Source organism: Dermacentor silvarum, chromosome 5 (genome assembly GCF_013339745.2).
Source record: "Dermacentor silvarum isolate Dsil-2018 chromosome 5, BIME_Dsil_1.4, whole genome shotgun sequence".
In the NCBI taxonomy this organism is placed as follows: Eukaryota; Metazoa; Arthropoda; class Arachnida; order Ixodida; family Ixodidae; genus Dermacentor; species Dermacentor silvarum.
The window spans coordinates 152,148,505-152,220,593 of NC_051158.1; the positions used below are offsets into that span (position 1 = coordinate 152,148,505).

The following is a 72,089-nucleotide window of genomic DNA, read 5'->3' on the forward strand; positions in this document are numbered from 1 at the left end:
TCTCGTCGACTTCGATTTGCCAGTAGCCGGTTTTGAGGTCCATCGATGAAAAATACTTTGCGTTGTAGAGTCGATCCAAGGCGTCGTCAATCCGTGGGAGTAGGTATACGTCCTTCTTCGTGGTCTTGTTGAGGCGACGATAATCGACGCAGAAACGTAGGGTTCCATCCTTCTTCTTCACTAATACCACGGGGGACGCCCACGGACTCTTGGACGGCTGGATGATGTCGTCGCGTAGCATTTCGTCGACTTGTTGCCTTATGGCTTCACGTTTGCGCGCCGAAACTCGGTACGGGCTCTGACGGAGTGGGCGGACATTTTCGTCGGTTATGATGCGGTGCTTGGCGACAGGGGTTTGTCGAACTTTTGACGACGACGAGAAGCAGTCCTTGTATTGCAGGAGCAGAGCTCTTAGTTGTTCTTTCTTATGCCTGGAAAGGTTCTGATTGACGTCGAAAGTTGGTTCAGGTATTATAGTCGTCGTTGCAGGTGCACTGGAATCCGTGAAGGCAAAATCACTGCTCGCTTGTACTATTTCGTTGATGTAGGCGACCGTGGTGCCTTTGTTAATGTGCTTGTATTCGGGGCTGAAATTCGTGAGCATCACCCTTGGTTTCCCTGCCCGCAGCTCAGCTATGCCTCGAGCGACGCATATTTCACGGTCGAGCAGTAAGTGATGATCGCCCTCGATGATGCCCTCCATGTCTGCAGGCACTTCGGTACCGACGGAAATCATTACGCTGGAGCGAGGCGGAACGGTGACTTGTTCTTCAAGCACATTCAAGGCATGGTAACTTATGCTTGCATCCAGTGGTATCGCGTTGTACGTCGAAATCGTTATCGACTTGGACCTTAAGTCGATGACTGCACCGTGTTGGTTTAGAAAGTCCATGCCTAGGATGACATCCCTGGAGCAGTGCTGCAGGATTACGAATCTCGCCGGGTAAGTGCGGTTGTTTACCGTGACTCGCGCTGTGCAGAGTCCAGCCGGCGTTATTAGGTGGCCTCCCGCTGTCTGGATATCGGGTCCTTGCCAGGGCGTCTTCACCTGCTTTAACTTGGCGGCGAACGCGCCACTGAAGACGGAATAGTCGGCGCCAGTGTCGACGAGAACGGTGACGTTATGACCATCGATGAGCACGTCTAAGTCGGTAGACCGTCGTCTAGCATTACGGTTAAGTCGTGGCGTCGGATCACTGCTGCGTCGGCTTGCTCCGCTGCTGCTACGTCGCGTCGACCGGTCTTCTTGCGGCGGCGAAGTGCTGTCAAGGTTGTTGATAGGCGGCGTGCTGATATATCGTCGTGATGATTCGCGAATCGTCGTCGTCGTCGTCGGCGGCGGCGGAGGATCTTCGGCATTGCGTCGTACAGCAACCGCACCTCCATCGGTTGCTGCCTTTAGTTTCCCGAGTAAGGGCTGGAAGATCGGCCCCAGGTGGGACCGGTGTACTGACGGCGATGCGGCGAGATGTAGCGACCTGTAGAGGGCGAGCGTGTGGGTCGTCGGGGTTGCCACTGGGGTCCGGCGAGGTAGTCGGCGATGTCGCGCGGTCGTTCACCCCGCACTGGACGCGGAGCGTTGACGGCGAACCCTCGTAGGCCCATCTCGTGGTATGGGCATCGGCGGTAGACATCGCCGGCTTCCCCGCAGTGATAGCAGAGCGGGCGGTGGTAGGGGGCGCGCCAAATGTCCGTCTTCCTTTGGTAACTGCGCTGGGCGACGGGCGGGCGTGCTGGCGGCGGCGGCGGTGGACGACGGAACTGCGGCGTTACGGGGCCCTGGCGCGAGCTTGGAGGGAGGTCTTGACGACGGGTGACGGCGGCGTAGGTCATCGCTTCCGGCTCGGGTTGCGGCGATTCGGGAAGTCCTAACGATTGCTGGATTTCCTCCCGCACGATATCGGCGATGGAAGCAACTTGAGGCTGCGACGACGGTAGCAACTTCTGCAGCTCTTCGCGTACTATCGCCCTGATGGTGTCTCGTAGGTCGTGGGAGAGTCCTTGGACTTCGGCGTACTGTGGCGTCGAACGGCGATTGTATTGCCGGTTGCGCATGTCCAGTGCTTTCTCGATCGTTGTAGCGTCCGAGAGAAAGTCTTGGACTGTCGTTGGTGGATTCCGCACCAGTCCGGCGAATAGCTCCTGCTTAACTCCCCGCATGAGCAAGCGAACTTTCTTGTCTTCTGGCATAGCAGGGTCGGCGTGCCGGAATAATCGAGTCATTTCTTCAGTGTACATACCGATGCTCTCATTGGGGAGCTGTACACGGTTTTCCAACAAGGCTGCAGCTCTTTCTTTACGGACGACGCTAGTGAAGGTGTCCAGGAATGCGGCTCGGAACAGGTCCCAGGTTGTTAGTGCACGTTCCCTATTCTCGAACCAGGTTCTGGCGCCGTCTTCAAGCGAGAAGTAAACATGGCGCAGCTTGTCGTCGCAGTCCCACTTGTTGAACGTAGCGACCCGGTCGTATGCCTCCAGCCAGCTTTCGGGGTCTTCACATGGCGATCCGCGGAAAGTCGGCGGCTCCCTGGGTTGTTGCATCACGATTGCAGATGTTGGCGCAGGGGCTGTCATGGTAGCTGCTGCCGAGGTCATGACTTTTGTCCTCTTGGTCGCTGTGGTCTTCTCGGGAAGAAGTCCGTACTCCGGCAGAAGTCCTTGCTGCCTACGGCTAGCTCGCTGGTCCTTGGCGACGTTGGCGCTGTCCTCCGGTTTCGGGCTTGGATCACGGCTTTGCGGGGGCGTTCGCTGCATGAACGCACTAGCACCTCCACCAGATGTCACGTAGTAGTGACGGTAAAGAAAACAGTCGTATAACTGTGTATGACGAAACTGGTTGTTTATTGGGCAAACCTGTGCCCACAAAAGCAAGCTACACTCGAAGCACAACGAAAGCAGCGAACACAGTCGGCGGTCGTCGAAATCTGATCAGCGGCGAGACGCGTCGGCTTTTATACCTGAGTCATCGAAGGTTCCAGATTAATCCCTGATGCCCGCGTGTCTTCCAGAAAGTTCTAGACAATTCGCGTCGGTCACACAATCAGATACCATAAGCGTCTGTGAAAACAGGCAACGAAAAGAAGCATCGATAACGTTCTATAAACTTCCGATACAGGCGCGTCCTGCGTCGAGCGATAACGTTTAACATTTGTTAGCCGGTGGAAAGCGGCCACCGGTAAAAGATAAACATGTATACGTGTCAGTATGGTGCTGAGTTACTGTTACTTGGACGTCCCGAAAGGACACTAGATTGGGCAGCTTTTCATATTGTTGGCGATCATGGAACTCCAAGAGGAGATCACCACTTGCCATCTTCGATGCCTTATAACCTTGTCCTAGAGCCTCAGTTAGAGATTTAGAAACAAAAAAGGGGAGATTGTTCGAACTTGTTTTTCTGGTTTTTCTGAGTGAATGACATGAAATCATAGGAAATCTTGTCTTTGACGTCCAAAGAACTAGAACACATCTTCTGTGCGCCCTCTTTTTTGACGGCGATCAGGGAGTGGTGGAAAAGAGCTAGCCATAAGAATAGCGGGGTTTTCGGCAGCCACGCCAGCCACCTACCATGGAGCCCAACAAGGGGACGCTGCAGGGCCTGCGAACACAAGACCTGCAGACGCCAGCTGTACATCACCACTATAACCAAATATGGAATATCCAAGGTTGGCTACCCACACAAGGTTAACCCTTGCCGCCCAGAAAATCAGAAGTAAAAGGAAGCGAGTAGGAGACAGGAAAGATTGAAAGTCAGAGAGAAAGACGATGATAGAGGAGGAGGACAGGAAAGGGCGACAGCCGATTTCCCCCGGGTGGGCAGGTTCTGGGGTGCCGTCAATTTGAAGCAGACGCCGAAGAGGTGTGTTGCCTCCGCCGGGGGCCTAAAGGTCCAAGCACCGAGCATCGGCTCAACCTCTAGGATCCCCCTTTCACCAGACACAGCTAAGCCGCGCACGGTTACACGCGGGAGGGTCCAAATCTCGTGTGCTCGGGTACGTGGTGTCGCCACACACCAAACGCCTGCTGGCGCAGACGCCCCTGCGGGGTGTATATATATATATATATATATATATATATATATATATATATATATATATATAATTAACTTAGTAACCAAAGTGAGGCCAAGCCGGATGCAGTCTAAATCAGTACCAATAGTGGTCATGCGCAGCACAGCTGTTACTAGGACTCAGAAAAAAAAGGAGGCTGCAGTTTCGCCGGAAAGGCGAAGCAGTATTAGTGAAAGCGAGGCATAAGACAATTACACGAAGGAAGATTGTTCCCGTATAAAGCCGTGTAAGAGCCGCAGCTCCAGCTTGAAATCACATATTTTTTTTTAAATCCAACCGAGAAGCAATCGCGTTCAGCGCTGATTCCAATCGCGAATTTTCCCACACAGCGTACTTTCGCGTGTCTCAACTATATAAAATAAGTCCGTTACAGCTCAAGAAGACAGGAGGGGTGCCCCGCCCTGATCACGGAAGCGCAGCAGCCGATTGCTTCCGCGACTAAAGAAATAGTCCCGCAGACGCGATTCGGCCCAGCTCGAAGCGCGGGCTGTCATGTCCTCCGTCGGCGGGGTCACCGGCCGTCCGGCTCATGACGTCAATCTAGAGTGCACGCCCATTGGTAAATGCTCGTGTGAATCCGCCTTTGAGTGGAAAATGCCGCTGCCTTCTAAAGATGCACACGACAATATAGATGGCGAGAGGAGGCGATTGCGGAGACTTACGGCGGATTTCATGCTCGTAGTTGGTAAAATTAGATAAAATGGATCAGTCCCATGTAAGGCTTGTCAAAATTGAGGCAAGAAGTGCGACCCTCATACGAGTCGCTACGTTTGTTATATCGCCTATATCAATTGTAGTAACATTTACTTACTAATTAAAATAACGGTCATGGTGCAATGCACGGACCATGTATACCTGTATATATCTCGCTGGATGACGACGAGTAGTCGCTATCACAACGCTGGCAATATGAAGAACGCCGGCAGCGGGGACGAACAGTCCGTACGGGTCACGCGATTTATCACGACTCCGAAAATTTGATTCATCGTCATATCTGCATATATTTATGTCCACTACAGGATGGTCCAATTACCCAGTCCCTTAACTTAGGCTATGCGACCTGCAACACTTGGGGCACGGAAAAACCGCCTAAGAAGGAAGATAGTGCGCATGAAGTTAGCAGCCATCCCTGCTCGCCCTTTATCATTGCACCCCCCAATGATTACCAATAATTGGATCCGGCACGTGGGCCGCGTAAGCGTCAACCGCGCAGAGTCATTAGACAGTTTTAGTTACACGTACGTGGAGACTTCACGTACGCAAGCGTGAACAGTCTACGTACCTTACGTGCACGCCATCTGAAACGCTTTTAGCTACACGTACGCGACGCACCACGTAGCTACATCTATCGGGAAATATGAACAATTCAATTAAAGATGAGTATTTCAGCGAAGCCAGTGATGTGCATTGATGCGTGCCGGTCATCGTCTCCGCAATGCCCGGAAGTGTGCTGTGCAAGCGTTATCTGCTGTCATCGTTGACATGGAATGAAATAGATGACCAGTCATCCTGTCGCCGTGTTTCCATGCAAGCAATCTCGGCGCGCTCAGCACGCTATCGCTTGTTCGTGATCTCGCGAAACCCCCGCGCGACGCTGTCTACGTGCGCAAGAAACGCACGTAAAAAATCGAATCTCACGTACGTCCGTGAGACCAGCGCGCGGCCGCTACGTTCTGCGCATGCGCACTGCTTACACGTAGAAGCTCTACGTACGCAAAGCGTCTACGTGCGTGTAACTAAAACTGTCTATTCGCAGCTGCCGCAGGGCTAGATGAGACGAAGCGTACGTGTTCACCTCCCTATGCGCGCATTTGATCACGTGACCTCCAACTAACCCGAATATTGAGCGCGTGGGAAGATAATGTCCATCAAGCCACCATCCTATTCGGCTCAGTGTTACGGGCTTTCTCTCGCGCCCACAGTGTATAGGTCGCTGACTATGACTTTTGGACTTTATACGGAATATCACGGCGACGTCGACAGCGAAAATTTGCCTGGAGTGTCGATACAATTGCTGTCGTAATAAAAGGTTAAATAGAAAACAAGCGTCGAGCTCACTTCTAGCACGGCTGCGGACGTTGCAGTGTGCACCGGCTACAAACACAGCATGAGCACCAACCACAAAACCAACAGTGGGCACCTCGCTTATCGGTACTTCGCCTGAATCCATCTGACGCTGGAAAGGAAGAGCTCACCCGCCGTGGTTGCTCAGTGGCTGTGGTGTTGGGGTGCTGAGCACGAGGTCTCGGGATCGAATCTCGGCCACGGCGGCCGCATTTCGATGGGGGCGAAATGCGAAATCTCCTGTGTACTTAGGTTTCGGTGCACGTTACAGAACCCCAGATGGTCCCAATTTCCGGAGTCCCCCACTTCGGCGTGCCTCCTAATCAGATCATGGTTTTGGCACATAAAGAAGGAAAGGAAGCGTATTTTACACCGTATAAGCACCAGCGGAAACATAACACTATGCGCGCGGGGACACAGCGCACGCAAAGGGACCAACCATCTCGGAAAGCCAAGCTTGAACTCTGCGCAGATTAACTCCAAAATAAAGCGCGTGACCCGCGTATGTATGGCAGAGGCAGGAAAACTGGGAGTTAAAGACCCGTGTGTTGTAGCTGCTAGGCGAAAGAAGACTCAACGCCGTTATCAAGAAGGTTCCTCAGCTCACGTGTTTCAATCAGCGAGTGACGTGTACTGGCAGAGGTTCTATGAAGTACCTGACACAGTGTTGTCTTAGTTAAACAACAGGTATACCCAGCTGATATGTGGCAGCATAAGTCCCACATTGAACAGCTTGCCATAGGGAAGGAAGACGAAGCATATACAACATAGTTCTACGGTGACGACCGTGGACCAGGACACCTGACTTTGTAGAGATGTGCTGATTGACCTTTTAAGCCAGCAAAGGTCGGCATCATTGCACACATTCGGGGACGTCGTGCACACGCTTAGGAGGGGGGGGGGAGGGGTGCAAGGTGGAACACCTGCGAAACGTTTTGCCGGAATGGCCAAGCTAATGAAAAATTGCGTTGGTCACACCGGTCTCGTCGACCACATCCGAGAGGTCCTTTTCTTGCCTTCGGCGACTAAAAATGTACTTGTGGTCGATGTGCCTGAAGAAGCCCATTTGAACCATCTGGCAATTTTGCACGCCCACAAAGAACTCTGCCACAAACTCAATTGGAATAAGATTGCCAACGATGTCATTTCCAGATCAAGTGTCCAAACGAATAGTTTATCAATTATGGTGAAATCATCGCATCAGACAACGAGCTGGTGCATTTAATAGGAGAGAGAAAGGCACCAACTTACAAGTGAAAGCAAACCACCTGGCTTAGAAAACAACGCAAAATATATACCAAGGCACGGAAATGGGTTTAACAGCGCAAGCAGATTGATGCCATTTGGGTAAGAAAAAAGGCGTGGGTGCGCTATTTATAAAACTCCCTAGCCTATCTATTTTCCTTATTAATTCTTATTCTTTCATAGGCTACATTTGCCGCTTAATAACACAATCCACGCTGTTCCGATATTCTTCCCGTATAAATATGTGTAAGAGCCGCACCCCCAACTTGAAAGCAAAAATTTAACAAACATCCAAACAAGAAGCGTCTACAAGGAGTGACATTGTACTTGAGCGACGTAATACGCACAAAGCACATATATTTCCCGAACGTGTTTTACTGAATCCGCTGGTTGCATGGCGCAACCAAGAGAAGATAGTCTCTCGGTGGTGCGAGGGGACTCAAGCTGTAAAACTGCATTGGCTCCTACTCTGAGGTCTTGCAAATACGCATATAAGTGCAAGCTCGTCAGGCTCCAGCCTCCCCCCCCCCCCCTCCGAGGAAAAAGGAAAACTTTCCGCCTATGGCCGGAAGTATGAAGCCAGTCCCGGAATACTGCGCAGGTTTTTTGGCGCAAAGGACGAGGAAACTCACGGATGGCGAACAGTTTCTCCGGATAGTTTCTCAGTTTAAAACACTACAATGTCGTCGAGATGGCTAAAACAGGTCTTCCTTTTTAAACCATGCAGGACATTATCTATCAAACGTTCTAAGGTGGCAGGCGCATTCGATAGCTCAAAAGGCATCACATTAAACTCGTATAGCCCATCTGGGGTGGCAAAAGCGGTTTTCGTCTTGTCGGACTCTGACACCGGTACTTCCCAGTAGCGGGATCTGAGATAAAGACTTGAAAAATATTCGGCACCACGTAAAGAATCTAGTGTGTCGTCGATCCGTGGCAAAGGGTAAACATCCGTGCACGTGATATTGTTCAGGACACGGTAATCGACACAAGAACGCACTGAACCGTCTTTCCTCTGCACTAGAACAACTGGAGAGGACCAGGGGCTCGAGGACGGTCGTATGATATTCCGTCTCAGCATGTCCCATACATTTTCCTCGGTGATTTCGAGGTCCTTATGAGACACGCGATATGGACACCGGTGAACAATGCGGGACCGTCACTGTGTATGCGATGAGTCACAGCAGCCATCATACCGAGGGCTGGCAAATTGGTGCCGAACAAGGAACGGTGTTTTTCTAATAGTGCGAGCAGATCGCGACTCTGGGCAGCGAGCAGGTCAGGACTTATGGTTGCCGACAGCGGTGTGGAAGAAGCTGCAAGTGGCGACGACGTTGACTCTGGTAGCACAGGCGAAAGGGCAACAACTGCATTAGGCTGTGTATCAACACTGCAAGTGACGCTTAATCCACGGTGTAGAAGTCGAGGTTCGGTAGTTTGGTTTAACGCGGTGAGGAATGCAGAGCCATGAGAGAAGCGAACAAGGCAAGGAGTAATAAGAATTCCTCTAGATAACGTATGACCATATAGGAAGAATTAGAACGTCGCCACCCCGAATGTTACTGGAATTGACACTTATTATTTCTTCTCTAGATGGCCAAAGAACATAATCGGAGGAGGTGATGAGGCGCATGCGTTCTTCATAATCAAGAAGGGAGTAACCGGTGGCATTCAGGCGTACTAGTCGCTCACGACAAGAGATAGCAGCAGATGCCGAAGGCAAGAAGTCCGATCCTAATATAACTTCATGGGAACACTCAGGAAACACGCAAAAACAATGTAATGACGTATTCCGTCAATGAGTACTCGAAGTGTACATTGCGCGATTGGACGAAGAACGGCGTTGGTCGCTGCACGAAGAGAAGGGCCGCAATAAGGCGACATCACTTTGCGGAGGCGGGCACAAAAGTCTTCCCTACTAATCGAAATGGCGGCACCTTGTCAATGAGAGCGTCGACGGGCACACCTTCCGCAAACACTGACAAGTTCGACGGTTGCTCTGGCAGAATTGTAGGCAGTCTGGTGGATGCAGTTTCCCCTCCTAAAGCTGCATCGGAGAATTTACCGAGAAGGCGTTGGAGACATGAGAAGCAGGTCGGAGAGGTGATACGGAATGACGACGTGGAGAAGGCGACCCGCGGCGAGATTCTCGAGAGTTGAGAGGCGTGCCGGTAGGGTACGGAGGAGAGGGTGCTCGTCGAAATCAAGAGCGGTAGGTTTTCTGGTAGCCCGTTGCTGGATAGAGGCCTGTTCACTCTTCGGGTGTGTAACAACGCTTCTAATCCTGTTGACGCCCTCGACAGAACCGGAAGATAGGCCCGCGATAGCCACAGTAGCAGCAACTGGGTCGAGCAGGAAGCAGAGTGAAGCGGTAAGGCTGTACGCGCACTGGTGGTGACAATGAAGCCACAAGTACATAGTGGTCCGTTGGTATACAGGGGCCGCGGTGACCGGAGCGATAGCCGCGACGTCGGCATATGTTGGCACCTGTCGAGCGCAGGGACCGTCGAAGCCCGTTAGATGTGACGCAGTGGCGATCTCTTGCTTGATGATCTCGCGTAAGCTGGTCAGAGAAGGGGTGACGCCAGATTCTGTCGTACAGGAAGAGCACCGCCCGTGAAGTTCCTCCCGAATGATATCACGTATGAGCGTGCGCAATTCTACTGCTGAAGGCAGGCGGAGGTCTGTGTTATCCGTGCATAGCATAGAGATTGAAGTTCTTCTAGGCGCTGGCAAGTGACTATTACATGTTGGATGGTGGCAGGATGTGAAGCGAGTGCGCTAAAGGCGACGGTGTTTATTTCTTTAATCATATGCCGTATTCGGTCGATGTGGGACATGGTGGCGTTGACACGTTTGCACAAAGCTAGCACATCCTCAATGTACGATGTGCATGACCTCAGTGTGAACGGCGGAAACGCCGAAAATCTGACGAAGTTGCTGCATGAATATTTCCCAGTCGAGGAGATTAGGCTGATGGTACGAAAACCAGGGTTTCGCCAAGTCGGTGAGGTAGAGGGTGACATTGTGCAACTACTCTGAGTTATCCCACTTATTGAAGTCGTTGCCAGGCTGTAGTTTTGGAGCCATTCTTCCAGGTCACCTTCCCACAGAGTAGCGAAGAGTGTTGGGGTCACGGTGGTGGTTGTCGATGGCCACGACGGATGGCGAAGCTGTGCTGGGGTGGTAGTAGCGGACGTGCTCAGATTGTCATGAGCAGACATCGCAGTAGGTGGCACGCGGCGACCGAGCGGAGCACCAGCGAGAAGGGCGAGTGTTCACGAGGAACGAAAAGCACCTCCAACCCTTATAAGGAACCGTTTATTCCAGCCGAGCTCGAGCTACGACCAAAAAAATGTTGTGTGGCTGATGGTGATAAATACAGATGAGAAATTTGTACAAGTGATGATGATGTGTAGAGAGGAAGAAGAGTCAGTCATGGGTCGTGCTCAAATATACTTAGTTACGTCACCACGCTTTCATATACAAAAGGGAGACCCGTCTAGCAATTCATTGTTCATCCTAAGACTTTCGTGGGTCGACCACTGAACATATCAGTTTTCCAGAGATTTCATTTGATATAATACGACTCACCAAACTATTAAAAAAGCAAATATTGCCCATACTGGAAGATTTTAAAGGCAACAAGCAGTTATTGAGAACACAGCCGTTATTCAAGAAATATAACTTGTTAAAGGCTTAAAAGGTGTACTACTTTAAGCTATTGCAATGGATCAATAAATACAAGTTGCATATTTCCACAGTGCCCAGCTCAAGTTCATGCAGTACCCGAAACCCAAAACGAAAAATGCCGCAAGTTACAACCAACTACGGAAGGCAAGCATTATCTCTTCAAATTACCAATGCTCTAAACAGAAAAGATATGCAGGTAGACTTTATTGAAGGTGTACATACATTTAAGAAATACTGTAGTACGTTTCTTGTGAATAGCGACATTATGTTTGCAATACTGTAAATTACCTCAAAAAGTGGGCTTTGTTCTCCCTTGCGATGCTCCTCTCACCTACTGCAATTTTGATACACGGCTGTGAAATTGTGCTTTGTTCTTGAGTCCTGGTTTTTGTGATGAGTGTCATGGCTATGAATGATTGTGGTGAACGTGCTGAATTTCTGTGCTCTGTATTTATGTTACAGACATTCTGTTGCGTATGTAAATACTTTGTACTAATTATTTGATGCGATAACTTCATATTCCAGCAGTGACTAGTCCCATTTTAATATTGTCCACTCTCTGAGCCTATGATGTCTGTCTGACTGATCTTTGTTATTTTACCTTGTCTGTGTATATTGTGTAAGGGGGCCGCGGGGCCCTTGTTAGGTGCTCTGGCGCCTTTAGCCTCGGCCCCCTCTAGACTGTGTCTCAGGAAACAATAAAGAAAGAAAGAAATAAATTGACTCGAAAATTTATGTGCCCCTACCAGGACCAGAAGAGACCAGCACTGACCTCTGCCTAACAGTACGTTCTTACAACTCAAAGTTGTTCCAAAGTATCCTCAGAGAAATGAATAATAATGAATGCAACTTACAAACGTGCCTCGAAAGAAAAGCACTACTGTCAAACAAAACACGACTTGACACGGACTCGCGCGGAAGCGTCGTTCATCAACTGACGCAACATGAGCCTGAGCCTCCAAACTACATGATACGGGGCCTGTTAATCGGCGTGTCACTATCTCGAAACTATATGCCGCACCGTGAGACCCCGACGATTTTGGGGTGTTGTGCGTGATAGGCGATTGAAGGTCGTGGGAATAATATTGAAACTTGGCTTTGCGGATGGCACTGCAATATTCCTTATCGGCGATTGTATGTTTCTGCCATGAAGTCGGTGTGCCCAGGCGCTTAGGTGCTTTGAAAAGTCGCTTTTTCTTGGTTTTTAGCGCACGCAACATCCGATTAAACCATGGTTTAGACATGTTCATGCAAAAGGAGCGGAATGGTAGGTGAGAGTGGGACCAAACGCTGAAAAAAAAAAACGTCGGAAGGATATACGTGTGACAAAAACTTTGCGAGCACTGATTAATAGCATTGTAGTCAGCACGGTTATAATCAAAAATACGTTTAGGTGTTCGTGCACGTGTGCATGAAGAAATGGAAATCATGAAATTCAGGAACACGTGATCCCTAACTCTCTCAGAACAAGAATTAGCGCTAAAACTGCCAGGGAATGACGCGAGGACGAGGTGGAGCGTGTTGTTGCCTCCGGTAGGCTGATTAACTAGTTGGACCAATGAGAAATCTAGAGGTAATTGAATAAAAGTAGTGCCGTCACGCGTTCGAGAACTCAAGCTAGGGCAATCAATTTCGGGATAGTTGAAGTCGCCTTGTTGGCAAATACTTGATTTTGGAAATTCAGCTTTTATTTCAGCGAGGTTATCATGCACATCGAAGATGAAAGTTTTGGGACTGTCTGGTGGTCCATCCTAAAACATCCTAAAAGATGTTTAGTAGATGGCGATTTGATGCAAACCCACAAAATTTCTAATTGACTGGGAAGAATAACGAGAAAGGACGTTATATGCTGTTTCAGCACCCCACCTCCCCTTTTGTCGTTCCTATCATTTCGGTAGATAGTGAAGTTATTGAAAAAGCCAAGTCTCGGTTAGTACTAAAATGTCACATTCACAGTTCTCCAGATATGAACAAAGCTCGTTGCGTTTAGGAAAGATGCTGCGTAAGTTAGTGAAGCATAAAGAGAGCTTGCAGTGTTCAGTGTTATTTCGATAAAGCAAACATTTGTTTTCTATGACACGTGTCGCCGAGCTACACCTTTCCTATGCTGAAACTAGTGTTACGGCGTCGTTAGCGGCGTCGTATACGCATACGCTGTCATTTATTCTTAGCTTATCAACATTAAAGGGGTTGAGACACCAAATTTTGAGGCTATAAAATGCCTGCTGTAGGCTTCCTCTGTATGCTAGGACACTCAACATGAAGTGTTGGACACAGCAAACGCTTACAATATATTTTAATTCACTTTCAAAGAGTGCCTAAATGCTCGTTCTCGCGATCGAGACCCATCGCTAGCGCGATTGACACCAACGTCACTGTATTGGTAGCGTAACGAAATTTTTAGTGACGTCATACCACATTACAGTGACGTATGTACAATGAGCGGTAACCCACAGCACCGGCTAGAGAGAGTAGTGCAGGGAACCGCATCGGCTGCGGATCCACATTCGCTCGCCTAGTTTTTCTCAGCGAACTAGCCAAGCTTGCTGGCATTTTGCAAAGTGTTTCGCGTCGTCACGCGAACCTGCGACGGCGACATTCAGCGTGTGAGCTTGCTCGAGCGTTGGAGGCATCCGGACGGTTGCTCGCGCAGTGACCATGCCTGTGTACTATTGTGCGTTGGACTTCTGCCCCAGCAAATTCGGAGACCCTGTGAGTTTCCATAAGTTCCCCCGAGATGATGCACAAAGAAACGCCTGGATAGACTTTGTTCGCGCTACCGGGCGGCACTTTTGGACGCCGGGGAAGTCGAGCGTGTTTTGTTCGCTCCACTTCTGCTCGGACACGTACGAGTCAAAGTATGCGGTCAGCTTCGGCATTCCGAAGAAGCGTTGGTTGGTATCCGGTGCTGTGCCGATGGTGTATCCCGCTGCTGCACGAAGTCTCCTACCGTCTGAAAGCGGAGCAACTTCGCCGAAGCGTCAGGTTTGTATTACGTCCGAGTGTATTAGCTGCAGGCATGTTTGTTGACAATGGTGGTAATGCTGGCGTATTTGATGGTTTGCGCAGTGCGTAGCTGAAGTTGAGAGCGACGGTGTTGATCTTTTCGAGGAGACGACCATGGAAGAGAGATCTTCGAGCACAGGTATTGGATTTTCGCTGATCTGTTTCGTTGTAAGCCTCATTCGCACTGCTATGTGCAAAGTGCCGAAAATTGAAATTCAATGTAATAGAAACTGCCGTTGGTTGATAACTAGGCTTTGTTCTTCTGTTTTTAGCTTGTTGTTTTAATTTTAGATGTTCTAATTACTCTGCTTTATCTCAGTTACAGCTGTTTAATTTTTGTATTAATTTGGTGATTGCTCATGCTCCTTATTGTTATTGTATCAACTGTTTTTTCCAATTTTGGTCTGTAATATTTCCCTCCCCTCTATAGTGTAATGTACAAACCCTGAGGGTAAAATAGATAAATAAATACCGATAAACCCATGTAAGTAGGCCACATATAGTACTGTATCATTAATCTTAAAATTCCTTGGCATGTTGAAATGGTAAATGTACGATTGTAGGGAAAATATATTCGGCATTATGTATTTGTACTCGTGAAATTCGATGAGCCGTGCACCTGATCAACAAATCACTAACATGATAGTGGCAATCATGCCACGTACGGCCTTGGCCTCTGAGTGCAAAAAGTGATTGATTAAACTTGTCGCTAAGACTGACCTCTCTGATAATCTCCTATTGATCCAGCACTTGGTCATCACTCCAACACGTTATCACCACCATGTGGAGCCACAGCAGGGATTGGGTGCAATACATGCGACTCCCAGACTCAGTGCTCTGTGCAACTGTCACTGAAGGCGACAGAAGCAACAATACGTCCAAAAATGAGAAGCGTTGGTGTGCAAACCGAAGGTGCCAACCGGACTGTGGGTGCGTATGGAGCGAGCGAACATATCTGGCGTTTATTGAAAAAATGTGAGGAGCATGCGGCCACATATATACCAGTAGTGAGCATTGCTGAGTTAGGATATAGGGAATGATCATATTTTGGTGCAGCTTAGTGTTATTAAGTGTATCATATGAGTAACAGCAATAGGTGCATGCCCGCATGGGGCTTCTGCCATCCTGTTGGCTCAGTGGTTACAGTGTTTGGATGATGACCCGAAAGAGGTGGGTTCGATCCCGGCCGCAGCTGTTGCAGTTTGGAGGTGGCGAAATGCCAGAGACCTGTGCACTGTGTAATGTCAGTCAGGGCTTAAAGTCTTCCTTCAGTCGAGGGGGCCCCTTGGCGGCAACACACGCATGCACACACACACAATGTTGCAGGATCGGCCAGTGAAACAGGTCGAACAATAGAAGCTCGTAGGAGAACTACCAGGATTTTACCTCTGTTTCGGCCGGGGTCCGACTTCACTCCGACCGTGGCCGGTCCTCGGCCAAAACGCCACTAACATTCTGGTATATTTTATTACCTGCTGTTATGTCTTGAGATATACATACATACATATGGCGGTCCTGCCTTCGTTTGAGTGGTGTTTAAATGATGAAGGCAGGGCCACTAGCCGAAACGTTAGTAAAATTATCTTACGTGTGTGCCATACTAGGGCCTTCGTACATGACCAAATGTGATTCTACGTGACAACCGGTTCCTCACAACTCTCAAAGGCCACAGAAGTTGTATTTGGGACCTTCACTTTATCTTTACGTATTTGGCGCGAAAAAGGGCAACTTTAAGCAGGTGTCGTGAAGCCAACTTTATCATTAATTACACAAATTGTTATGGGTGTTAATCACTTGTGAATGAGTCGCCTTTAAACTTGTGACAGCTGATGTTTACATTCTGTGTCCACTTTAATTCCCTAATCCATTCAAGGGAAGTGTCAATTTATGTGGACAACTTGTTTCTGATTACCTTTTGGTCTGAGAGTGCGATTCAATTATTTGACTGATCTGTGAACTGATGAATCGCATAGTAGTTTTTTTGTTTTAATGTGCCCACACACAGTACTGTTTTCAAGCGCAATGCTCTCAAACAACAGACCTGGTGTAGGTGGATTTTTTGGTTGTGGCCTCTCATAAAATTTACTTTTTTTATAAGCAAGGGCTGAAGAAGCAGTGCCACAACTATACTTGTTGCAGAATACTTGCTTTTTGCAGAGCTGTTGTGTTCTTATGCTCTTGACACTTTAGCTTCAGCCTCAATATGTGCACATCTTCCATTGCAGAATGTCAGACCGAGTGCGATTTTATGGACATTGTGCTCCCCGAGGACAAACAGCCAAGGTGCTCAACGCCTAAGCCAGCAGAATTGTCACTGACTTTTCAGGAGGACCCAATGGACACTACGTATGAGCCATCTTTGGAGGACTCAGGACCGTAAGTGTACTTCATGGCCCAACGCAAATGTTTTTCTATGCATTGCTTACAGATATATTTTTTGGTCATTATAAGTACTTGGAAGCATAAAAGGTTTCTTGAGATATTCACACTAAAAAGTTACTTTAGTTCAATTTGAAGTTATGCCTCTTTATAGGCCTGCCAGTTAAAGGAAAAGTGTAAAGGATGCTGCATGGAAACAAAGCAATTGAGTGAAATGGAATATAAATTCACTTTACAGTGCTCTCGCCGAACCATGTCCTCGCAAAATTATTGTGTTCGAGGAAAACCTTCTGCAACTTGTCAAGTCTTGCAGGAAATGCCACCTCCCTGCAAAGTCATCACTAGAGGTATGGAAATCACTTTTGTTATTCAAAGCTGACAGCAAGCTTTTCTGGAATGGACCTTTTTTAAGTGATGTCCAAGGGTGTGCCATGGCTCCTCCGTCATTTTGCCTGCCATAAAGGGGAAGTGTTTGCTGCATTTGTTCTGCCACGAATGACGTTTTCTGTGTGCATGATGTCATTGGCACGCCGCACGGTTCGGTAATATCACCTATGCTATTCAATCTAGCACTAATCGGGCTACCGGCTAAGTTATAGGAAATGCAACTTGCCTTACCAGAGGATAGCAATAACAGAGCAGCACACGACTCGGCTCAAAGGCTTACGGACCGAACTGCAGTTGTGGGCAACACCTGCAGTTCCATCTCATAGCACTTGATTTCCTTCACCTAATACCACAGCAGCATAACAGTAGCTGTAGTCCTACAATTTACCATATGTAGGGTGCCGCGTAGGTGTGTTCTTGTTTGTGCAGGTTTTTGGCTCTCTTGCTGTGGTGACATCAACATGCCAAGATGGCCATGTTTTGAGCTGGCACAGCCAGCCAAAGATGAAACGCTTTGCCATGGGCAATGTTGCTTTGGCTGCTGCAATTTTATTTACTGGCTCAAGTCCAACGCAAGTCCTGCGGCTTTTCCAAAGTGCTGGCATCGCATGCTTCAGTAAGCGTACATATGACCGCCTACAGAGGGACATTATGATTCCTGCTGTGCACCAGGTGAGCATGATTTGTCTGTAATTGTTTTTATCGACCACAAAATCCTAATCGTCAAGATGGCCATGCCAGTATTCATGAAAATAAATTTCTTAAGTGTGTATTTCGATGCCCAGTCCTGAGAAAATGGACCACCTTATTGTGGTACTACATTGCTGATTAGTTCAGTTCTATCGTTCGAAGCATTGCTTCAAGGTTCTTGCTTTTTCTCCTTTTTTGCCTTATTTCTGGGCCTAGAGAACTCTCTCTCTATATATATATATATATATATATATATTGTACTGAAGAAGAACGAGCAGTATGCACTGCTTCAAGAAAGACGACGACGACGAGTTGGTCGAAGCCGTGTGCCTGTGTTGCCTGCGCTGTGTAACCTCTCGTTGCAGTGCTCTACGCTCTAATTAATTACACTAGAGTGCCTCTCTACATTTGGTGGAAGTGCTGGGCCCTTTACCGACCTGGAACTCCGCAGCCGGACGCTCCCTCCCGTCTCTGCCATGCCTGAGGACGCCGAACAGCCCGATCCTCCCCAGGCTTCGCCTGTTGTCTGCTCCGGTGCCCTACGCCACCGCGATCCTCCTGTCTTCAGTGGCGCCGACGATCCTGAAGTCGAGGATTGGCTCTCCTCATACGCCCGCGTAAGTGCGCACAACAAATGGGACGACAAGGATAAGCTGACTAACGTCAACTTCTATCTTTCTGGAGTCGCTCATCTCTGGTTCCGGAATCATGAATCCGACCTTACCACCTGGACTGCTTTTACTAATTATTTCAAAGAGGTCTTCGGTCGCCCTGCTGTGCGAAAGTTTCGTGCGGAACAACGCTTGCGTGGTCGCGCTCAGCAAAAGGGTGAAAACTTCGCCAGCTACATTGAAGATGTCGTTGACCTTTGTCGGCGCATCAACCCCACTATGCCAGAAAGTGACAAGATAAAGAATGTCATGAAAGGCATCGACGATGATGCCTTCCAGATGCTCTTGGCGAAAAATCCTCGAACGGTTGACGAGGTGATCACCCTGTGCCAGAGCTACGACGAGCTCCGCAAACAACGCCTCACTACGCGCCGAGCTGCCGCGCCGGACGACACGATTTCGGTTCTCACCGACAGTTTCAATGCTGCTCCCGCCCACTCCGCGTTCCTCGACCGAGTCAAACAATTTGTTCGAGAGGAAGTGGCGCGTCAACTGTCCCTTTTGCCTGCTACCCGGTCGTCTGAGTCCTCCTTGTCTCCGGAACTACGTCGGGTCATACACGACCAAGTGAGCGACGCACTACCTCTCGCTCATCAGCCCCCTCCAGCGCCGGTTCCACTCACGTACGCTGCCGTCGTTGCCAGTCCAAGACCTCCGCCTGCAGTTTCACACTACACGCCCGCAAGCGGCTTCTACGCGTCGCCTTCTGCAGCTGCAAACTACGTGCCCAGAAGCGACTTCTGCGCGCCTCCGCAGCCCCTACGTCCGGCTCAACATTGTGCACCCCAGCCTGGGCCCCCTGTTCACAATCCGTGGCGTACACAGGACAATCGGCCGATCTGTTACGCGTGTGGCTTTGCTGGCCACGTGGCACGATTTTGCCGCCGGCGGGGTTGGTACCCTCCCGATACTGCGCGACCCCAAGGGAATACACCTGACTCTCAGCCCCGCTATGTTCCACCTGTTCCGCACTTCGCTTCCTCGTCTCCTGCTCCTCGAAGTTTCACCACTCGTCGGTCTCCCTCTCCCCGTCGACGTTCCCTGTCCCCCCTTGTCCGCCGCCCCCCCGCTGTGGAGGAAAACTAAAAGGCGCAGTTCCGGAGGCAAGAACTGCGATCTCATCGAACTGCTCAAGCCCTCGCTTATCCCCTGCGAACGTCATTGAAGTTTATGCGGAAGGTATCGCTGTTCACGCGCTTGTCGACACCGGTGCCGCGGTGTCAGTGATTGCCGACCAGCTTCGCCGTACGCTCCGAAAGGTCGCGACGCCGTTTTCCGCTATTTCGCTACGTACAGCAAGCGCTGAGCCAATTGAGCCTGTAGGAACTTGCACCGTCCGTGTCGCCATACAAGACAGTTTATATCACATTGAGTTTGTTGTTCTTCCCCGCTGCTCTCATGCCATCATTCTAGGATGGGACTTCCTCTCTTCTAATCGCGCAGTTATTGATTGTGCCCGTGCAGAACTTGCGCTTACTCCATTTTGCGGAAGTCTTTCTGAAGATTTGCCTCTTTCTTCTGCTAGAGTGTTCGTCGCCGCCGACACCGATATCCCTGCTTTCTCTTCCGCCCTTGTGCCCGTTTCCTGTGCTGCTTTCTACGATTCTACAGTTCTCTTCACGCCATCGAAACTTGCTGCACGCCGTCATCCCTTCTTGCTTCCCTTCGCCATCCTTCCCATTCGCCAGAGCTCCAGCGCACTTTACGTTACGAATCCGTTTTCGTGTCCATCAAGCCTACGACATGGCGAGTGCCTCGGGTCTGCTGACGAATTCGAGCCGTACTTTCTCTACGATGTGCCTGATGACTCGACTCCTCTTCAGGTTGACGCCATGGCTCTTCCTGTCTCTACGTCTGAGCCAGCGTGTGACAGAACGTTTGCTCGGTGTATTGATCCGCAGCACACTCCGCGTCAGCGCGCGCAGATCGTCGACCTCCTTACCCGATTTCGCACTTCTTTTGACCACCAACAACAATGTTTAGGGCGTACAGCTACAGTCGTTCATCACATCGACACCGGTAGCCATGTCCCACTACGACAGCGTCCATACCATGTGTCCGCGACGGAGCGCCGTGTCATCGACGAGCACGTAGGCGACATGCTTCAACGCGGCGTGATACAGCCTTCCCACAGTCCTTGGGCCTCTCCAGTAGTGCTAGTGAAAAAGAAAGATGGGACAATTCGTTTTTGTGTGGACTATCGACGCCTGAACAAAATAACCCGGAAAGATGTCTAACCTCTCCCCCGTATCGACAACGCACTAGACTGCCTCCAAGGCGCTGAATTCTTTTCGTCCTTAGACTTACGATCTGGTTACTGGCAAGTCCCGGTGGCTGAGTCAGATCGCCCGAAAACGGCATTCGTTACGCCTGACGGCTTATATGAATTTACCGTGATGCCCTTTGGCCTGTGCAATGCGCCTGCCACATTTGAAAGAATGATGGATAACATCCTCCGCGGCCTCAAATGGCAGACATGCCTTTGTTACCTCGATGACATTGTCATCTTTTCCCCGGACTTTTCTTCTCACCTGCTCCGACTCGAACGCGTTCTCACTTGCCTCGCCGATGCTGGACTCCAGCTCAACATCAAGAAGTGGCGCTTCGCCGCCCGACAGCTAGTCATCCTTGGCCACGTTGTTTCGAAAGATGGTGTGCTTCCAGAACCTACCAAACTCCAAGCAGTCGCCGAATTCGCACGACCAAAGACCACCAAAGAACTCTGCAGCTTCATCGTATTGTGCTCATACTTTCGCCGTTTCATCCGCAACTTCGCCACCATAATAGCGCCTTTGACGCAGCTTCTCGCGGGTAACCACGACCTCTCGGCCTGGTCGCCACTTTGCGATGCCGCATTCACGACGCTGCGTCGTCTTCTAACCTCACCCCCGATTCTCCGTCATTTCGACCCCAGCGCACCGACAGAAATTCACACGGATGCTAGTGGTGTCGGCATTGGCGCTGTTCTTGCGCAACGAAAGACTGGCTTCGATGAATACGTCGTTGCTTACGCCAGCCGCGCTCTGACGAAAGCGGAAGCCAACTATTCCGTTACAGAAAAAGAATGCTTGGCTATCATTTGGGCCATAACTAAATTCCGCCCTTACCTCTACGGCCGCCCATTCGACGTAATAACTGACCATCATGCCCTCTGCTGGCTGTCGTCCTTAAAAGACCCTTCAGGTCGACTCGCTCGATGGGCGCTCCGCCTCCAAGAGTACGACATTCGAGTGCTGTACCGCTCTGGCCGTAAACATACGGACGCGGATGCCCTGTCCCGCTCCCCTATGCCAGGCCAGCCCAATTATTCGAAGGTACCGATATGCGAGTCCTCCCTCACCGCCACGGACATGCTTTCGGAGCAGCAGAAGGATCGATGGATTGTCTCTATGCTGGCTTTTCTGTCCAACCCATCAGCGCCTTCTTCTGACCGTACACTGCGTCGCCAAGCACACCACTTCGCTGTTCGTGACGGACTCCTTTACCGCCGTAACTACCTCTCGGACGGCCGCAAATGGTTACTCGTGGTCCCACGGCATCTACGTTCGGACATATGTGCAGCGTTTCACGATGACCCGCAATGCGCGCATGCAGGAGTACTAAAAACGTACGCGCGCCTGCGACTCCGTTATTACTGGCGCGGAATGTACCGATTCGTCCGCCGATACGTGCGCTCCTGCCTCGCTTGCCAACGCCGCAAGAATACACCTTGTTCCTCAGCTGCCCCATTGCAACCCTTGCCTTGCCCAGGACGCGCCTTTGACCGCGTCGGAGTTGATCTTTACGGGCCCCTGCCGAGTACTTCAGACGGCAACCGCTGAATGATTGTGGCAATAGACCATCTAACGCGTTACGCGGAAACTTCGCCTCTGCCCAGCGCATCTGCGCGTGATGTTGCATGGTTCCTTCTGCGTAACATCATACTTCGCCATGGAGCCCCCAGAGAATTGCTCAGCGACAGAGGCCGTGTGTTTCTCTCTGAGGTTATAGAAGCCCTACTCAAGGAATGCCACGTAATTCACCGCACCACTACTGCATACCACCCGCAGACTAATGGGATGACTGAGCGCTTTAACCGCACTCTTGGCGACATGTTATCCATGTACGTCGCATCTGACCAGACCAATTGGGACCGCGTTCTACCCTTCGTGACCTATGCTTACAACACCGCCACACAGACCACTACGGGATTTTCCCCGTTCTTTCTTCTTTACGGACGCGAGCCTTCCTGCACAATGGATACCATCCTCCCGTATCGCCCTGACACAACGGAGTCTACTGCCCTGTCCGAAGCTGCTGCACACGCGGAAGAGTGCCGACAGCTCGCCCGCACATTTACTACGGAAGACCAGCAGCGACAGAAGCACCGTTGGGATACTTCCGCCTCTCCTGCACCCTATGCTCCTGACTCACTAGTCTGGCTTTGGGTTCCCGCCACCAGCCCTGGACTTTCAGCGAAACTCGTTTCCAAGTACCAGGGTCCCTACCGTGTGGTCAGTCAAACGTCTCCTGTGAACTACATGATAGAACCCCTTGAGCCACCTTCGGATAAGCGCCGCCGAGGGCGCGAAATCGTGCACGTTCAGCGGCTAAAGCCTTATTTCGACCCCCCTGTGCTCTCCTGCCCGTAGGTCGCCGGGACGGCTCCTTTTCTCCGGGGAGATAATTGTACTGAAGAAGAACGAGCAGTATGCACTGCTTCAAGAAAGACGACGACGACGAGTTGGTCGAAGCCGTGTGCCTGTGTTGCCTGCGCTGTGTAACCTCTCGTTGCAGTGCTCTACGCTCTAATTAATTACACTAGAGTGCCTCTCTACAATATATATATATATATATATATATATATATATATATATATATATATCGTCTTCTTTGTTCATGGACACACTATGCCCCACTGCTCCGTAACAATATATATTTACTATTCCTTTCAGCTGTGGGAACGTGAACAACAGTCTCTCTTAAGCTGTCTAAGCAGCACGGGTGCCCAACTCGCAGGTGACAGCCGTGCAGATTCACCAGGCTACAGTGCAAAGTATGGAACGTACTCGTTGCTGGACACTTCACTGAACCGTATAATTGACATGCAGCTTGTGCAGGTGAGAAATATTTCTTTTCGTTTTCACTTGTAGAGCATAGTGTCAACGAATGGAATATACTCTTCTCCTTCTCTTCCTTGACCTCCCATTGCAGTCAAACGAAGTTACCAGCAGTGGTGCAATGGAATTAGAAGGACTGAAGAGGGCACTAAAGGGCCTTGAGGACCAGAAAGTTTGCGTGCGTGAGCTTGTGACGGATAGGCACACCCAGGTGCGCAATCACATGAGACAAAATCGGCCTGATATTGCCCACCTCATTGATGCTTGGCATGTTGCCAAAGGTTAGTACCTCATTTCTTTCAGTGCATAATTGGTCTGCTGTTTGCTGGACAATTGTTCTTGCCATACTTGCCTAATGTTGGTCAAGGAACCTCTCGTCTGTATTTTTTATGCCCATGTTTTTAAGCGAGCAGCAAAGCTGCCGCCGTCATGAAGCACATCAAGCAAGTCAGCAGACGAGAGAGGCTGTGACATTAGCAGAGTAGGGAGCTTTTTGGGCGTAAAGTATAAACTGCATGCACACAGTCTTGCGCGCGACAAGTGACGCGACGGAGATGGCTGTAGCAGTCGCTCTTCGCCTACAAGTCGTACCGCATGCGAGTGACGTCTCCCCGGTGTTGCCGGTATGAGGGCAAGAAATACTCGCTAAAAATGGCGTGACACTTGCTTTATTAATTTAAGATTATGTGTTTTAGTGTAAAGGGGAGCATAAATAATTCTAAAGGTTTTGCACTACATTATTATCCTTGCACGTATCAAAATCTAGTCCTTTGCTCGTTCCGTGCGACAATTGGTATTGCTTGACTGATGTATGTCCAGTTCCGGCTTTGCGCTATTGGCTAGTCGCTCATAGCACTTCCGGACGACGAGTGACGAATTGTAGATTTCTAGAACTGAGCGATTGAGCGAAAAGACCGAGCGATCTGTTCGTGCGACGGTCCGTTTCATCGCTTGTTGCCGTCGCACACAAAATCGTTCTCATGCGGTTTGGGCTTAAGTGATGTCATGTTTGTGTTTTATACAGGGCTACTTTCCTGTAAGCTCCTAAAGGGGCAACCTTATTAATAAAAAGAGTACTATAATTTCTCATCATTCTAATCATAGCCCTGCAGTTCCCTACATGAAGATTGGTCATGTGCAAACATACTGTGTGCTTATTTTCAGGTTTTTATTAATTCACATTGCTCTCGACTTCATAATTTTTTAGAGTATAAATCAAAGTGGTATCCTCATAATCATTGAAGACTACTTTTCAATTGGTTGATGGGTGTTTTGGTGATGTGCTTGTGCCAATTGCTTTTAAACAGAGCATTTGAGAGTAGCTGCCTACGTTCATGATTTTGTTTTGTCTAGGGCTGAAAAAGAAGCTGCAGGCTGTCTCCCGGTCACGGGGCTGCGGTGTGATTGAGAAGTGGGAGACCTCCATCATTAACCACTTCTACTTTTCGGTTAGGATAGCTGCAGCAAGACTGATGACCGCTGAAAGAAGAGGCGAGCTCGCGGTAGCCATCTGGCTGTCGCTCCTCAACCACATTCAGAACAAGCACTGTGGCCACAGCAAGGAATATGCCAACTGCGAGCATGGGGACCTCTTGCCTAGAAAGTGGATTTTTCCAGGTACTTTTCCATCAAGCCTAGTAACTTTCCATTTGATTCACAGCGGTATCCTTTAGTATTCCTATGCAGGGAAGAATAACCCTTGGCAATCACTAATGACACTTTGAAACTTGAAGAAGATGATTGTTCAGCTGATGTATTTCAAGCAACAGGGGTGTATGCCTGCTCACTGCTCTACTATTCAATATTTATTGGTGTAACCCTTCAAAATATTTCTTCTTGCATTTATGTTGTATCCTTGAATTTCATGCTACCAGGTACTGATGCCTTTGACAAACTGCGCGGCATAGTGGAAAATAATCGCCTGCTTCTAGACATCAAGCAGGTGTCACCATCATTCCAAACATCAAGTTTGGAATCCTTCCATTCTGTCCTGAACCGGTTTGCTCCAAAGAGCTTCACATTTTCTTTTCATGGGATGCTGGCAAGGTATGAAAGTGAATCAATTTCTTCACATACTTCTCATACGTACATTGGTGTAATCGTGTGCTAAATGTCATAAAGGGCAAGACTAATGTGTTAAGTGTACCTGCATTGCTGTACAAATGAACTCTTTGTTGTCCACGCATAAAAGTATCGGCACCTGTTTACTAAAATGAAAGCGGGCAATGTACATGAGATTTCACATTGTAATATTTTCAGCCATGAAAGTTGGTGTGGTTGCGTGTGAAATTAGTGCAACTCCATGTGACCACTAGCTGGTTAATGCACTTTACCGACAAAAGTGTTGTGAGCACTGTGCCGACAACAGTTTTGCTCTAAAGTGCCCTTTTACCTTTCATTTAACAATAAAGGACTTTCAATTTAAATAAATTCGGAAACAACACTTTTGCATGATTATCTGCAATAACAGTCATGTCTGTGGTAAATAAGTAGAGATGCTGTTTTACAGCAGCAACAAGGCAGAAGAGCAAGTAGTGAGTTATCATGTGTGGCTCCAAAAACAGATGAACCGATGCTAAGAGCCTGCATAAGTTGATGGTCATGGACTGCAGTTCACAACACACAAAAAGAAAAAATGGGCTGCGAATTTAGATGACAAATGCGCCGGGCTGAAGCGCATGGTTGCGAGCTCTGCACTAGACAAAGTGTTCCATATACTTGGCGTTAAAAGGTGTGCTTTCCTTGCAGCATGCATTTAGGCATGCTTTTCGCAAAACTGGAAGCAAAGTATGTTCTCTTAGCAGTTGTTTAGGTAGTGGTATGCACGTCTGATATTCTACATCTCCTTACACAGGTCAAAACTGGCTGCTTTGCAATATAATGAAAATGCGGACAGGGTGCAACACAGAACTACTGTGGGCAAGCGGCAGTGGGCAGTGAAGTACCCAAAAGCAAGAAAAGGCAAGCCAGTGGCATGCCCAGTCAAAGAGCCTGCAACTTTTGGTGCGTACATAACTGCATAGCGAGGCCAAAACTTGAATTTCTACCATTAAGACAGCATACTTAGCCCACTGTTTGCAGCAGATGCATGAGTCAAATGTTATGAGAAAAATCATATAGCACGCACTAATAGCCTTGAAGCAGTTGTGGCATGTAAAAGCAGCTTTCAAGACTTTTAGCGACAACAAAAATGGCTGCACAGGTTGACACCAGCAGAGGCTCTCACATACTGTGTCTTCTGTTGTTACACCTGAGTGTGAGTTCTATCCTTGTCTGAATGACACCTTTGCAAAAAAAAAAAAGTCACATATACACGCGCTAGTGTAATAAGACGACTGTTCGTTCAGTAAGCACTGCAAAACGTACTGAGAGGACTTCTTTTAAAAACGAGTGATAAAAATGCATGCTTGCGGCAGCTGCAGTATGAATTATTTCCTTTTCGAACATAGTTACCGGCTATGGCAAAAATTGGTGCTACTTGTGGTGCCCACAGGTGAGGTGAAATATTAAGAAAAAAAGTTGAAATGGAGTATAGTAGCAGATATTTTTTGTCCATTTAAACAATACCTGCACTGCTGCTTTTGGCACTTAAAGAAACCAGAGACTGCAGGAGAGACACTCATACGTTGTTTTTGAATAAGTTTGACGTGTTTTTTTTTTGCTTCTTTGCATGCATCTGGTGCAGGTTATGTTGGGCTTCTTCTTGAAATCGTGAACGAGGTTGTGGACAGTGGCAGTTTCGGTGATTCGCACGTCACAACTTTGCCTACGCCACCGCCACTTACAAGCTCTTTTGGACCAGTGGACAAGGCTGCGCTAGTGCGGGGTCACCTTTCAAGGTTTGCGTCCAGTGAAGACCGACCTAGGCACACAGAAGACTCGAGTGACGACAGTGCGTGATTAGGTCACACACATGCGCATCTTTTGTGGTTCAGGCGATCATTGTCAGCAACTTCCCACAAGTTGTCTACGTAGGGTTAAATGTCTCAGCGTGACTCTTGGGCTTGAGTTCAAGAGGTCCTGGATTAATTTCAGCCACTGCATGGGAGAGGGATTGCTAGGTAGCTTACAATCACAATGTTAGCGTAAAGTTTGTAGTGCTGTCATCCTAATGTTTGCTTATGTTTTCATATTCTGTGTGGTGGTATTTTTCTATGCCCAGTCATTCACTCCAGCACTGCCACTTGACATTCCTGACCTGCTTGCACCTCATGAAAAGCGCTTGCATTCCAGAATAGTTTTCACCACGTGTCTATGAGCACGTGCTAGTTTCCTCGTATTCCAAACATTTGGCCCGAATGTGTGGAGCAGGATGATAACGCCAACTGTCTGAGAACTTGTGGCAAACAATATTAGCGCATTCTACCAGCATACAGTACTGTGGAAATTGAAAGATGATGCAATGGGCAGGTGAAGGGAAGGAGCACACACAGAAGAACCAATGTGTATGAAGAAAACGTGACAAACCAGCGCTTACAGGGGAACAAAACGACCTGACAGAGTGCTATATTTTTAATAAGAATGTTTGTAATGTACTGAAGGCACTGGGCCACAGTGCTGGTAAAGGAAGAAGAACACAAGAAACGCTTGCTCGCCCACTCCACCATAGCTCCCATTGACTTGTTTTTGCTCTAGCATTGAAACGATAGATTGAGTGCTGCTAGACAAACATCCCCATTGCATCTGGTGGAGGTGCTGGGTTTCTCTTCCACATCCTGGAACTCCGCAGTCGGACGCTACCACCTGCTCCTGCGATGACTGATCCCGGACCGTCCCAGGCTCCTGACGTCTACCGGACGACCGGAACTTTCCATGTACTGCCACCACCTTCACGTCTGGTTCCCGTTCCTTACTCGGCCGCTGGAGCCCCTGTCATAAACCCGTGGCGCACACCTGACAACCGGCCAATATTCTATTCCTGTGGTTTCCCAGGCCACGTAGCACGATTCTACTGCCGTCACAACTTACGTTTCCTTGACAATGGGGGTGTCTCTGGCTACATGCCTGCTCAACTTCCGCGTCATGACGTCTCTAATCTTCCTGCGGACTCGTCTTCTAGTCGCTGCCCCTTCGATTCACACCGGTTGCCCTTCCCACGTTACCAATCCCTTTCCCCCATGGTTCGTCGACTCAGTCCAGCCCGCGAGGAAAACTAACAGTCGCAGCTCCCGAGGCAAGGACTGCGTTTACGTCGAACATTTCAAGGCCTCATTTTTCTCCTGCGAACGAAATTGAGCTGTCCGTTAATGGCGTCACTGTACACGCACTTATTGACACCGGAGCCGCCGTTTCTATTATTAGTGAAGAGCTTTGCCGCAATTTGAACGAAGTGACCACTCCACTCACCTATCTATCGCTGCGTACGGCAACCTCGCATCGCATTCAGCCGTCAGCATCATGCACAGCCCGAGTCGTCATTCAAGGCGTTTTGTATGTTGTCGAATTTGTTGCCCTGTCTCGTTCCTCGCACGATGTCATTCTTGGATGGAATTCCCTATCTGTAAATCAAGCTGTTGTCGACTGCACTCGTGCCGAACATACATTCTCTGTGCCGTGCTTTGACCCGGACGACCACCGTTCTCCTAAAGTTGCTGCCTCTGACATCGACATCGCACCTTTCTCAATCGCCCTGGTCCCTGTGTCGTGTGACTCTGTCGCGAACTCATCTGTTTTGTTTATGCCGTCAGCCTCTTGTGCGAGCCATCGGAACCTTCTGCTTCCTTTTGCTGTCGTCACTTTTTGCGGTGGTTCTGCTGCCCTTTACGTGTGCAATCCCTCCGCGTGTCCTTCATCCGTACTCTGCGGCGAGTGCCTGGGGAGCTCTGAATATTTCTAGTGTATCATCCCGGCTACCGTGTTTGACGATGCGGCATCACTTCCACTTTGCGCTGTCAGTCCTCCCGAAGCGACTGATGCCCCTGTGGACGTCTTTGCTCATGCCGTCGACTCAGCACTCACACCTGTCCAGCACGCTAAAATTATCAAGCTCCTCCAGCGTTTTCGGGCCTCATTCGACATTGGCCAACCGTCATTGGGTCGAGCATCAGCAGTCGTTCACTGTATCGACACCGGCCAACAAACCCTTTGCGCCAGCGTCCGTATCGTGTGTCGGCTGCTGAACGCCGTATCATCGACAAGCAGGTTGACGACATGCTGCAGCGTGGCATCATCCAGCATTCTAACAGTCCCTGGGCATTTTCGGTTGTCATCGTTAAAAAGAAAGACGGCTCCATAAGGTTCTGCGTCGACTATCGCCGCCTTAACCGTATAACACGCAAAGATGTCTATCCTCTGCCGTGCATCGACGATGCCTTGGAGACCCTACAGGGCGGAGAATTCTTTTCCTCGCTGGATCTGCGCTCCAGGTACTGGCAAGTGCTCATGGCAGAGGCCGATCGCCAAAAGACAGCCTTTGTAACACCTGATGGCCTATATGAATTCACCGTCATGCCCTTCTGCCTCTGCAGCATGCCTGCCACTTTTGAACGAATGATGGACACCATTCTCCGAGGCCTGAAGTGGAACCCGTGCCTTTGTTAGATGACGTAGTTTTTTCTACCGACTTTGCGTCACACTCAGCCGCCTCGAGCAAGTCCTTGCGTGCAGCTAAATTTAAACAAATGCCACTTCGGCGCTCGCAAGCTTACTATTCTCGGTCATGTGGTCTCAAAAGACGGTATCATCCCGAACCCCACGAAACTTAGTGCCTTGTCCGCGCTCCCCAAACCAACTACCCTGGAAGAGCTTCGCAGCTTCATCGGCTTATGCCCGTATTTCCGACGTTTCGTCCTTAATTTTGCCTCCATAATCACCCCCTTGACCGCGCTTCTTCCCGGCCGTTCTGACCCCCCGGACTGGTCCCCGGCATGTGACGACGCATTTCAAGAACTGCACCGCATTCTCACTTCACCGCCAGTACTGCGCCACTTCGATCCCTCTGCTCCAACTGAGATTCACACGGACGCTAGTGGTGTTGGACTAGGCGCTGTTCTTGCACAGCGCAAGGATGGCTTCGATGAGTACATCGTAGCATATGCCAGCTGCACCCTTACCAAAGCTGAGGCGAACTACTCAGTTACTGTAAAGGAATGCCTGGCCATTATTTGGGCTATTGCATAATTTCGTCCTTACGTGTATGGCCGCCCTTTTGACATCGTGACTGACCGTCATGCCCTATGCTGGTTGTCTTTACTCAAAGATACAACTGCTCGGCTCGCTCGTTCATTATGCCTACAAGAAAACGACATCCGTGTTGTTTATCACTCAGGCTGAAAGCATTCCGACGCAGACGCTCTTTCCTGGTCACCCCTGTCACGTGATCCTGTCTGCTCGTCTATTTCTGCCTGCGGTGCCTTCGCCCTCAACATTTCTGACATGCCATCAGAGCAGCGCAAGGACCCATGGATCTGTTCGCTTCTAGACTTCCCGTCTAGCCGGTCACCAGCGCCGATCTCTCGGACGCTTCGTCGCCAAGCCACGCACTTTATTATTCGGGATAACCTGCTTCACCGCCGCAACTACAACTCCAGCGGCCGCAAGTGGTTGCTTGTTATTCCCCGACACCTGCGCTCCGACATCTGCGCCACTTTCCACGATGACCCACAATGCGGCCACGCAGGGTATTGAAGACATACTCTCACCTCCCGGTTCGGTACTACTGGCGCGGTATGCACCGTTTTGTATGTACGGTCATGCCCGCTGTGCCAACGACGCAAGACGCCACCTAAACATGCTGCCGGCCCCTTGCAGCCTTTACCATGCCCCTCTCGAGCGTTCGATCGCGTTGGCATTGACCTATACTGTACGCTTCCCAGCACTCCCAGCAGCAACCACTGGGTTATTTTGCTATCGACCACCTGACACAGTACGCTGAAACTTCAGCCCTGTCATCTGCCATAGCAAAAGACGTTGCCAGTTTTATCCTTCAGAACCTGATATTACGGCATGGAGCAGCTCGAGAATTACTGAGCGACCGCAGTCGCATTTTCCTCTCTGACGTCATTACCACGTTGCTAAAGGAGTGTCGCAACATTCACCGCACTACCACGGCGTACCATCCCAAACTAATGGCATGACAGAGTGTTTTAATCGCACCCTTGGCGACATGTTGGCCATGTATGTTTCATCTGACCACTCGAATTGGGATCGGATTCTGCCTTTCGTAACATACGCTTACAATACTGCAACGCAAAGCAACACAGGATTTTCACCTTTCTTTCTTCTTTATGGACACGAACCTTCATGCATTATGGACACGATTCTACCCTACTGGCCGGATGCTTTGGAGTCGACGACTGTTTCCCGAGCGGCTGCATACACCGAAGAATGTCGCCAGCTCGCTCGCTCGTTTACATCCCAGGACCAGTAGCGCCAAAAGCATCGCCACGATGCGTCCACTACACTACGGCTACATGCTTTGCTCCTGGCTCGCTGGTCTGGTTGTGGGTGCCGTCTACACCACCGGGCCTTTCCTCCAAGCTGCATTCCAAGTACCACGGTCCCTATCGGGTACTGCGACAAACATCCGCAGTGAACTACCTCATCGAGCCAGTAGACGCGTCTTCCGACCAGCGTCATCGCAGCCAGGAAATTGTCCACGTCTCGCGCCTCAAGCAGTGCCACGACCCCCCTGTGTTCTGCTGCCCCTAGGTCGCCAGGATGGCTCCTCTTTCGGTGGGGAGTGGTTGTACTGAAGGCACTGGGCCACGGTGCTGGTAAAGGAAGAACACAAATGCTTGCTCGCCTGCTCCGCCATAGCTCCCATTGGCTTGTTTTTGCTCTAGCATTGAAACGCTAGATCGAGTGCTGCTAGACAAACATCCCCATTGCAGTAATAAAGAATCATGCTAACGCAAGGTAGAAGATGACGAAGTTTGACTGTGCTGCGATTGTCTCCGTAGATGGCATACCTTGAGCTATCATCGCCCATCCTGTAAATAAATGCGACGCATCGTCACAATAGTTATCTTGGTTTTCTTTCGGAGCTTGTTGCATTTCTTATACTAATAAACATTTCTGCTGCTACTTCTGCTTCTTGATGTACTGCGACATTGTAACATTGCATTTACAGTAGTTTTTGCTGTGTAATAGCCATGACACATTCGTCTGACTACAGTATTCTCAGATTATCATTGTCACCGTGAGTAGAGAGCCCAATATGGTTACAAAGAAAACAAAAACAAGAAAACTCAAAACTTTCTATTTGAAATTGCTGCCTCTAAGCCCCTTCTGATAGCAACTGCCACTTTAGCATGGTCTGTGCTACATCAGGAAGTGAGGGGCTACTACTTTTTCTCTCGTGTTCTACTTTTTTAAACCCCCTTGTAAACTCACCCACTTCGTTTCTGCATCATTCTGACAAAAAAAATGAAAGGAGGCCAGTTCTGCCATAGTTAATGAAATCTTGTCTAATGTAGCACTACTTTGCGTTGGCTGAAATGGCTTGGCTGAAATGGCAGAAAGGATGATCGCACACGACTAGACGCGGGCAAATTTATAGTTTAATATGCGTTGTCTACTCTTGTGCCATTTGTTGCAAGATGAACCTGTACCAAATAGGCCAAGAAGCCCGACTTTGCACAAGCCAGTTTCCCATTTCCGAGAGCTGCCTATGCAGGTGTGTTTGCTTGATACACCGTCGTTGAATACACACAACCACTAAGCCCTCTAAAAATTTTCTGTGTAGCTACTCTTAGGTGCAATTGTGCATGACACAAACACGTAATGCGCTCCACTTTCTGCTTATAATATTGCACTCGGAAGTAGCCATTTGGTATGTGCATGTAAAGAAAGCGAATAATTTCTAAATGCATGTCATGTCACTGAGGGCTTCTAGTTTTCATATACCAAGATGTATTGCATGAATTGTTTCATAACAATAAATGGACGTGATCAGCAGAAATCAGTAGTAATGATTGAGCAGATAAGATTACCTATCGCCTGTATTCACTGAACTTGAAATGTTCTACCAGTCTGTGCTATCATGTCAACTGTGGATGTGTAGGCCAAAACAAGTGATGCAGACCTTGGTTGCAGCGCGGTTAGCAATAGTGCCATATATTTTGTCAATAAAAAACTGTGTATTTTCCAATTTGTTGAGAAGGCAATTAACATCACTTGCAATGCAAGTTTGATGTCCTGAACCCTCTTCTTGTCACAGAGCATTGCAACAACAGACACAGGCACATTTTGTTCACATTTTTTTAATAATTCGGATATTTAAACCCTGCATATGCCTCAGATGGGAAGGCATCCCTCACGGCTGCTACGACACACCTGGGCAGCACCTTCCTGTTGCCCCGTCCTAGCCGATGCCACACCCACCGTGCAAATTGGCGGTATGCAGTGTATCTGTACCGCCTGAAAAGATATGAACAAGGTTAGGAGAATTTACAAGATAACGCTATAATTAGCGGCGGGTGATGCCTCCTGTAGCGTACAGCTGGCGTCAAAAGGATAGGGTCAGCGGCTTCCGAGGAAAGGCTGAATATTTTCATGACCCCTGCAAGAATCGCGCGTAATTGAACGTTTCCTGAGATACCCTGATCCGTAAATTGTGACGCCGACTGCACGCACGTCTCTTAGAGGTTGCGCGCGTGCTACGATTGATGGGCTCGAACACTAACACGGAAGGTTGCGACGTGAGATCACAAATACTTCCCGACTGAAAATATAATATTGCGAACGTCGAGGCCACGGTGGAAAAGGTAAATAAATACCTGTGGATTTCTGGGGCCTCTACAAGCGCCGGGCGGTCTTCCATAAGGGCGTAATACGCCACTTCGAGGGCATGTACGTTCAGGCAAGCATGAACAAAGGTGGGGAGGCTTGTAATGCAGGCCTCGTTGCCCCGTAGTGCGTCCACGTGGTCAAGCTCTGTGCAGCACACCGACTCGAGCTGTGTATCCATGGCCCTGCAGTGTCCACATCGGCACCTGCGATAATCGCGATACAACATGAAACGCGCGCTCTGCTGGCTCCGCACACTACAATTCGCCGATGTTGCTGAGCATCGTAGTTTTATTTCCAAAGTCTACCCTGAGGGTAACATAAATAAATAAATAAACTGTCTGCTGTTAGACCGACATATAAAGCAAATAAAGCAATTAGTCGTCGCTCATTCGAAAACCACATTGAATGTAGGTACATCGAAGCATGCAATTATCATGCCTATAAATACAACTGATACATTGCATATATATGCCGCAGCATTTATTGCTTTAAGACCTTATGAACATTGCGATTAATAATGACATGCGAAGATTCGAGAATATATACACGCTACTGTTAAATACCGTGCAGGCCACAACGTTTGACGCCGATTTGTTGTGTCTTACCATTCAACGTGGCCGATGCGAGGGTTTTGTTGAGGTTCGTCCTCGCTGTCGCCGGCCGCAATATCGAAGTCGCTGCTCGCTAGTGGGTCGAATTGGAAGTGGTTGGCCACGTCTAATACGGCGGCGACTCCCACATGCAGGAAATCGTCGTCGCTGGACGACGAAAACGAGGACGACGATGATGGCGAGGACATGGCAAACCACGTGCAGGCGTAGCAGACGAACTAGCAAAACCAAGCTCGCGTGCTGGCGCGCACGCTGGCTGCGCGCGCGTCAGAGCATACGTCATGGTCTCTCGCGATTAAAAAAAAAGAAAGACAGAAAAAAAAAAACCGTCAATCTAGTCAAGGTCTTCATTGGAGTCGGACGCAGACGTACAGTCAGAATCGGCAGTGCCGCAGCCATCCATGACAACTGCCGGCGTGGTTTTGTTTGCCTACGCTGGCACAGCACGTGTGTGCGAGAGCAGACGATGCAGCAGTAGGTGCGTCACAGCTTTGTGGGCCCACGTGACCAAGCTTGCTACCCAGTGACGTCACTGTCCAACTCGGCGCTCAGAAACCGACACCGAAAGTCGTTCACATAAATAATGCGATATTAAATTATTTACCGAGAATATATGCATCTTAGAGCGTGCATGATGCTTCCTGGAGCAATAAGAAACGTTTGAAACGAAAAAAGCGCAAGCCACAAATTTGATGTCTCAACCCCTTTAAGCTTGATCGGAACCTTCTTTGGTTTAGCGAATTCCAGCAACTACTTCCCAGCCAGTCGTGTCTGGGATGAAAAATCTTCCCACACCGCAAAATTGGTTCCTTTGAGCTTGGGACTGTTTCCAATTATCTGTTGCTTATCTTTAAAGAACGTGAATTTCAGCATCACTGACCTGCATTTCCCTGAGTCGTATGTACCAATGCGGTATGCCCGTTCTATTTTGGATGAACCTAATCGTTATGTTCAAGTTATTCTTGCACAGGTCAATTATATTTGTTTCAGCACTTGACCACGTTTCAGAAATATCATCGGGAATGCCAAACAGCAGCAAGTTACTGCGTCGAAGCCGGTTTTCTGCATCATTACAACGTGAATAAATTGTTTTGAGTTGATGAGAGATGGCGCTGGAAACCGCACCAGGAGAAACAGCTGACGACGTAGCGGGGTTGTTTTTTTAAGTCTGAAACGTCGTCTTCAATGGCGCGGAGCCTAGAAGACAAATGCTTCAGTTAAATATCTACTGACGCTTGCCACAGAGTCAACTTTCTCAAATCTCTTCGAATCCCATCTTGGCAGGATTCGATCCTTTGCACAGCTTCCAGCACCGTAGTCAGTACGTCATTAGGATTGGGTCCGGGGTTACTTTCCGCGTCTCCGAAAAGAATTAGCAGTAGGCTTCTTAAACGACGTCGTACAATTCCTTGCGGAATACGGAACATCATGGTGATGGCTACAACGACGGCAGAAATGCGCTTGGAGTGTCCGTAAATTGCTGTAGCAAGAAAAATTTGGAGTGCCCTGAGACATGCCTTTATATTTTGATGGCGTGGCGCCTGGTACGGGCTTTGTATCGTCACATTGCTTCGCGGGCGTCGAAGTCCTAATGTGGTCTAGCGTTTTTGATGGGCTTACTTACTTCCATTCCCTTTGTTGCGAGAGAAACGCATCCTCAGATTTGGTTTCGCTGTCTTGCTCAGACATGGACTCACTGTTCTTGTGCGTCCCCACGTTCTCCTTGTGCCGCCACTGGCAGCTGCTGTGCTTTTCAGCGTTCGGTGAGGGTAAATGCTTTGCTTCTGTGCCTGTTAAGGGGATTGATAGAGTGCCCGAAAGGAGATGTCCATGTTCACACGCTCAGAGAATTTTCCACAGCTGCCAAGGTATGTGCCGCCACAGTGTTTGCACTAGGTTGTGAGTGAACAATCGTCGACCATTTCGTGAGCGTGGCATACGCTGGAAACAGCGCTTCTGGTCGTCTAGGAAGACATCTTCCTTGCAACCAATGGCTCGGAAACGGTACCAGGCAGCTGCCTTCAGAGCAAAATGGGTCACGTGATGTACACAGTGGTGGAAGGTGCCCGTCCGCGGCATCTTGGTGCCTTTAAACGTACCAGGGCTACCGTGCATGTTTTTCTAGTGACCATGTATTGACTACATTATGGAGCTTTGACTTGGTGTTATCGAGAAGTGTCTCCCCATCGGAACCGAGGCTCAGACGATAGATAACTCCACGAGCGCATTCCCTGCTGCTTCATACGTCCTCACGTGAATCGCGTTCCTTTTAAGCATGAAATGCTTTTAGCTCCCGGTATCAGCGACCTTCGGGTGTCCTTCGGTATTTCTTGTACGTGTACGTAGCATAGTAGTCCTGGGCTGGCTTCAATATCACTGTGCGTCGATGCGCGATGCCTTCACCTGCTGCATTCGACATCAAGGACGAAGAATCTGTCTCCTCTACACTCTTAGCACGGTAACGTTTTTGTAACCTATAATTGCGAGTAACTTATAACACAAAGGTTACTCGGTGACTAAAAAAATTGATCTTTGTGTTTTCGTGAATTTCCGTCGCGGCTAGAGGTTACATGGGCCAAAGCGTATATTTTAAAGGTTACTGCAAGGCCAAATGTCTTGTAACTTTTAGATCGTAACCTCTAAACGAGTTGGCATGCGGGGCTTAGGGGACCTACTGTATGGATTGGAGGTTTACTTATTATTGTGTCGTATTGCGATCCTGGTGTGGTATTTTTAGCCGGGACTAACCTATACGATATGTTGTGCGGCCGAGGGAATGAGGCAGGTTGGACTAAATTAATATTTTATTCACACCAGTGGAGATCGTTGGTTTCGCAATGTAAAAAAGAAATTTAAATCATGCACGAGCGTATCCTCAAGAGAGACAGCAGCAATTCATTCGTCACTTATCTCTACTGCGTACGTGTCATTATAATCTAAAAGAAATCAACAGAAACAGTGAACATACATCGGAGAATATTGTGGCAAACGATGTTTTGACATGAATTATGACTATACGGTTCAATGTGATGAAAAGCCCCCCGCTACCGCTGCAGGCGTTTTAGGCTGTAGTATAAAACATAGACTTGTGTACCTGCACAAAAACTAAAAGCGGAGGCATTATGGTGATTGAATGTATATTTGTACCCAATATTTTTTTTATTTCCTTGTGTTCAATGCTTCCTATATTCGCGTTTGTTTTATATTCTCCTGAAATGCGACACCCACTAACAGCGGGCGCACACTGAAGGTCGCATGTGGGCGCACGCTAGAGCACTGTAAAACCTCGACGACCGACAGAATCAAAGCGTCGAGCAGGCCGAATAACTAATCTGCAGGGCGAGAAAGATGCTTCGTAATCAGACTTACTTGTACACTGCAACTGAATGTTTGGCCACCGCGCTTTATTTTCCTTATTTTCTTTCTTTTTTCGTATTTTTGACGTATTAGAGGAAGTGGTTCCCAAATTACAGCAAATGTTGCATTCATTAGAGAACGCCAGACACGCACCAATTTTGCCCGCTCACTAACACGAAAGAAAGACTCCGTTTCATTCACATGACAGTGGGCGACAGCCGCTCCAGTAAGGTCTCGTAGAGAGATGAACGTGCGCTCACAGTGGGAGGCCACAATGGCGGCCGGCCAAATGAGCAGGAAGAAAACACACAAATACAAACAAACAGCAACATCCCGTAACTACAGAATATTAGCGTCTTGATATATATGGTCCTGTGATCATTTGACGGAACTGTAGTTTGATTATTATATTTAGTTGCGCTAGATGCGGGGCCTAATCAAACGCGCTTGACCTTCAGCCAAACATGAGCGCTGTCATATCTCCTTCGCAATGCGCAGCTCTTGCTATGTATGCCGGGAAGAGTATCGCCAGTGGTGTCGTTTTGAAACGGTCGTGTTGCGCTTTGTTTCATCGCTTCGCACGTTTTTACGCTCTCCGATTTGGTGACCTGCGCTTACCAAGCGTGTTGTGTATCTGAGTCACTCGTGACGGGTGGTACAGTTACCAAAAGGACTCTTAAAGACGCGCGCGCCGCTGAAAAGAAGCCATGACGCCGTGCGTGGAGCAGGAACATGTTTGGCGTGCTGCGTGGCCGCGGCGACCAGACGCATTGCCGATGGCCAATGGTGAAAGTTCTTCGCTTACCTGAGAATGGTTAGCATCGTTTGTGTTGTGACTGCTGTAATGAACGCCGAAGACAGCAATAAATGTGACCTAGGTAAGCAATGCTTCCTGTTGAACTATTTATTTACTGGTGTGTGTCCGTCGTAAATTTCACATTGCAACGCGTTTTGTGTGTGCTGAAAAGTGTAAGGTTGTATCAAAAAGTTCACCAAGATGATTGATCTCACGGACCTTACACAATGGTACAGAATCTACTGAATAAGAAAAGGAAATGCTTGCTGTTTTGCGGGTGAAAGTCATGACTTTGGTCTTAGCAGCATTCAAGGTGAGTTTATTGTCTGTGCACCATTTAGAAAAAAGAAAGCAGGTCAGACTGCAGGATGCGACAGCCATCAACAGTGTGAATTGCCTTAAAATCTTCATGTCATCGGCATACAGGAGGAATGAAGAATGCCGAATGGCGGAAAGAACATCATTAAAAAAAATAAAAAAAGGAGTGGTCTTAACACTGATCCTTGAGGAACGCCGCTGGTTACCATGTACGAAGAAGACGTTGGGCCGTTGACGTTAACAAAACATGATCTACCAATAAGATAACTCCGCAAGAGATTTACAATTGACGAGTCAACACCAAAGTGCGTAAGCTTGATGAGAAGCAGTGAGTGACTTACCACATCAAAAGCTTTACTGAGGTCGCAATATATGGTGTCTACTTGCCCCCTTTGAAGTACTGGCGCAGAGATATGTGTCATGAAGCTTGCGAGATTTGTGATAGTGGAGCGGCCGGTGAGGAATCCATGCTGATTCGGAATCAATGTGTTCTTCACAGTACAAGACAATACGTTGTGAAGAGCAAGCTCAAAAACCTTGGACGTGGCACAGAGAACAGAAATCGGGCGATAATTTGAGACATCGGTTTTACAGCCAGACTTAAATACAGGAAAAACACGAGCAGTTTTCCACATGTGAGGGAAGGTGGAGGTATTCAGAGAGCTATTAAATATAGATGTCAATACTGGGGCAAATATACCGCCGTACGCTTTTAAGATTGCGGAAGGGATGCCATCAGGACCGCAAGATAGAGAAGGCTTCAAGCGCTTAAGGCATTCGATGATCAGCTCTGCATCAAACAACACAGGACTAGATGTAGGAGCCGTTGTGTGCAGCTGACTGACACCAGCGTTGAAACCTGAAGGTTTATATAAGGAAGAGAAATGGGCAGCAAAGCAATCCGCGACTGCTTGGACCTCTACTCCACCAGAGTCGAGCAGGCGAAAACAATCTCCGCGATTACTGGTACGCTTGCGGATATACTTCCAAAATTCCGCCGGCCGGTCGGAGGCGCTCTTCTCCAAGAACGCAATATATGCGTCATGATCCCGCTTATAGAGGCGTTTGCAGAGAGTTCGAAAAAAGCGGAATTCTTCTCTCCACTCATTAGGCACAGGAATTCTGGATTTAGGGTGCGCGCGATCTTTATGCTTTAGGGCGGTTATAAGTTCAGATGAGAACCAATGGGGATATTTAGAGCGCCTAGGACTGTACTGAGGAATGTATTGGCGCATACCGCTCAAAACAAGCTCCGTAAACTTATCTATTTGGTCATCAACATAGGTTTTATCTGTGACCAGGGACCAATCTCTGGTGGATAAGAAGTCATACAAGCCAACATAATTACCCCGCTTGAAAGCAAATCGAGAAGATTCATTAATGCCATTCGAGAAGCTTTGCTTCAAGGCAGACACAGAGGCAGTTATCTTAAGTGAGGGGTGAAACTTATCGGGACGGACAAGGGAAATGTCACAACGGGAAACATCTATAGCATGAGCATTGGAGAGGCAAAGGTCTAAAACGTTGCAACAGGAATTGGCGATCAAATTGTGCTGCTGAAGAGAACAGAAGGACATAAAGTCTAACAACAGGCTGCATTTGTTCTCTATGTAATGATTATAGTGAGAATATGTAAGCGTGTTCCAATCAATTCCTGGTGTGTTAAAATCACCAAGAAGGATTACTCTGTGTTTGCGATGGGAGGATAAGACACCTTCAATATAAGAAATGACCTGACCAAACAAATCAGGAGAAATATTCGGTGGAACGTAGAAGGTTCCGATTAACAATTTTTCACAGCGCGCTAGGCTGACTTCAAGCCAAATAGATTCCTGTACACCTTCTATGTCGCTGCGCCTTACACATGTCAGTGAGCTGTCAACGGCAATAAGTACGCCACCACCTTTTTGTTTAACTCCACTGAAGTCCCGGTCACTGCGAAAGACGTTATAATGTGGCGGAAAAAATCTGAGGAGGAAATTTCGCTGCAGAGCCAAGATTCGGAAATATCAAAAATAGGAAAGGAAGAGGTAATGACATTGGCGAAAAATTCACGTGCCTTGGTGCGAAGTCCACGAACGTTTTCGTAGAAAATGTCCAGATTACACACCACTTTGATCGTTTGGGGTCTTCTCTGAAGCATGAAGCATACCGTCGTGTAGCACCCCACGGAACGGCTTGAACAGGCACCCCATTGGCCACATACACGGGTCGTTCCGGCGCTTAAGAGCTTCATCGTCGACGGCTTCATCAGCGCAGACGAGAAATGAGGCATACGAATTATGCCTCGTCTTGAGGCGTTTGCAGGCGATTGGCGGTGCTCCGACGTTTGACAGGTGAGCAGTCAGATCCGCAGACGTCGTATTTTGAGAAAGCCTGTACACAAAAAAGGCTTTCGGTCGCGGGGCGCGTTTCGCTACGGATATTTCCTTGCTCTCCCCAGCTCCAAAACAAGCAGGCCGACGTTCACTCCGAGTTGCCTTGGAGAGATGGTCAGTGGTGACGGCACTCGGCGAAGCAGTCTGGACGGTCGCAGCGTACGTTTTCTTGGACGGGTGGAGCGGCAGCACAGTAGGAGAAATGGGCGGCATCACAGTGGGAGAAATGGGAGACGGCTTGCCAAGCGCATCACACAGGGAACGCACCTCGACCCGCAGCGCACCCATAGCCTCGGCCTGCTGAGCGGATGCCAGCGCGTTTTCCCTGTGCAGACGCTCGTTGTCACTCCGCAGCCGCGCCACCTCATCACTGAGGAAGGATATTCCCTCGAGCGCCTGAAGGAGAAGGCCACGGAGGGCCGCGACGTCACCAACCGCCCCAAAACCGGTCCCAACGAGAGCAAGGCTCTGTGGAGGGGTCGCCGATGGGGAAGCAGGGGGCGTGTTGGCATCGCTAAGCCTAGCCGGAGCAATGTCGGCGTGGTCGGCGTTCTGGCACAGGTTACACGTGAAAGCTTTCTCACCAGACTTCAGAAGCTCGAGGACCTCGTCGGGCCATGCAATACACTTCACGTCTGCACGTTTTTCGCATTAAATACAGCGATGAAACTGCTGTTTTCCGTAAAAAGGCTGGGAGCACAGAATACAAACGTCCGTACTAGGCGCCATCTTTCGCTACGGCTATTGCCTTGCTCCCCCCCTCTATACTACTACTACTACTACTACTACTAATAATAATAATAATAATAATAATAATAATAATAATAATGCTTTATTGATGGCTTGAGTACTTCTCTCACCACGCCGCCACAGTATATTTCCACGTTGGGCGCCTCACTGCAAAGCATGGACCATCCCAGCCGCTCGTCCCACTCAACCGTATTTTGGTACATTCTAGCCGAAGCGCAGCCATGTGCACGACCACTCATCTCCACGCCACGACAGGTTCTGAGCGCAGCGCATGGATGGAGTAAATGGAGAAAGAAGGCTTCTGGTTCCTCCATCGTGCAGCGTAATGCGCTGCTGCTAGGCGGCCGGTTGAGAACATGCGTGCAATCATAGATTGACGCAGTGCCATATTTCAGCCGCGTGACGAATTATCTTATCTTAACAGTAATCGTTTTACCAGTCCGCCTTTGGAGAATCAGCAAGTCGCGAACGCGCTTACACTGCGCTGAAAGCCTTAATTATTTTGATTTAGGTAAGGAATACAATGGAATCCTTTGGTTTGAGACGACTTCGTTCTTTATGGACTTCTACATTCTGTTCAAACAGCGCAAAGTATGACGGAAGAAGAAAAGGAAAGTACACAGGAGTAGCACTGCTAGCTTCCTGCTGCGCCGGGGCAACAAGTTTTTCTGAGTCGAGACGCGCGAAGATAACTCGCTGCACGTGACATGCACACCAACAGAAAGTCCAAGCCCGGCCCGGACCAGGGTCAAAAAGCCCATGCCGTGCCCGAGCCCTGCCTCCGTGCCGGGCCGGGCCCACGCTTTCGGGTAAGCCCGAGCCCGTGCAGTGCTCTATGTGAGACTTCGCACTGGAATGCCTGTGAAAGAAGTTGCACGGAACTTTGGCATCACAGTCTCTAGCTATAGCAAAATATTTTCTAAGTGGATTTTGTTTTTAAAGACGACCTTGCGGCAGATTACTCGGTTCCCATCCCTGTACGAGGTTCGACGTAGCCTTCCGAGAGATTTCCCAGAATTCAATGACACGCGTATTGTTATTGACTGCACCAAAAGCAGGCTTCAACCACTGTCTTCGATGCATGCACAAAATCAAATATTTTCCACGTGCAAGCATGGTAGCAAAGCCCTGGACGGTTCAACACCTCATGGCCATGTGTCCTTTGCTTCCAAAACCTGGGGTGGGTCCGTATGGGACCGGGAAATGGTTATTAGAAGCAATCTCCTGAGCCTCCATGAGCCTCATGACGCCATTACGATTGAAAAGGGTTTCAAGATAGCTGATCTTCTTCCCGAAGGTGTAAAATTACACATACCCCTTTTAACAATGCCTCTCAGGGACAGATGAGTGCTGATAATGTGTTCAAGACAAGGAAAATAGCCAGAGCACGTGTGCACATTGAAAGTGTCATAAGGCGCATAAAAAAATTCCAGTTGCTTGGTTCCGGCTATCCAACTACCATGGCAGACATAGCAGACGCTATCATTCACACATGTGCCTAATTAAGTAACTTCAAGAATCCCCTTTTGTAAGAAACATCTGTGGTAAATGGAATTTTCATCCGCCGCCAGTTTGCCACGTGGTCCGTATACTTTTGCTCACGGGTCTAAATTCCAAACTAATTCATCATCATCAGCCTGTTTTATGTCCACTGCAGGACAAAGTCCTCTCCCTGCGATATTCAGTTACCCCTGTCTTGCGCTAGCTGATTCCAATTTATTCCCGCAAATTTCCAATTTCATCACCCCACCTAGTTTTTTGCCGTCCTCGACTGTGCTTCCCATCTCTTAGTACCAATTCTGAAACTCTAATAGTCCATCGGTTATCTACCCTACGCATTACATGACCTGCCAAGCTCCATTCTTGCTCTTAATGTCAATTAGAATATCGGCTATCTCTGTTTGCTCTCTGATCCACACGACTCTTTGTCTGCTAACGTTACGTCTAAGATTTTTTGTTCCATTGGTCTTTGTGCTGTCCTTAACTTGCACTCCAGCTTCTTTGTTAACTTTCAAGTTTCTGGCCCATATGTTAGCACCAGTAGGATGCAATGATTGTACACTTTCCTGCACTTGTTTGCACGACAGCGGTAAACTCCCAGTCAGGAATTGGAAGTGCCTGCCATATGCGCTCCCGCCCAGTTTTATTTTGTAAATTTCCTGCTCACGATCATGGTTCCCTGTGAGTAAATGACCTAGATAAACGTACTGCATTGCAGACTCTAGAGGTTGACTGGCGATCCTGAATTCCTGTTTTCTTTCCAGGTTGTTGAACATTATATTTGCCCTCTGCATATTAATCTGCAGCCCCACTCTTACACTTTCTCGGTTAAGGTCCTCAATCATTTTTTTGTAATTCGATCCCAGTGTTGCTGGACAGGACAATTTCAACTGCAAACCAAGATTTGCTGAGATATTCACCGTTGATCCTCACTCCTAAGCCTTCCCAGTCTAATAGCTTGAATAATTCTAAACATGCAATGAATAGCATTGGAGAGATTCTGTCTCCATGCATGACCCCTTTCTTGATAGGTGACCTTCTAGTTCTCATGTGGAGAACCAAGGTAGCTGTGGAATCTTTGTAGATATTTGCCAAGATATTCACGTATGCCTCCTGTAATCCTTGATTACGCAATGCCTCTATGACTGCCAATATCTCTACTGAATCAAATGCCTTTTTATAATCTAGGAAAGCTATAGAGAGAGGTTGATTGTACTCTGCAGATTTCTCGATAACCTGATTGATGACATAGATGTCATCCATCGTAGAATTTCCGTTTCTGAAGCCAGCCTGTTCTCCTGGTTTCAAGTGTTGCCCTGATTCTCTTGTAAATTATCTCGGTGAGTGTTTTATACAAACGAAATGGTCACCTATGTGTTCTGAAACTTCGCCTTTCATTTGTGTTTTGGTTAGTTGTATTTCTGCTAAATAAACGTTTTTGATTGGTTCACCCAGAAGTGTTCCTGAATAATGTCCAGGGATTTTTTTGTGCAAAGAGTTTACTTCTCCCTCACGTGATCTTATCAAGTTCGTGTTTGCTAGGTGATCTGCATAATCCTGCACTTCAGTTGGCCGGCTTCAAATGCAGGCAAAAAATGTACCATTTTTTTTCTCAGATGGAGAGGGTCAAGGAGGGAGTATCAGACTCGCGAAACTCTGTCAATGCATCGCTGAGGTGGCTCTGAGAAGAGCTGTTTAAAAACAAAGAAAAATCCAGCAGCGGGTGTCGTCAATGTAGCAGTTGTCGTTGTACACCGATGCTCGCGCCAACTAGGAGCTTGTTGGATGTGCAGGTTCTGGCTATTCAGTCTCCGTGTCGAAGTTGTCCAAGTGTACCATCGCAGAGCCGATATGTGACATTACCTGCTCCTACCAAGTGTAGCTTCCCTGTGCGCTTTATGCTTTCTGTTAGGGCCTCTGGGATGAGAGCCCTCTCATAAAAATAAAGCAGCCCCGGGAGCATAAAGGCTTTCCAAAACTCTTCATCTAAGTCGATCGTGGGAACATGCAGTCATGTCCTGGGTGATGTGCTCCATAGGCGAAAAGTATTCCGAGGGGGGGGGGGGGGGAGGCTACCAGCTTTCCGATACCTACCCATGTATATATATATATATATATATATATATATATATATATATATATATATATATACCATCTGCTAACAATTTTGGATTTCTAGCTTATGGCGAAAGCAATTAGATCGACACTTCAGGCAAATTGTCGCGGTTGTCGTGGCCGTGATGTTCCTCATTAAATCCAAAAGCGTGGGCGTCCGGGTGGGGGGGGGGGGGGGGGGCAAGAGGGGCGGCGGCACGCCCCTGGAAATTTGGACAATAATTTTTTTTTTAGCTCGAGCTAAAAGGTTCATTAGAACATTCAGGTTCATCATACAGGTAGAAGCGCCATTCAGGGTTGCGCACAAACTTTGCACTATGCACACTATGACGTAATCTTGCTGGTGATGGCACGGCAGTGAAAGAATGACAGGCTGAAGATAGCGAACAATTCTGAGAGGAACGCTTGAGGTTTTCTATCATGAACTTCAAGATCTACGCAGTATTATCGCGAGAACTTAGCTTTCTCGTAAATTGCCGGCTACATTTAGGAAAATGTCTAGACCGCCAAACTTAGTAAGAAAGGTGTGACACCTTCCCGTGGCGTCACATTTGCTTGTAGACACTCCTTGACGAAATGACAAAATTTCGACCACCCCACCACCCAAACCAAGCCTAAATCCGCCCCTCAAAAAGCTTGTACCCTTGTAGTGCACTGAAAGCTCAGGCCAGTAGTGTCATTATGCGATCCATTTCAACGAATTAAGATAGGACCACGTAATTATTTTGCTCCCAGATAAATGCAACCGCAACTAAATTTTGTGTATGGCTACCTATCAAAATACGACAGTCAAATAAATAAGTTTTTTTATTAATGGAAGAGTGTAATTCGTTGGACTCTATGCTTTGCTTCATTTCTGGTTATGAAAACGATTGTCAAGCGCTTCGGACGAATTTATAGAGTGTTTAAACCCAGAGAGCCACACTGCCATGAAAACGGCTGCAGTGCGTCTGCGGCATGATTTGGCGGAGAAAAAGAAAGGGGGCAACGTATTTCTCATATAGAAATATGGAGGCCGGCGCGTTTTTTTCCGTACTGTAATGAAAATAGGTATAAATAACGCCGCAGCTAGGCTCCGGAGCGAACGAGTAAAAGCGTAAAAATCCACGGACTTCCATTCTGTGCATGACCACATCACTGAGCTGCAACGTATTTTTCATGGCCACCGGACAAACGCTGTAGAGGGGCGAAATGCGAAAACACTCGTGTACTTAGATTTAGGTGCACGTTAAAGAACCCCAGGTGGTCCAAATTTCCGGAGTCCCCCACTACGGCGTGCCTCATAATCAGAACTGGTTTTGGCACGTAAAACCCCATAATTTAATTTAATTTTAACGCTGTAGAGGGGTTCTCTGACATCATGAATGCAGCAAGGCAGGCAGCCAATCACTTAAATGTGGTGACATCTGTACCAAGACAAGTCTTTCGTCAGGCCCACCGAGAGAACTAAGGGGTTCAGTCACCGGAGGAATACTACCATGTGGCAATATATGTGCCGTACTTGGTCTCTCTCACTGCTTCTTTAGCTCGCCGCTTTTCTGGAAGCAATGGGAGGAGCTTCAAACTTCTCCAGTTGCATCTGTCAAAAATGAAGCACTTGAGCCGTGTTGAGTTCGCTGCCCTGCCGAAGAACTCCAATGCTTTTGCGGCATCGACCACTTCAAGGAAGAGGCCATCTCTTGGAATGACAGGCGCAACAAAACTGCGGTCACATCAGAAATAACTTACTGCGAGCTTCTACATGAGGCCAAGACATTCTTCCCCGGTGTTGCAAAAGCCATTGAGGGGGCTCTGGCTTTGCCAGTTACTACCTGTACGGTCGAACGCTCCTTCAGTACAATGAGGAGAGTGAAAACCTGGCTACGCTCAACGATGACAAACGACAGGCTGGACGGCCTTTGTATGATGAGTGTGCACCGAGAGCGTGTAATGAAGCACAGAAATGACTTGATCACCCATGTCATCACGCAATTTGCCCATAAAAATCCGAGTCGTCTGCAGTTGCTGTTCAAGGAAGATTGACTGAGTGACTGTAGTTGAGTGTTTGTGAACATATTGTGCGGTGTGCGGGTCATCAATTTGGTTGAGTGGAGAACCCGCATGCAGCAAGACTGAGCACTCTTCTCCCCGAAGTCATAGTATTTTTCGCATTTTTATTAATTTTAATTGTTTGTTCGATAATAAACCCCAATGTATCTCTCCAACCACGCGATAATTTTGCTGTTTGTAATTTTTCTTTCATTGGGTATATTTTACTTATTTTTAAATAAATACATATACTTACTCCGCAAATAGTGCCTTTTTGCTGAGAACATACCGCTGCCCTCCCCCCACCTCCTTCGGCGCCAACAACCAACGCCATACACATGAGCGACCCATATCCTGTGGGTGTGGGAAAAAGCCCGTAACAGTGAGCTGAAACGGATGGCGGCTTGCAATGATGGGCATTATTTCTCACGCGCTCAATATTCGGGTTAGTTGTACGTCACATAATCAAACGCGAATGGGAAGGAGATCACGCGTCTTCTCCTATAGCCCTGCCGTAGCTGTGAATGACTGTGCTCGGCTGACGCTTATGGGGCCGGCGTGCCATCTCTAATTGTTGGTAAACATTGGTGGGTGCAATGATAAAGGGCGACCAGGGATGGCTGCTAACTTCATGCGCGCTGTCTTCCTTGCCGGGCTGTCTTTCTGCGCCCCTAGTGTTGCAGAGTTATGAGACAGAGGTCATTGAAGATCACTCACAGAGGCCGTCAGTAGTGGACATAAAAATTGGCAGATAGTGATGATGAATCTAATTTTCAGAGTTGCGGCGAATCCTGCGGCTGTACGAACCGTTCGCCTCCGCTGCCGGCGTTCTTCACAATGCTTGCGTTGTGAAAGCGAGTGCTCGAGGTAATCCAGTGAGGTATTTACAGGTTTACATGGTCCGTGCTTACTATGTCCACTATGCTTACCATTTAAATTTAAGGTGAATGTTTACTACAATTTATATGGCCACTATAACTAACGTATAGACTCGTGTAAGGGCCACACTTTTGTGTCGCGATATTGACGAGCCTTTCATAGAACCGGGCCATTTGAACTAACTTTTCCAACTACGAGTATGAAATCCGCCGTAAACCTCCGCGATCGCCTCCTATCGACATCCAGTAGCGACGCGCGAAAGTACGCTGCGCGCGGCAATTCGCCGTTGAGCCCGATAAGAATCAGCGCACGGAACGCGAGTTCTTCTCGGTTGGATGTCTTTTTTTTAATAGTGGCTGTCAAGTTATGGGTACGGCCCTTACACGGGTGCGATCCTTACACGGATTTACACGGTAAGAATCTGGTAATATCACGGCGACTTCAACAGCCGTCGCCGCTGCGGGCGCACTTTTTTGTGTCGCCTCTCATCAAAAGGCATACGTATGGGCGAGAAGCCAGCGCAGTCTTTGCCAGCCCGTATACCTAAAGTCCCTATAATATAGAGGGACTTTACGTAGACTAGGTTCATTTATCTGCCACGCTGTTCTGCAGAAGAACGTCCCGTTCTTAAAAAGAAAAAAAAAACGAAGATCAACCACGTACAGGCTCAGCGTAGAAAAAAAATGACTTGTTGCGTTTGCGACCGGGCGATATACATATATTTGGGCTCGTGTTTCGACAAAAAGCGGCTGCAGCGGCGCGGGCTGTCAAAGTCGCCACAGCGCACCTCACGGCTACACTCGTATATCGCCGGCGCGCAAGGAACAAACACGTAAACGTGCACGCTTGCAGTCACGGAAGGATGCGCATGCGCGCAAGCGTCGGTCTCGCCAACAGGAGTGCGCCGCTAGAAGGAGACGAAGACCGCTTCGCCACGCGCTCGCGCATCCCGCAATATTTTGTGGCCAAGTGTACATTCTGTGAGCTCACTGGTGTGCAGAACTTCCTGCATCGCTAGAATCTGTTGTTTTGTAGCTTCCCCCTTTCATTGATATCTCTGTTCTGAAAGCTTATGCATTGCAAAAGGCTGAGTACAGCTACACAGAAGCACTTACGAGAAGTCTTGTGATGTACGTAGGCGAAGCATAATTCACATAATTGGCTAGTTAGAACAAGTGCATATTTTGATGCAGCTGCGTTTCTACATCATTTTTGCGTATTTCTGAATGTTTTTGAGCGTGAAGAACTTTTTCGAATGGACAGATCGTGCCTGTACGAGGTTGACTTCAATGTAATGAATGTCATCATCAGCCGTGCAGATCAACGGCCGTACAGCCTGCATGGGAAGAAAAGCAAGAGAGCCTTTTTATCATGTGGCTATGCAGGGTGGCGCCAGGTGATATGTATCTATTTCTTAAGTTTTGTGCCCCTTGCACAAATTCTGCACTGCTGGCAGTGTTAGAATTGTATATGTATTATATGCAGATTCTGGCAGAGAGAAGCATCAGGTCGATATCAATGAAGCGCCAGACTTCATAAAAATGTGGCTGCCAGGCGCCGTCGACTGACGACGAGGTCGCGGGATCGTATCCCGACTGCGGCGGCCATATTGAGATGGAGGCGAAATGCAAAAAGGCCCGTGTGCTTCCGTTGTATTGTACGTTAAGTACCCCAGGTATTCAAAATTAATCCGTAGCCCTCCTCTACGGCATGCTTCATAATATTCTTCTTTCTGAGGTTTTACGTTGCCAAAACCAGTTCTGATTATGTGGCATACCGTAGTGGAGGGCTCCGGATAAATTTTGACCACCTGGGGTTCTTTAACGTGTACTTCAACGGAAGCACATGGGCGTTTTCGCATTTCGCCTCAATCGAAATGCTGCCGGGATTCGATCCCGCGATATCATGCTGAGCAGCGTAAACTCCAAGAAAGAAGGCACCGTCGACTGTATTAATGGCAGAAGGCTGCGTTACGCCGAAGCGGCTCAACCCATTCAGCATCTTCTAAGTGCCTCGTCTGCGAGCCCAGCATCAGCCCCCTGTGGCGTCTGAAACACAGCTTTCGTAGGCGGTCCGCATGACTGGGAATACGAGCACCAATCTGTATCAATCTACTTTTAGCCCGGTAGGAAACTACGTATCATTATTTGATGATATTATAGTAGATCATGGTAGGTTACATCGCACGATCGTGTAAAAGTTGCGTGATTTAAAATCGTAAGGAATAATGGCATCGCCTACATACGTCCCATCCTCACAATAGACAGTTTTAGTTTAGCGCGCGCTAGACAGTACGTACGCAACGTGCGGCGCGCTACGTACGTTACGGTTGAGGCTGTCCCCCACAGCATTAGTTTACCGCGCGCAATATCTGAAACGTGGAGTGCGCCTAAGCGTCAACACCCTTGCCTCGGAGTGCTACTTGGCGTCATCTAGTGCCTAAGCAATAGACTCGTATAGCCAACATTGGTTGTCACAAGTCAAGGCACGAGACAAGCCAAGCTTTTTCGCGCCGTTCGCGCCGATTTTGTGTTCAGGCGAGCAGCAGCAAGGGAAGAGAATGCCGTCAAGCATCTTGCGGGATCGCCGCCTTTTGGCTACTCTTTCATGGCAAGGAATAGACGATATGATGCTCACAACCCGCGAGCGGTGGCTTTTGAAAGGTGACTGCAGCCTTTACGACATAGAATAGCGCATAATCGTGAAAGCGATCTGCTGCGATACCGCTCGCGCAACGGACTCCTCGATGTGGAGTCGACATTGTATCGACAACAATTCCGCTTCGAGAAACGGGATCTGAGTGAACTTGTTCGTCTCCTGCTGATCCCCGACAAAATATGCAGTTCTCAAAAAGTGACGGTGGTCGGCCGTGATACACTGTGCCTTTTGCTCCGGCGGCTCGCTTATCCAAATAGATGGTGTGACCTGCAAGAAATCTTTGGGTTGCACACGTCAGTTATGTCAGCGTGAGCTCGCAAGAGGTAACGCACACAGCGGCAACGTTCGGACACTTGTTGGAGGACATTAACAACCACTCCTGGCTGCCCTTACGAAAATGTCAGATATTGACTGATATGAAAAAGGCCATATAAGGGCATATTAAAAATTGGGCATATATTGCCAATGGCATATAAGGGCCATATATGGCCATATCTGCCCAATTTTGAACATCCTCATATATGGCCCCCTTATATGCTATATATGGCCATATCTGCCAAATCTTTATTATGCCCATATATGGGACCTTTCTATATATGGCCAATTCTAAATTTTTAGTATGTCCATACATGGCGCTCTTATATGGTCATATTTGGAAGTTCAATAAATTCAAATCTGGGTTTTTACATGCCAAAACCACAATTTTATGATGAGGCACACGCTGGTGATCGAGGCACTCCGAATTATTTTAACTCCCTGTGGTTTTTTTAATGTGCACCCAATGCATATGGCACACAGGCATCTATTGCATTTCACTAACATCGAAATGCCGCCACGCCCGGGATTCAATCGTGAGCTTTCAGTTCAGTAGAGCAATGTACGTACGCCTTAGCCACTACGGCGGGTCTGGAATTTTATATGAATACTCCAGTAAAAATTTCCAAGCAGCTATCAGCTTAAATGTCTGTTGGCTAACCCTAATTTCAGACCTTGGTGGTCTACTAGCCAATCGGCATACAAGTTTACAGGTCTACAAGCCTACAAGTCTACTACCTGTCTACTACCTATTCTACTGTTTGTCGGTTGCCATTGTACCGGAGACCACTGTTCAAATGTTTATTTTTTATTGAATTGATGAATTTTGACTGTGATTGCATTACAGTCTTAATTACAATATATTTAGTGCCTTTGAACACTACAGTATGTCAGTCGGCACTTATGATGGCTCACTGCATAAATATGCTCACCATTCCATCCAAAACTTCAGGTCATCGTATGTGTGTTGTGGAAATCACTTTTATAAGATCTGAAAGCAATATGAACAGTGATAAAACTTTATTGCAAAGTTCACTACTACAGCACATTACCCAATTGCTGCAAGGGGTACCAGTGCACTGCTTTCAGTCTCTTTTCCATAACTTCCTTTGACACGGTGTCGTCCGCATTGTGAAAACAGCTGCACAAACAAATGAACCATTATTGCCATGAGACAGAAAACTAAGTACAATACTTGTTGTGTTGATTAATACCCTGAGAAACGAGGAATTGAGCATAAAAATTATTAAAGGACCAACAAGTGGTGAAAGCAGTACAAGTAATATTTATGACTGTTTTGAAGCCGACTTTGTGGCCGGTGAAGGATCAATTGGAAGCAAATGCATATTTTCAAGTAATTGTAGGCCAGGCACAACAAGCTGTTTTCATTACACAGATTCCTATTGAATAGCAGCAATAATCCCAACATAGCCTTACTGCATACCTGCTTGGTTAATTAATAATAGTACACACCGTAAGTATGCACATTATGAAAATTCACATATTTTCCACCCTCCCACACAAAGACCCCCCTTGCAACTCAGCACTGCAACCAGTGACCTGGTTTTGACTTCGACTGATGATAATGGCCAGCTGCGGATGCCAGTGGCAGTACCAGCACTGGAGCTATCTAGTGCTATATGCACAAAGCTAGTATTTTTCCGGTGTTTTTGTCAGTCTGGACAGGTCATGCCGCGCATGCATGGAGTGATCAGACTGCTAGCGTGCCACATGAGGTCGCAAGCTAGCTACAGCACCCCACTTCAAGCTCAAAGCATTTCAACATGCTTTGTAGAATGGCAGTCGCTAATTGAGAAGGCACTTCGACGTCAGTAAAGTACACATCTGCCGCTAGAGACAGCCGCATGAAAAGCTGAATGCTACCCGCAAGGCAAGAAGGAATTTCCGCTGATCAAAGACTGATTTTTACCCGCAAGTTGAAGTTGCAGTGCTTTATAGCTCAGACGCCTCTGGATACACAGCTGTGCTGTGTAAATTTAAATGATACAGAAAGAGGCTCACCGACTTACATGGAAGCAGGGCATTCCAACTACAAACTTCAACGCAAGCAGCGACTGGATGATGTGCTTCATGTGGCTGCATGGTCTTCATGAGAAAATGTCAGCAGCTGCCCTTCTACATACAAAGAATCACCGAATTTCACTATTTGTGATCATTCCCTGACACGAGGAGGGAAGTTTAAAAGGCTGCCAGTGGAACTGCTGTGTGCATTGGTCCTAGAGGCACAGAGCATGATTTCTGATGACACTGTCATCAAAAGCTTCAAGAGAACTGGCATCTGAAGCTCAACTGACACCACTGAGGACCACCTACTATGGGACGACACTACTGAAGTTTAAGGAACTGGAGGGCCAGCCAGAAGTGCGGATTTCTCAAGCTCAAATTCTTATTTGAAATGTGTGTTTTCAGGGTTCGAAAATAAGACTTTCCATTCTTGTAAGTTGCACCTTTGTTTGATTCTTTGGCAGCTGGCTTTTCGACACAATCTTAGTGCGCCGTAGATTAGGTCGAACTGGTTGGCTGGGGAAATTCACTTAATATTTTACCCTGCATTTAACATAGCCTCCCACTTTGTGTCATTTTCTTAAGTGTTTAAAATAGCAATAAACAAACGCACAAAAAATACCTAGTGCGTATGCTAGTTCCACAAGAAGTATGCTGCAAAGTATCAGCAGGACTGGTATACTGCAGTGACTCCTTTCCCTTCATTCTATGTTCCAATCTTATCATCCACTGCGCATAGCCAGCCAATCATGATAACGTAGGCATAATGCTACCCTTACAACGCACAAGACAATTGCAATAGAATAATTGCACTATCCCAGCCCTAGATGCTTTCATAAAGTGTTCATGTAGCACATGGGCATCATACATGAGCTAAATATTCATATATCTGTCCACAATATTTTATAAATGCTGTAACCACAAGGAAGTTTTAACATATACTGAAAAGTTTTGACAGCTGAAGTCAGGATAATGTTAAATTTGTTTAAATACTTTGGTACCTCTGACCAAATATTAATGGCAAGTCGTCAATAGAATGGATTTCATTAATACTTTAGAGGGAATGTGGGTGGCCAGCTTCGAACTTTAGCGCCATGCGACATTAGCATACCTGCAGCATGAATGCATCCTGTGATGTATCCAAGTTTTTGTGATTGAGCCTACTTCAGCAAGTTGTCTGGTGGCATGTATGAGCTGAAGCAAGAGGCCAGAACAGGGACAACTTGCACGAAGCCATTTACTAATGGGCAAACTTACCAAGCAGTAGAAAGATACTTCAGGCTAGTAAGTTCGTTGCGCTGTGTCCGGCAGCGCTTGAGGCAAACATATGGTCGAGATTTCAAGCGACCTTTTACTATTGGCCTACTCATTCCCATAGGGTCACAACACAATTACCTGCCTGTCTCCAGTGGGTGAAACTTTCCCAAAAGAATTTTTGCCCTGCTACTTCGGTGAGTGCATCAGCTCACAGTTTGTCTTGTCAAAATGGCTCCCGCTACTTTACATGTAGAGTGTATTTGTTTGATTGCCCTTGTTGTTGATTGCCCGCCTCGGCCGCAGGAGGTTGTAGGTTCAATTTATACCGCCGCACGTCGCCCACTGATTCAAATGGACACAAGTTTACCCCAGCGTGGCGTTCGGCTTTCTTCAGGGCGGGGAGCCTGTGCTTTAAATACCAGTCAAAACCCTCGTGAGCACAAAAAGAAGTAGGTCTGGGCCATTCCCATAGCGGCAATTTCCCATGTGGTGCCCCACATTCCCTTTCCAAGCGCTGAGGTCCCATAATGGCCGAGCACCAGCTTATGAGTGTTGTTTATTTGTGTGGACTGTTTGAAAACTCTTGAGGACTGTGAATGAAGAAAGAAGAAGCAGAAGGCGAACCAGGCGCAGCTTGCGTGCTTTGCAGTGTTCAGAAAAGAAACAACAGAGAAGGAAGAAGAGAGGTGGGTGACAAGCGGGCAGAGGGGGCTAGTGACTTGGAAGACGCAGGACCAGTGCGCTGTTTTGGGAGCTCCTGCCGCGCTACCTGAGGCGGCCTTGAGGACAACGCGCTTGCCTGTCGGTGCGCAGGGTGGCGCCTGACGTGACGCCGTTTGGAGCAGGCCTGGCTGTAGCTTGCTCGTAGCCGCCTGTTGGAGCATCTTTAGGCTGTGTCCGGGGTGAGGCGAAACCGAGGCTTAACCGAGGCCTTTGCTGTGAAGCGGCCTCTTGCTCGAGGTGGCACGTGAAGTTGTGGCGGTGGAAGCCAACCGCCCGACACCCGTTCGAGTGCTCTGTCAACGGTAATGCAGCGGTCGCCTGCCTCATCTGATGACCAGTGCCGCCATCCTGCCTTGGCTGGCCATCCACGAGGGTCATCGTGCCTTGGCTGACCTCCAACGGAAATCGTCGCGACAGCTCAGACGATCTACCACCGATCGACGCCACCATCGGGAATGTAGCCGTGAAACGTACTTGCCCTTTTCTTGAACGCTGCGCGTAGGACTTAGTGTACACTTGTTTTTTTAGGGACCTTTGCTATGTATTCTGTGTTTAATGCTTGGCTTGTTACAGTCCTATCATCTTAAATTTTGGTTCACATCGGTTCGCGCGTCTCTGACGTTCATTACTGCTTGACTGCGCACAGACATACGTGCCAAACAACTATCCATCACACCAGACCGGGAGAATGCTTGTACCTATTTCACCAGTAGGTATCTAGCGGCAGCACTTGCCTCAAGGCAGCCGACGCTGATGCTCTTCAACAAGGCCATCTGTGGTTGGACAATAGGTGCCCAGAGAGCATGCATGAAATCTCTTTCAAGATGTGAACCCTCACAAGGAGCCGAGCACCAGGCCATGGGACATCTCTACCCATCAGAAAGAAACGGGGGGTTTCTGGCGGCACGGGGATTTGAACTCAGTACCTCCAACATACGAAGCGGGTGCTCTACTGCTATAACACAACTGCGGTAGATTCATCCAGTTGAAATGGTTAGGCATGAGGATCTGACACCGCTTTAGCATCCAAGAGAACCAAAAATTGGGCAAACTGTTATGTATTCATGGTTGAAATGTTGAAAGCGGCATGGGCAAACGCAGACAAAGGAGTGCTTGCATTCTCTTCATTTCTCTGCCCATCAGTCTGCATTTGTTTTTAACTGCTTTAAACATTCTAATCGCTTTAGCTCTACCCATGACAGTGTTATTTTCATTGTCGACCTATTACAGCACCTTCCATTGCGTATATAGCACAGCATAACTAACATGGGAGTGCCAATGTTGCTATAAGTGATTGCCATGTACTTAACAGAAACATTTATGGGGGCGGAATGGAATAAGATGAGCTTCTGCAGCTCCAACAGTATCCCATATTAATATTATTAAGCCTTTGTCTTCAAGAAACCTACTGGACAATTAATAGGATAGGAACTTTTCCTTGTGCGTGTTGAGGGCTTTACTAAATGCATTAGGAGCAAGTTTGAATTTTTTTGAGGCTACAGCACCAAGTAGTTCAAAAGAAAGTTTCTGGCTATTAAGCGACAGTGGGAAAGAATCATTGTTGCTAATATTCAGTAACAGTGACGCACATTGTTTGCTGCCGTATACATGAGGACACAGTTCCCTTTCTTTTTGCTTTTCAGTTTCGCAAGTTTGAATTTGACTGTAGCACGCTGATGCCTACAAGATGAAGAGAAGACACAATAAAGCATGCTCCGAGCCAGTTACTTTAGCGAGCCCTGCTCAGAATCTGATCGAGATGTATGAAGCTATGTATGGAATAAATGTACTATCACATATTTGTACTACTAGCACTAAACTTAGTACTAAGCTAAAGAAACAGAAAGATGCAAAAGAACTCTTCCCCGATACCCAACAACAAACAGCGTGCTTGTGTGTGCGTCACTGATGCAGAATGTAACTAACAGTTTATTTGTGTTGCCTCAAAAATGAACTTTTTTTAGAACTACCCAATGCTGCATCCCCTAAAGAGGCACCAAAAAGGCAACCTCCTCCCACAGTGGCTAGTAAGGCTGCAGCTAAGCCCCTAACGCATACAATGAAAAGCATGCAAGTTATCAATTGGCTTGATTGCCATGCAGCGCCTAATACAGGATGCCATGGACGAAAGCCGTAACCCCTGCCGCGATTAGTGCTACAGGTGCTGCAAATGACATCGCAAGCAATTATAACAACACTGACACTGCCATCCTAGACGCGCTGCTCTGTGTAAGTAGCTGAAGGGCCTCCTGCAACAAATTGACATTCAAAACAATGCCATCACTGTCGAAGACAAATTGGCATCAGATCTATCACCAAAAGTTGTCAAGCGGGTGAATATGGTCTCAAAACAAGCACTGGCATTGCATTTTTGAGGCAAACCAGTGAATGCACACAGGTTGAGAAGCAGCAGAAAGTTCGAAAAACTGAATTGGTAAACTTGATTCAGGGTATCAAGGTAAGAATATGCCACCGACACTCAAGGCAGGCAGATGAATTTGTTTTGTGCCCATGTGAACGAGCGAGCCAGACGCACAAGATCGCATTAGATGGTCGACCAATTATCTTGCCTCAGATGCTGCTAGACCCAGTGCCGTGGCAAATAAAGACCCTGAAGCGCCTTCAGAAAACCAACTGACTTGGTTGGTTTTGCTTTCTCATTTTTTGGTCTGTTATGTACTCCTTCCGAGTCATCATTATAGACGCAGCATCTGCTTTTTAAGTCGTTTTTTTAGGTTATTATTTGCGGGGCCAGCGCACATGCTTCAACCTACCTTCACATAATTTTAGAGGCAAGCGTCATGCTGTGCCATAATCTGGATTGTCTCTTATCACCTCTGGTATACTAGGCCGTACCAATCTGTCATAGCACATGGCTATGATGTGTTTGTATTAGGGGGTCCTGGTGACTCCGATATTCGGTTGCTTTATCATTAATGTGATGCCCCATGATGGTCTTGTTCAGTACTTATAAATATCACATTTCTTCAGTAAACTGCAGTTGAAAGTAAGCGCCAAACCCGTGTTTACGCAAATCGATCTTTGCTCTACCATTTTCCAGTGATTAGGCTGTCAGTAATGTGCTTAAATAGATTCTCATTTTCTACGGAAATTGTTAATGTGTGTCACAATCGCTCATAGAGAGATTCAGTTATACCTTTGCAATCCTCCACCTCGAAATCCCTATTCATCGGCTTACAGTAATAGTGGTAAAATCAATTTCGCTCCCTTACAGACACTTTCGCCCACATTTTCACTGCACATGCTTTCGCTCTTCCCTTATATCCTCACAATTTTCTAGTTGCCCCATAATCTTCGCAGCACTCTACAAGTAAAACAACTTATTTCATGCTCAGTAATTTCATTTCTGTTAGTTCTGTACTAGACATTACCTAATTCTTGTATTCCTTAAAAATTTAATTTCTCTTTCATAGCAATTACTGCTGCTGCTATTAGAAAATAGCAAAACATAATTTTTATAATGCCTTCAATGCATCAACATATTTATGATTTAGCCTGCATATCATGCATGCAGCTTTTCTGCAATGTTTCACCTTAATCCAAAATTCAGCTATCTCGATCTAGATGCAGATGCTTGCTATGCATTGCCCTTCTTGTGATTACTTTTATATGTGCACCTATGATTCATCGCAGTGTTCTTAGAGTCTCATGGATGAACATCAGTTCTTCCTATTTATGGAAGTGGCGTTATGCAGGCAGTGTCTGACAAATTGAACATCTTTCCTAAAGTTCGGAAAGGGGACACAATTCTATATGAACGAAGAATATAACCTGATCACCTTTCTTTCTGATACAATAACCCAATGAATATATAAACAAAAGAAAAACTAAATTTTCTTTTAGATATATATAACCTAAGAGTAACTTACTGCTGATTAGTTTGCTGAGCTATCCACAACTGAAACTGTTGCAGCATGTCAGAAATGCTACAGTTGGTTGCACATTATGTTTCTCATCAGTAAACGAGCATTTTCAGGCATCAAGCTCAGCATATCAAAGATGATATGATGTTGGCCTTTGGGAGGTTAAAATGTCCACAATTTTGTCCATCAATTCCATCCCGTATGATATAGGCCACATGACAACACAAAAGCATCCAAATAAGCTAACATGTTGGCATCTTCAATGCCTAAAAAATCGTCAGCAACTTTCCATTTGTTGTTGCTTATATGAAGACCAAATTTACGTCTCCCTTGCATGTCCTTATGGCAAGAATATCATGATCACAAGTATTCATTTCTATAATTATCACTTCAACTCACTCTAAAACATATTCTAATAAACGTAGCACTGACATATACACATACCTGACCAAAATATACCCAGAGCCTAACTACAGTGCTGGCTAATTAAACGAGGAAATATAACTTATTTCACTTCCTAAATTATAGTCTGTGGTACTTTACCCAATCATGACTCTAAGGAGACTGCACAAATCTGAGTGGCGATGTGGGCTTGTTGGTTGTTCATGTTAAAATGAGCTAGTTGTAGCGCGAACAGGGAACAAAGATATGAGAAGGCACAATGAAGTGCTACGTGGGTGTATTCTTTGTGCCTTCTCGTGTATTTTTCCCTGTGAGCGCTACAATTCGCTCGTTGCACAAATCTGTTACCAAGCTTCTTATCGTCATTTATTTCACCTTTAAGGGCCTCTGTCAGGGCATTACGTTAGGGGCGGCATATTCATGCAGTCTATAGCATTCACTCAAACCGTTACCAAATCTTCACACCCTAAATGTATAATTGCTTTTAATAATGAACAAGTCTCTGCAATTCTATTGTGTGCGAGCATCGACAATACATATCCTGACCTCTGCAGTGACTGATCCACTACAAATTATCTTTGAGGTTCTTAAGATGCGTGCTTTTGTACTTTTATGTTTAATAATGCACTACGGGAGACATGAGTATACTTTATACGGCTTCGTTTTCAAATTTAAGTAACTTAAGGGGGATCAACACACACACACACACTTATGGAAACATGGAATTGAGAACCAGTGGGGGTGTGAATTTACCATGTTTTTTTTCATTTCCTGTGGATAACCAGGAAGTGCTCCAGCAATGACACTCCCCTGTCTGCCCCGCCCCATGGAGGCCAGCTGCCACTGAGAAAACAGGGATTAATAATATTACCAGATATTAGCTAGCAGCATCACATATGCAAGCCGACTTGTGTAGAACAGCGCAAGACAGTTGATGTGACATGTACATTAGGTGAATATTCATTTAAGACCCATGTAACTGCAGTCATCCCTGTTGCTGACTGCATGTCTCTTTGCAGAGTAACGCAAATAGGCATGTAGCTTACATGATATAGGAAGCTCAAGTGCACTGTGTAGGTTATCAAGTTAGGTGTTGTCTAGGGGTCTTTGTGATTAGTACACGTGATGCCATATGCACTGAAATGTGATGGTAAAGAACCCAGGGCTCCCAGTCATTCCATGAACTCATACTACTACTGCAGCTATGTGACAGCAGAACGCTGTATGCACTAGTTCAAAGAGCTACCTAAAACAGGGTGCATTTCATAATTGATAACATGAATCAGTAGAAAAATGTCACTTGGTAGCTGCCACTAGACATGGGAATGGTGAAGTAGCGTGTGTCTGTTAAGTAGTGCTGCAAAGTGCTACTCACTGCTGGTTCCTAATTCCTTACATAACATTCACTACGTAAAAGAACAAGGCCACAAAGTCCTGACCTGTCTCTCATGCAGATAAAGGTTACGCATTGCTGAAGTTGTGCTTGCAGGATGTGAAAGAAAGCTGTCCAAAAGAGAATTTAGCACATGGACAAGAATGTCAAAATGAAATCTAACGTCACTAAAGTTGTGGTATAGTGGCGACATATCACAGAATAATTCAATAGAACCATGAAAATTTCTGTTAAATTGAAAGCTTGCCTATATTGTTGTGTTATACCCATGTAGTAGTACTATGACAAATGAAGGCTCTAAGTTGACAGATGAAGCGACAAACTTAAAATGTCCATGTCCATACATGCTAAAAGGCAGTTTCCCTGTTTCATTACATTTTCCTAACTCTTCCAGAGCTGTTGTTTGCTCTACGAGTACAAAGCATGGCTCAGTAATAAAATAAACTGCACAGTATGTGCTGCCATGCTAACAAATTGGTAAAAGAAAAACGAGGAAAGCTTCTGCTGTCGTGATTTTACCATTAAGTGGGCTCAGATATTACACGAACACTTATATCGAGAAAAAAATTGATTTCAACAAATGTAAGCAATGTGTGCAGTCAGCCCTATTATAACAGTTAGCAGTTGCATGAGTTACCAACTCATGTTGTGAGCAGAAAAGCAGGTGCGAGCACACTTGGCTCAGGCTGAGCCATCTGCCTTCCCTGTAAATAAATCCTCGCACTCTGAAGCTCATATTGATACTCCCTTCAGTCACGGTGTACACATTTGTGTGCGCGACTTATTTTTGCCATTTCTGTGCAGCTGTGTCAAGGAAATTTCCACAAAAACTGATCTTAGGGTAAATTAAACGTTAAGGTTACCTCAAGTACCTTCATTTCACTTCTGAGGGAAATATATCGCTACCGAAGATTGCTTTGGAGAAGGCACTACAGTGTTTGACGGGAGGTGAGATGTGGGACATTTCTGTAGCAATTGCGAAATAATTTTCTTCTTTCTAGTAAAGCTTGCAACCAATAATGAACTTGTGCAGGTAACTCACACTAGTGATTCAGTAATTTTTTATGAAGAAACCTATCATTACATAGTGCACAACCATTACATAATTAATCACTCTGTAATTATGGTGACTCATCATAATATGCAGTCATTCTACCACCTTGACTTGCTCTTATTGGAGTCTGCAGCACCTTGGCATAAATTTATGTAAATGTCATGCATTTATCGACAGTCGATCATACTTCGTCACTGAAGGGGTTAAGTGTAATAGGGCAATTTTTCATGCCAGTGTGATAATCGAGAATGCAGAACAACTTCAACGAGTTCCACTGAACGCAGTGTAAAGAAGGTAAGAGCAAATCACAACCTTAAAAAACACAATGACATGCCACAAAATATTTGCTGCAAAACCAAAAAAAATGTTGGCTGGTATCAAAGTGGAGCCAATGCACACGAACATGCTTGATAATAATCTACTGGTAAGAGTTCATGCAATTTTTTAGTTCCGATTATAGATGGATGATGATGATAAATAATAATTTAGCCTATAAACACATCCATGTAAGTTCCGAACAACTTGAGATATCCATGAATCTAGCTTCCTGGATCTTGCGTTTTACTCATATATACCAGATGGATACGCCACATAAAAGAAAAACCTGCATGCATGCCGGCATCTCGATTATACGAGCACTTGTCAGTTAAATGATAAATCACACAGCTATAATTCCAGTCAATACAGAAAACAAATCAAGGTGAACACGGTTTCTTCAATAAGTTGTCCCAGACTGACCAAGGTGTTGTGTACTAACGATAAGCATTGGTGCACACGCTTCTTGGACAGCCCTGGGCAGTCCGAGGTGACCAATCGAAGAGCCTAGCATACATATTTAAAATCAGTCTGCACTCCAGTGAGCTATACATCCAGAGAGAAGAACATCTTCATTTGTGTTCTCCCTATTGACTGCTCCAACTTTCTCGGCAGCTAAATCTTCGTACACCTTGCTGGTTTGGCACATCCCATTTGCTTATCTCATTTAGGAAAGACTGCATTAGAACGTTTTCCTTGTTTGAACTTTGCCCTAGATCAGTTCATTGCTGCACATCTATGTAGCCGACATCACATGAAAACAATTAACACTTTATCAGTGACAATCTCTCCCATTTTTGGAATGTTGTAGTAATTTTACAGTTCAATGCAAGCAACGGCGTAAAAGTCCCTTCACTGCTAAGAATGACTGTTGGCAAATTTTACGCATAGTAGTTATATCCACTAGCGAAGAAAAAAAAAAGTCATGATGCAAACAGCCGCAGCTATGCTGTGTAAACATCTGTATAGCCTTTCATATGAATGTACCGCACAGTTGACGCCACCTAAAAATACTGACAGGGAAGTTGTGCTGGACAGCTCTCTAGCTAGTGGCATCAGCAACAGCAACACCAATAGTAATAACGAAAGTTGATAATTAATAATTGCATTTAGTAATGTCCCCAGGGTGATTTGGAGGTCCGCCAGCATGACAAAGCCCACTAATATAAACGAAGTTGTTTAAAATTCGGCTAGACGAATCGCCTAGCAGCCAGCCAGGTACACTCTGTCTCTGCAAAGAATATTACAAGGTGCCGCGCACACCACAGTGAAATAAATGCAAATGATATAGCTACATCTGGCCCCAACATTGCAACGCTGAATTCAAACACATAAAATAATACAAGATATTTCATCGTGTGTAGCATAGCATGACTCGAGACAAGGACGATCGATCGAATAACGCGGACCTTCAATCAAATTAATTTGACAGTCAGCCTCTGTGCTAGTAGATCATTCGTACTTGAAATTGGGTTGACAGGGTCCGATGTACATACGCCACGAACTCCAAGGCAAACATAACAGTAATAAGCACTGTAGACGAAACTGAAGGAGCGGATTCGCCCGCTTGTGTTTTACGCGGTATCACAACACGCACGGCTTCAAAATTACGCAAATACCACATAACAAGAGGGGGTGAGGGAATTGTACGTACCTTTGTAAAAGTTGCGACTGCAAGTGACAATCGCCAGGCACGCATTCTCTTCAGAAAAGGTCTTCTCGGGCGCCGCCGTGTACGTACGTGGCAGCTCCATCAGCAGTGACGCGGTTTGTGCAGTTTCACGATGAGCACTGGCATATAATCATCACTGCACTGCGACAACGCGCAACCACGGTAATCAAAAGTTGAACCGCGCGCGCGACACATCCAAACAAAGCGATCGCCGAGGGCCATGCACGCCGGTGAAGGCGCCCGCTGCTTCCCTTTACTTACAGTCGCGTTAAACTGCATTGATGAGGACTCGTTCCGAATGCGTTCACGAATAACACACATACCGCAGAGAACGTTGCGTTAACGCGGATGCACGAACGAAAATTACACACGAAAACAGGCCTATGAATATGCCTTGGTATCTGACAGCTGCCGGCCATGTGCTGCCGGCGCAGCAAGCTTACCAGTGTTGCCAAGCGATACATTGCATTGCATTGCAACGAAAACTCTTAGGATTAACGTTAAGAGACAGGAAGAGAGCGGTGTGGATCAGAGAACAAACGGGGATAGCCGATATTCTAGTTGACATTAAGCGGAAGAAATGGAGCTGGGCAGGCCATGTAATGCGTAGGATGGATAACCGGTGGACCATTAGGGTTACAGAATGGATACCAAGAGAAGGGAAGCGCAGTCGAGGACGGCAGAAAACTAGGTGGGACGATGAAGTTAGGAAATTTGCAGGCGCAAGTTGGAATACGATAGCACAAGACAGGGGTAATTGGAGATCGCAGGGAGAGGCCTTCGTCCTGCAGTGGACTTAAATATAGGCTGATGATGATGATGATGACATTGCATTGGCCATTCCACGTTTGGTTTCGGTTTGGATTTCACTGAATTTGTGAAAACTTTATCTTGGTGGTAATTTTTGGCAGTATTTCATTTATTGGAGCTTGAATAAAGTATCTAGGTTGATTGATGTAGCAAAATTTTTTGTTTGTGCTCGTGCGGTAGCTGATATAACGAATAGGAATTCGTGCAGCAGGTTTCCTAACTCACGCGGTAATATTGCCAGGCTGCTTTACATGGGCCGGTATATATGATTGCAAAAGTATATGTTCATGTTCTCTCTCAAAAAGTTGACATATTCATCAGGTGTGGTTGTGAGCCAACGTGCAAAACAATGAGTTCATTGTGTGTGTTTCTGCGATAAAATTAACTTCAACTCGTTACTACCTGCTCGGTGCAAGCACGTTCATTTCGATCGAGAGGCTTTGCCTATAGCTGCAGTGCAAAGCATCGCATTTGCTAGGTGCAGTAGCTACATCTCGTAAATAAGGCCACGCTGTCCGGCAGGCGCGGTGCTAATAACCCATACTAGACCGCAGTAGCGCACCCAGGATCTCTGCCAGGGGGGGGGGGGTACATTTTTGTGTGGGGGGGGGGGACGCAAACACTTTGCATAATATCTAATTAAATTGCTTTAGCCAGAGGAATCCAACAGCAACTCAAATGCCTAATAGTTATAATATGATAAAATAATTATAATAATAAATAATAATTAAAATAATTATAACTATAATATATAAGGATGATGACAACGTTTATTTCTTCAGCGTTTTACTCAAAGTAATTTAAGAGTGAATGAGTAAATAGAAGACAGTAGATGATAAAGTGTTTTTGTTACTCAGGAAAATTCGACCTCAAGCCATCTACTGAATGGTAATGACCATGTGCACAGAGCGCTGAAGGTGCACATTGGACTGGTGGGGCTGGACGCATAAGGGGAGGGGGATGATGATATGTGATGTTTAGGGGCGCAAGGGCCAGGTCTGGCCAAAGAGCGCCATGCAAATGATTATGAATATTTATTTGAACAGTGAAGTGGAAAGGATAGAACACGGCTGTATATGGGCCTAAAAGCCGAGTCGCTGTACAGTGCGTTAAACATAAATGTATTAAAATTATGGCAATGGCTTTAAAGTGTCCTGTGAGACGTAAAACATGTTTTGAGAGGATCATTTTCTAAAATTTGTAAGTGCCAGTGGCACTGCTGCCTCATCAAGAACCTTGTGTGCAAGGCTTTGGAGGCACGTGCCATACAAATGGTAGTATCGCAGCAGTAGCCTCTGTGGAGAGATTTATAGGGCGTAGAACTTGTAGTCAATCAACGTCATGTAAAAAGTTTAAAAGTGATTTGCTGTTGAAAAATGAGCCCACATGAAGGAACATTGCTGGATGAAGAGGAACGTTCTCTTTGTAAGCTAGAGGAAAGTGCTTTTTTCTTTCAGCTTCTGATTCGCGGCACTCTACCAGGACATGTAGGACGGTCAGCGTCTCTCCACATTTAGCGAAGATGGGAGGTTCAGCACCAGACAGCAAGTAAGAGTGGGTCCCGTAGGTATGTCCTACCCTAAGTCGACAAAGAATTACTTCTGTTCGCCGTATTTTTGTTGTTGGTCGCCAATTACTCAACTGAGGTTTCATTAAATGCAGCTTATTCGACGTTTCAGTGTCCCACATTTGCTGCCCGTATGCCCTAATTTTTCTGCGGAGAAAAGGCTTCAAGTCTGTCACAGGTACACATATGAAAGTGTTGCTAGTATTCGCTGTAAGAGATGTGGCCATCTGGTCTGCCAGCATGTTCCCTTCGATGCCTCTGTGGCCAGGGACCCAGCAGATCACAATAATCTGGTTAGATAAGTACGCAGTGCACAGAAGTGAGTAAAGCTCGTTGAGTACAGGGTTATTGTGTTTGCGGAGTGACATTAAGGACTTTACTACACTCAAGGAGTCAGTGAGTATGATGGCATTGGGTAGATTGGTTTTCCTGATGCATTTAACAGCCGACCGTACTGCGTAAGCCTCCACGGAAAAGATGCTTGTTTCCGGGTGCAAGACGTCAGATTCTGAGAAAGACGGACCAACAGCTGCATAAGACACGCCAGCATGGGACTTCGATGCGTCAGTATAAAATTCTGGGCATGAGTACTTTAGCTGCAGTTCGAGGAAGTGCATTCGGATGTGTGACTCTGGAGCATGCTTTGTAACATGAAGAAACGATGTATTTCTTCGCTTCATGAAGCGCTTCAAGAAACGCTTCATTTCTTCCACATTTGCGTTCAAGGTGTTGTCGCTCTGCGTGTTCTTTGAATCGCAGGAACGTGCGTGTGTAGTTTGATGCACTCGAGATTTGTTCAAAGTGCTCACCTAGAAAGTCTGCCTGATTTTCCAGGATGTCTCTTTGGGTATTTACTAGGAGTAGAGGGGGAAACTGTCGGCATTTTAGTTTATTTACTCGGTACCAGACCTTTCTCTCATCAGTGTACGAATTAATCCTGGATATATACTTCTCCCAACTATCTCTCTTAGCTCGTCGACGTGTTCTTCTGCGCTGCGACTTTGCTTGTTTAAAATTAATGAGATTTTCGGCTGTTGGGCAGTCACGTAGCAGCCCCCAAGCATTTTTTTTGTTTTTTCCTTGCCTTTTGACATTCGGCATTACACCACGGAATGCGGCGCTTACTAGACACTCCATTCGTTTGTTGGATGCATTTTGTGGCAGCGTCTATTACAAAACTTGTTAAGTAAGCCACATCATTGTCGATATTGATACCAGAAATGTCCCTGTCTAAACGTGTAAGTTGTTTGAATAGTTCCCAGTTCGCATAGTCAACCTTCCATCGAGAAAGATATGGGGCGCATTCATCCTGTGTTGTATAATTTAGAACAATCGGAAAGTGGTCACTTAAATAAGGATTCTTAATACCGCGCCATTAGAGGTACGGCAGGAGAGTACTGGATACTATGCTTAAATCAATTCAGGAGTAGGTGTTGTGTGCAACGCTATAGTACGTCGGCTCCTTCTTATTGAGCAAGCATGCACCAGGTAAATAGAGGAAGTTTTCTAATAAGCGCCCTCGTCCATCGCAACGGGAGTCTCCACATAGAGTGTTATGCGCATTTAGGTCTCCGGCAACAATGCATGGCTCAGGAAGTTCATCTATGTAATTTTGAAATTTGGTTTTGTGACGTTGATAGTTAGGAGAAATGGATACAGAGCTGATTGTAATTAGCTTGTTAAACAACACCGCTTGCACAGCAACTGCCTCTAGGGGCGTACGAAGTTTTAGTTCTCGACAGGCAACACCTCCATCGACTATAATAGCCGTACCGCTGGATGACACGACTGCATCATCACGATCTTTACGAAAAATAGAATATTGTGGAAGAAAATTTGTTTGCGCATGTTTGAGGTGTGTTTCCTGAACACACAGCACCCTGGGACTGTATTTGCGAATGAGTTCTTTAACGTCATCAAGATTATGAAATAGACCCCTGACGTTCCATTGAATTATTTGCGTCCCCATATTGAAAAGAGATTTGTGCTTAGGTGTGCAATACCTTAGATTACAGAGCCCTTCTCAGGCCCCATAATGCGCAGAGACCCCCACCGCTCCACAGGCGCTGGATGCGCCGCTTGGCTGGAAGTTGTGTCCATCGCCTCTCCTGAGGCGCTGGGCATCCGCTCTTGCGAACGGTGTGTTCGCCTTGAGGGTCTCGCCTCAAGAGATAGGACCCTGGAGGCCACCATCCCAGAGGTCGATGGCCCCTTCTTGTGAGTTGGCGGAGCAGCGCTAGCTGCAGCCGCCGAGGGGGCGGATGGCGTCGCTGGCGGCTCACTGCGTGTGGCCCGGACAGCTGCCGGAGGCCGTTGTGGCGCTGCCCCCTGACGCACCACTTCGGCAAAACTGTTCTTGGGCAGAGATAATACCCGCCTTCGTGCCTCCTTGAATGAGATGTTTTCTTTTACTTTGATTTCGACAATTTTTTTTTCTTTTTTCCTTGATGGGCACGACCGCGAGTACGCGGCGTAGTCCCCGTCACAGTTCACACAGTGGAGGGCGTTCTCACATGATTCAGCGAGGTGTTCATTGGCAGTACATTTTGCACACGTTTGTCGGCCTCGGCAGTTCTGCGAACTGTGGCCGAATCGCTGGCACTTAAAACATCGCAGAGGGTTCGGAACATATGGTCTTACCCGGAGTTTCACGTACCCTGCCTCAATAGTTTCAGGAAGCACACTTGAACCAAATGTAATTATTAGATGCTTTCTTTTCATCTCTTTTCCATCGCGCCGTAGCATGATTCTCTTCACATTGATTACGTTTTGCTCGCTCCAGCCTTCTAATAGTTCAGTTTCTTCCAGATGCATCAGGTCGTCATCGGAGACAACTCCACGGGTAGTGTTCATCGTGCGGTGCGGGGTAATTGTCACTGGGATGTCCCCAAATGAGGTTAGGTTATGGAGCTTGTCATGTTGGTTCTTATCGCGGAGTTCCAATAGGAGATCGCCGCTAGCCATCTTTGATGCTTTGAAGCCTGCGCCAAATGTTTCCGTTAGACATTTTGAAACTAGAAAAGGTGAGATAATTTTCACCGTCTTTTCGGGTTTTTCACAGTGGATAACGTGGAATTGAGGAAAGTTTTGAGTTTGCCGGCCAAAAAATTTGAATAAGTCTTTGGTGCGCCCACGCTTAAGGATGCGATCGGGTAACGCGGGGAAAGAAAAAGCCATGAAAAATAATGATCTTTCGGCAGGAACGCCAGCCACCCACCATGGAGCCCAACGAGGGGGCGCTGTAGGACCTGTAGACACAAGCCCCGCAAACACCAGCTGTACGTTCCCGCTATAACCAAATACATATAACCAAGGGTGGTTATGACACACAAGGAATGCTGCCAAGAATGTTTGAAGTAAATGGAAGAGAGAAGAAGACAGGAAAGATTGAAAGTGAGAGGAAAGGGCGAAGATTCGAGAGAGAGACAGGAAAAGTCAACTGCCGATTTCCCCCGGGTGGGTCAGTCCGGGGGTGCCGTCTACGTGAAGCAGAGACCAAAGAGGTGTGTTGCCTCCGCCGAGGGGCCGTAAAGGTCCAAGCATTCGGCATCGGCTCAACCCCCAGGATCCCCTTTTCCCCAGGCACGGCTCAGCCGCGCACGGTTGGCCTGGGGAAAATTTCGTGTGCTCGGGTAGGTGGTGGTGCTACTCACCAAACGCCTGCTTCCGCAGACGCCCCTGCGGGGGAAGGAAGGGGGAGGGGGGGTTACAACTACAATTTAGTTATACTTTGAAATCCTTATATGACAATATAAAGCGCTTACTTCCAACCATATATAACAGTAGAACGCCTAGTGGTACCCTTATATGACGATATAAAGCATTACTTGCAGTCATATATGGTAGTATTAGGCCATATCTGGACCATTATATGGCAGTCTAAGGCCATATCTGGATCCTTATATGGCAGTATAAGGCCTTATCTGCACCCTTATATGGCAGTATAAGACCTTATCTGGACCATTATATGGCAGTATAAGTCCTTACATGGATCCTTATATGGCAGTATAAGGCCTTATTTGGGCACTTATATGTCCAAATGTGGCCATATACCAAACATATAAGGGCCATATCTGACATTTTCGTAAGGGTATCATCAGAATGCCTGAGTGATTCCGCAGACGTAAGTCGACTGTGTATCTCACTAGAATAGGTTGCTTTTTGATAGTTACAGCATCTCTCGGTATCGATGAAACAAGGGAAAATGTGTGTGTGTGTGTGTGTGTGTGTGTATGTGTGTGTGTGTTTGTCGCCATGCTGCGCGTCTACTTCCTCAAGCTGGGAGTCCAATTCTGCCCCTGCCTCATTCTGAAGCATCTTATTAAAGAGTTCAGCGGCCGTTTCCCCGTCTTTGCCACCTGCAAACGATTGAAATCATTCGGGTTGTAGAAGCGACTCAATATCACATGCGATGCTAACAGGGAAATTTTCGAACACAAAGAGTGGGGATGTGAACGAGCTGTCGTATGCTACTAGCTATAAAAATGCCAGCGCCTCACGATGACTTTCAACCATGAAATAAAGTCCAAGAAGAGAGCACAAAAACGTCTTCTATGCAGCTTATGTACTGAACACCATTTCAACCAACATTATTAATGTTATCATGTTAACAGCATATCGTTATTTATAAATAACGATTTTCTGTGAAATGATAACGTTAAAATTTGCTATATCCGTGAAGTCAGCGATTATGAACGCGTAAAACATGCATATCTTAATTGTTCGCTCATAATCACCCTCACGAAATTTCACAAATGCTCTGGACCCACTACGGACACACGGTGCGGTGCAACTCACCCAAACTCGATCTCGATTATTGAACCCTACAGCATCGATCTCCGTCGATCGCAATGGTGTGCTGTGCAAATGCATGCGGTTGGATCAACTCACAGTCTATGTATGAGCCGCTTCTTGGCTACGTTGCCACGTTCCTCGCGGCAGCCACGTTCCGCCTCTGGGGCCAGGGTGCATCGGTCTCGCGGTGCCGGTGCAGCATTCCCAATACGGCGACACCGAATTTGAACACCGTGCTCGCGAGACAAGCCGAGCAGCTCCTGCGGCAGAGCATTCCGTGTGCTGTACTGTTCCTCTGATCCTGACCTGAAACAATACTGTGGTGCACAAATTCGCAAGCAATTGCCGAAGAAAAATTCACGCAGTCAGACTCGGAACTTACTTTCTCAGGTTGACTATGTCCTTCGCAGCGTAATAGGATAGCAGGAGCTCCGTTCGACTGCGGACATTCCGGGC

The 72,089-nt window shown here is 47.2% G+C and overlaps 1 protein-coding gene and 1 long non-coding RNA gene across 2 annotated transcripts; both read left to right on the forward strand.

Annotated features, from left to right (window-relative positions):
- The first annotated feature begins 13,963 nt into the window (after window positions 1-13,963).
- Window positions 13,964-14,932, forward strand: LOC125945468 (uncharacterized). The gene is made up of 3 exons (XR_007466912.1): window positions 13,964-14,054; window positions 14,139-14,214; window positions 14,823-14,932. It is a non-coding gene; the product is annotated as an uncharacterized LOC125945468 (long non-coding RNA).
- A 1,766-nt stretch (window positions 14,933-16,698) lies between these two features.
- Window positions 16,699-27,201, forward strand: LOC125945792 (uncharacterized). The gene is made up of 8 exons (XM_049668082.1): window positions 16,699-16,801; window positions 17,271-17,513; window positions 23,137-23,301; window positions 23,396-23,582; window positions 24,655-24,918; window positions 25,176-25,347; window positions 26,156-26,304; window positions 26,987-27,201. Exons 2-8 carry the CDS (start codon window positions 17,346-17,348, stop codon window positions 27,199-27,201), a joined length of 1,320 nt encoding a protein of 439 aa, XP_049524039.1. The 5' UTR covers window positions 16,699-16,801; window positions 17,271-17,345.
- The last annotated feature ends 44,888 nt before the right edge of the window (window positions 27,202-72,089 follow it).

Excerpts from the sequence above, each read along its gene's own strand:
- LOC125945792 (XM_049668082.1), top strand. The coding sequence starts at position 17,346 with ATGAAACGCTTTGCCATGGGCAATGTTGCTTTGGCTGCTGCAATTTTA. Across the intron at positions 24,919-25,175 it reads TAGAAAGTGGATTTTTCCAG|GTACTGATGCCTTTGACAAA; the intron begins GTACTTTTCCAT and ends TCATGCTACCAG. Across the intron at positions 26,305-26,986 it reads CAAAGAGCCTGCAACTTTTG|GTTATGTTGGGCTTCTTCTT; the intron begins GTGCGTACATAA and ends CATCTGGTGCAG.